Source organism: Leptodactylus fuscus, chromosome 3, assembly GCF_031893055.1.
Source record: "Leptodactylus fuscus isolate aLepFus1 chromosome 3, aLepFus1.hap2, whole genome shotgun sequence".
NCBI lineage: Eukaryota > Metazoa > Chordata > Amphibia > Anura > Leptodactylidae > Leptodactylus > Leptodactylus fuscus.
The window spans coordinates 175,357,613-175,429,701 of record NC_134267.1 but is presented as its reverse complement, the minus strand read 5'-3'; the positions used below and the strand labels follow the sequence as shown (position 1 = coordinate 175,429,701).

The 72,089-nt window shown below is 44.1% G+C and overlaps 2 protein-coding genes across 2 annotated transcripts; one reads left to right on the top strand and one right to left on the bottom strand.

Moving 5' to 3' along the window:
- Window positions 1-36,892: 36,892 nt before the first annotated feature.
- On the bottom strand, window positions 36,893-41,227 carry SERP1 (stress associated endoplasmic reticulum protein 1). Its single transcript, XM_075268815.1, has 3 exons — window positions 40,909-41,227; window positions 40,749-40,824; window positions 36,893-37,871 (listed from the first exon to the last, which is right to left on the bottom strand). Exons 1-3 carry the CDS (start codon window positions 40,990-40,992, stop codon window positions 37,831-37,833), a joined length of 201 nt encoding a protein of 66 aa, XP_075124916.1. The 5' UTR covers window positions 40,993-41,227; the 3' UTR covers window positions 36,893-37,830.
- Window positions 41,228-41,320: 93 nt separating this feature from the next.
- On the top strand, window positions 41,321-67,338 carry EIF2A (eukaryotic translation initiation factor 2A). The gene is made up of 14 exons (XM_075268806.1): window positions 41,321-41,386; window positions 43,674-43,743; window positions 44,627-44,701; window positions 49,472-49,590; window positions 56,072-56,171; window positions 56,494-56,576; window positions 57,053-57,126; window positions 57,585-57,729; window positions 58,567-58,683; window positions 60,336-60,907; window positions 65,081-65,191; window positions 65,447-65,563; window positions 65,943-66,008; window positions 67,131-67,338. Exons 1-14 carry the CDS (start codon window positions 41,359-41,361, stop codon window positions 67,194-67,196), a joined length of 1,743 nt encoding a protein of 580 aa, XP_075124907.1. The 5' UTR covers window positions 41,321-41,358; the 3' UTR covers window positions 67,197-67,338.
- Window positions 67,339-72,089: the final 4,751 nt, after the last annotated feature.

Here is a 72,089-nt window from a genome sequence, read left to right as displayed (position 1 = left end):
GCTGCCCCTGGGGCCAGGCTTTTTTGTCTTGTTGGAGGGCTCTTGAGCTTGCCAGCCTCCAACACGTTCCATGCCTGGCCCACATGTTCAATGTAGTGGTGCAATGATTTTTAAAAACATACCCCAAATTAGCTGAGCTAAGGGTGAAAGTGCGGCACTTGGACACCCACTTTCCCAAGTCTACAGTACCTGGAGCTAGCCGCAATACACTCCAGCAAGGCCTACATCTGCCTGAAGCACCTACTGTTGTGCGAGGTCACCACACGCTCTAACCCTAGATACCGTATGTTCAGCAGGGTGTGTGAGCAGCAGAGACCTTTGATGGAGTACCAGCTACAAAACCCAAGGGTTCCTCAGAGTCAGCTCCCTCACTTTCTGCACCATGAGTTTCCATGGGTGGCAGACTTATGGCTAGAGGCACAGGCATGGATAGGGGTGATGTGTAGGGGCAAAAGCAGTGTGGATGTGGAGGCAAGCTAAGCAGCAAAAACTGGGGGTACAAGCAGCCGGTGGCATCATCACTGACAAGCACAGCTGTCTGTCAGCTGACAGGCTGACTTTCACCAAAATGAACAGACAATGGATAGACTCATCATATACATGTCAGTTACATGACAAATTTAGTGCAATTTGCAAGTCCAAGATGGGTTGGAGATCTGCGGAGAGGAATCTCACCACCTCTTGCGGGTGCCATCATTTGGAAGGCAAGCCCTGGGCTCAGTGGGTGAGAGCAAGCGCAGGATAATCGTCGTTTGGCCTGGCGGCCACTGCCTCTCCCACTGTTGATAGGGCTGGCGCTGCAGTCCAGACCAGCAGCCAGGACACCTCCACATCTGCCTCTGACACTTTGGGGAGTTCACCCTTATCCTCACCTTTTCCTGCCATTTCTCCTTTTGCCCGCGCCATCATGCGCCTCTTCCCAGCAACTCCCCATCTCCCAAGCCTTTCATTTCATGCTAAAGTACAGCGCAACCCACCCACATGCCCAAGGCTTCAACGGCCTCATCTCAAGAAATCTGGCCCAGGAGATGTTGGAATCCCGGCTGGGGGACACTCTTGGGGGACAGACAGCACAGTGCCTCCGAGGTCAGGGATGCCATCCTGGCTGAGATGGCATTTTTTTTTCCCTGCTACACCTGGGGCCTGGCATTTTTGCGCCTGTGATAATGGCTGGAACCTGGTAGCAGATCTGGAGCTTGCCAGACTCAAACACGGTCCACGCATGGCCCACGTTTTTCAACTTGTTGGTGCCATGTTTCTTTGAAACCTACACCATTGTGCCTGATATACAGGTCAAAGTGGGGCCATTTTCGTAAGTGAGAACTAGCCTCTGCTAGGCAGAAAACATTCAGAGCACACTCCTCTCATCTTCGCACCGTTGGCTGGCGGAGGAAGACGAGGGGGTTGGAGTGGCATCTGATGTCCCTGTCCCACACGAGGCTAGAGGGTGCACTTCAGTGCATCCCATTGCTTCACCACAAATGGTGTGAAGGGGAGTGGAAAATGGAGGAAATGGAGAGTGACCCTTACAGTTGGGGCCAGCAAAGGCATGCCAAGTAACACACTGGCACACATGGCTGACTTCATCTTGGGTTGCTTTTCAACACATATTTCACATCATGAAGAACAAATAATACTGGATTTTTACAAGCCTCGAACCCCGGTCTAGGTCTAATGTCTGTTCCTTTCTTATATTAGGGGAGAGGGAAAAAAAATTACTTCAGTGATACGTTTAGCGTACATAGACTGACTATTAATGTGTATCCCACTTAGTGTTGTTAGGGTTACACACCGTCACAACCTGGCTAAAGCTTCTATAGCTGTTAATAAAGTCAACATAACCTTACGGTATCCAAAAAGACAGCTGGTACCGACAGAGAGCAAGACAAATGTCAACCAAAGCTGTGAGCTCTGAACACCCACAGTGACTTTGGCGTCATCATCATTATAAGGGAGCGGATGGTAATAAATAACTTGGCAGTGCCTAAAACCCAAAAAGCTTATACAACTATATTTACATTAAGATACACAAATGACACTTTTCAGTAGCATGTCATGAGACAAGCTGATAAGCTCTTCCTTTGTGCAGTGCTATTTGAAAGTTAAACGCTGCCTTTATTTTAATTCTGGAGAAGGTGCAGACATTAGATTTAGAACATGTTGTCTTCATTGTCCAAATCCTCTATATAGGTAACGTGTTTTTCAGGCCGAGCTGTCTGGGAACGAGCTGGTGCAGCACTGACAACCTGGGTGAATATGGCAAGAGCCTGAGATGTAGGGTGAATGAATCCCCAAATTATTTGTGGAATTCCCAGTGAGACAATGGCACTATCTACCAGTAGCAAAAATTGTGGGTGCACGTAACTCCAATATATTCTTTGAATTCCCAGTGAGACAATGGCACTGTATAGCAGTAGCAAAAATTGTGGGTGCACGTAACCCCCATATATTCTTTGAATTCCCAGTCAGACAATGGGACTATATACCAGTAGCAAAAATTGTGGGTGCACGTAACCCCAATATATTCTTTGAATTACCAGTCAGAAACTGGCACTATATAGCAGTAGCAAAAATTGTGGGTGCACATAACCCCAATATATTCTTTGAATTCCCAGTGAGACAATGGCACTATATACCAGTAGCAAAAATTGTGGGTGCACGTAACCCCAATATATTCTTTGAATTCCCAGTCAGACAATGGCACTATATACCAGTAGCAAGAAATGAGGGTATTTGTAACCCCAATATATTCTTTGAATTCCCAGTCAGACAATGGCACTATATACCAGTAGCAAAAATTGTGGGTGCACGTAACCCCAATATATTCTTTGAATTACCAGTCAGAAACTGGCACTATATGGCAGTAGCAAGAAATGAGGGTATTTGTAACCCCAATATATTCTTTGAATTCCCAGTCAGACAATGGCACTATATACCAGTAGCAAAAATTGTGGGTGCACATAACCCCAATATATTCTTTGAATTCCCAGTGAGACAATGGCACTGTATAGCAGTAGCAAAAATTGTGGGTGCACGTAACCCCCATATATTCTTTGAATTCCCAGTCAGACAATGGCACTATATACCAGTAGCAAAAATTGTGGGTGCACATAACCCCAATATATTCTTTGAATTCCCAGTGAGACAATGGCACTGTATAGCAGTAGCAAAAATTGTGGGTGCACATAACCCCCATATATTCTTTGAATTCCCAGTCAGACAATGGCACTATATACCAGTAGCAAAAATTGTGGGTGAACGTAACCCCAATATATTCTTTGAATTCCCAGTGAGACAATGGCACTGTATAGCAGTAGCAAAAATTGTGGGTGCACATAACCCCAATATATTCTTTGAATTCCCAGTCAGACAATGGCACTATATACCAGTAGCAAAAATTGTGGGTGCACGTAACCCCAATATATTCTTTGAATTCCCAGTCAGACAATGGCACTATATACCAGTAGCAAAAATAGTGGGTGTATATAGCCCCAATTCTATTGCTAGGGGACTTGCAGGGTATTTCTGAGGTGAAGGTGGGGGGGCACACCGTTGGAACGGGGATTTGGGGTGTATATATGGGGTATACGGGAATACACTGTCAGTGTGTTCCATTCAGGATCCTGGGAAAGCTGGGTTGCGGCGATTGAGCCCGTCAGTGCCACGTTACACTGACAAGCTTCTCCCTGGAATTGAAGTTATATGTAAGCCCAATATATTCTTTGAATTCCCAGTGAGACAATGGCACTATATACAAGTAGCAAAAATTGTGGGTGCACGTAACCCCAATATATTCTTAGAATTCCCAGTGAGACAATGGCACTATCTACCAGTAGCAAAAATTGTGGGTGCACGTAACCCCAATATATTCTTTGAATTCCCAGTGAGACAATGGCACTATATACCAGTAGCAAAAATTGTGGGTGCACGTAACCCCAATATATTCTTTGAATTCCCAGTCAGACAATGGCACTATATACCAGTAGCAAGAAATGAGGGTATTTGTAACCCCAATATATTCTTTGAATTCCCAGTCAGACAATGGCACTATATACCAGTAGCAAAAATTGTGGGTGCACGTAACCCCAATATATTCTTTGAATTACCAGTCAGAAACTGGCACTATATGGCAGTAGCAAGAAATGAGGGTATTTATAACCCCAATATATTCTTTGAATTACCAGTCAGACAATGGCACTATATACCAGTAGCAAAAATTGTGGGTGCACATAACCCCAATATATTCTTTGAATTCCCAGTCAGACAATGGCACTATATACCAGTAGCAAAAATTGTGGGTGCACATAACCCCAATATATTCTTTGAATTCCCAGTGAGACAATGGCACTGTATAGCAGTAGCAAAAATTGTGGGTGCACATAACCCCCATATATTCTTTGAATTCCCAGTCAGACAATGGCACTATATACCAGTAGCAAAAATTGTGGGTGCACGTAACCCCAATATATTCTTTGAATTCCCAGTGAGACAATGGCACTGTATAGCAGTAGCAAAAATTGTGGGTGCACGTAACCCCCATATATTCTTTGAATTCCCAGTGAGACAATGGCACTATGTACCAGTAGCAAAAATTGTGGGTGCACGTAACCCCAATATATTCTTTGAATTCCCAGTCAGACAATGGCACTATATACCAGTAGCAAAAATTGTGGGTGCACGTAACCCCAATATATTCTTTGAATTCCCAGTCAGACAATGGCACTATATACCAGTAGCAAAAATAGTGGGTGTATATAGCCCCAATTCTATTGCTAGGGGACTTGCAGGGTATTTCTGAGGTGAAGGTGGGGGGGGCACACCGTTGGAACGGGGATTTGGGGTGTATATATGGGGTATACGGGAATACACTCTCAGTGTGTTCCATTCAGGATCCTGGGAAAGCTGGGTTGCGGCGATTGAGCCCGTCAGTGCCACGTTACACTGACAAGCTTCTCCCTGGAATTGAAGTTATATGTAAGCCCAATATATTCTTTGAATTCCCAGTGAGACAATGGCACTATATACAAGTAGCAAAAATTGTGGGTGCACGTAACCCCAATATATTCTTAGAATTCCCAGTGAGACAATGGCACTATCTACCAGTAGCAAAAATTGTGGGTGCACGTAACCCCAATATATTCTTTGAATTCCCAGTGAGACAATGGCACTGTATAGCAGTAGCAAAAATTGTGGGTGCACGTAACCGCAATATATTCTTTGAATTCCCAGTGAGACAATGGCACTGTATACCAGTAGCAAAAATTGTGGGTGTACATAACCCCCATATATTCTTTGAATTCCCAGTGAGACAATGGCACTATATACCAGTAGCAAAAATTGTGGGTGCACGTAACCCCCATATATTCTTTGAATTCCCAGTGAGACAATGGCACTATATAGCAGTAGCAAAAATTGTGGGTGCACGTAACCCCCATATATTCTTTGAATTCCCAGTCAGAAACTGGCACTATATACCAGTAGCAAAAATTGTGGGTGCACTTAACCCCAATATATTCTTTGAATTCCCAGTGAGACAATGGCACTATATACCAGTAGCAAAAATTGTGGGTGCACGTAACCCCAATATATTCTTTGAATTCCCAGTCAGACAATGGCACTATATACCAGTAGCAAAAATTGTGGGTGCACATAACCCCCATATATTCTTTGAATTCCCAGTGAGACAATGGCACTATCTACCAGTAGCAAAAATTGTGGGTGCACGTAACCCCAATATATTCTTTGAATTCCCAGTGAGACAATGGCACTGTATAGCAGTAGCAAAAATTGTGGGTGCACGTAACCCCCATATATTCTTTGAATTCCCAGTCAGACAATGGCACTATATACCAGTAGCAAAAATTGTGGGTGCACGTAACCCCAATATATTCTTTGATTTACCAGTCAGAAACTGGCACTATATAGCAGTAGCAAAAATTGTGGGTGCACATAACCCCAATATATTCTTTGAATTCCCAGTGAGACAATGGCACTATATACCAGTAGCAAGAAATGAGGGTATTTGTAACCCCAATATATTCTTTGAATTCCCAGTCAGACAATGGCACTATATACCAGTAGCAAAAATTGTGGGTGCACGTAACCCCAATATATTCTTTGAATTACCAGTCAGAAACTGGCACTATATGGCAGTAGCAAGAAATGAGGGTATTTGTAACCCCCATATATTCTTTGAATTCCCAGTCAGACAATGGCACTATATACCAGTAGCAAAAATTGTGGGTGCACGTAACCCCAATATATTCTTTGATTTACCAGTCAGAAACTGGCACTATATAGCAGTAGCAAAAATTGTGGGTGCACATAACCCCAATATATTCTTTGAATTCCCAGTGAGACAATGGCACTATATACCAGTAGCAAGAAATGAGGGTATTTGTAACCCCAATATATTCTTTGAATTCCCAGTCAGACAATGGCACTATATACCAGTAGCAAAAATTGTGGGTGCACGTAACCCCAATATATTCTTTGAATTACCAGTCAGAAACTGGCACTATATGGCAGTAGCAAGAAATGAGGGTATTTGTAACCCCAATATATTCTTTGAATTCCCAGTCAGACAATGGCACTATATACCAGTAGCAAAAATTGTGGGTGCACGTAACCCCAATATATTCTTTGAATTCCCAGTCAGACAATGGCACTATATACCAGTAGCAAAAATAGTGGGTGTATATAGCCCCAATTCTATTGCTAGGGGACTTGCAGGGTATTTCTGAGGTGAAGGTGGGGGGGCACACCGTTGGAACGGGGATTTGGGGTGTATATATGGGGTATACGGGAATACACTGTCAGTGTGTTCCATTCAGGATCCTGGGAAAGCTGGGTTGCGGCGATTGAGCCCGTCAGTGCCACGTTACACTGACAAGCTTCTCCCTGGAATTGAAGTTATATGTAAGCCCAATATATTCTTTGAATTCCCAGTGAGACAATGGCACTATATGGCAGTAGCAAAAATAGTGGGTGTATATAGCCCCAATTCTATTGCTAGGGGACTTGCAGGGTATTTCTGGGGTGAAGGTGGGGGGGGCACACCGTTGGAACGGGTATCGGGGGTATATATCGGGTATACGGGAATACACTGTCAGTGTATTCTATTCAGGATCCGCGGAAAGCTGGGTTGCGGCGATTGAGCCCGTCAGTGCCATGTTACACTGACAAGCTTCTCCCTGGAATTTAGCTCTTATAAGAGCTGTTGGTTGTCTTCTCCTTCCTATCCTAGCCTGTCCCTGCCTACCCAGAATCTAAGCCCTAGCTAACTGGACGGAAACCTCCGTCCTCGGTGAATTGCAAGCTCAGAATGACGCGAAGCTGGGCGTCGCTGTTCTTTTAAATTAGAGGTCACATGTTTTCGGCAGCCAATGGGTTTTGCCTACTTTTCTCAACGTCACCGGTGTCGTAGTTCCTGTCCCACCTACCCTGCGCTGTTATTGGAGCAAAAAAGGCGCCAGGGAAGGTGGGAGGGGAATCGAGTAATGGCGCACTTTACCACGCAGTGTTCGATTCGATTCGAACATGCCGAACAGCCTAATATCCGATTGAACGTGAGTTCAATAGAACACTGTTCGCTCATCTCTAGTGGCACCCAATCACTTGACCACATTCGAAGTCCGTGAGTTCCATTCTGCTCTCTCACGATGTCTAATGTCTACTGAGGTTGCTGATATGGAGTACCTGGCAGTAGGTGGCAGCACAATGCACTTAATATGAAAAACGTATGTTTTTGGGGGTGTCTGGATACTTTTGATCACATAGTGTATGTTTTTGTTTTTTTAAATTGGCTGTTACCTGTTGAATTATTCCAATTAGTAACAGACGATATTTGCTCACCAATCCTGCTTCTGTCCAGGTCTGCCTGCGCTTTGGATTCGGGGAAGGCTACACATCCTATCCTGATGCTGAACAATTTTCAGATGTCACATGTCCAGTATCCAGACATAGTATGCAGTAGCATGTTGTAAGCAAACCGAAGACAGGCCAGGACAGAAGCAGGGATCAGTGAGTACAATATTGGCCTTTATCTATTGGACTAATCCAGTAGTTACTGACCTAATGTGTCACTGTATGGGGGCCAATAAGGGGGCAGTATACTTTGTGGAGGGCAATAAAGGGATCAATATACTATATAGGGGCTAATAACGGGCCAGTATTGCAGAAAAGGAAGGCTGGCATTTTCCTGGACAAGATAGCACATCATGCTTTTTTTTTTTTTTTTAATTTTTTTTGGAATGTACATTGTTAGCCCCATATAGGGCTCACAATCTACATTTTTCCTATCAGTATATCTTTGGAGTATGGGAGGAAATCCACGCAAACACGGGGAGAACATACAAACTCCTTGCAGATGTTGTCATTGGCAGGATTTGAACCCAGGACTCCAGCACTGCAAGGCTGCAGTGCTAACCACTAAGTCCCCATGTTGCCCCATCATGCTTTACTATTTGTCCAGATTTTTTGACCTGCCAATGTCCTGAAAAGAGGGAGCATGGTATAAAAATGTGGATTATAGGGGCCCAGAAAATGACAAGTCCTCACCTGATCCTTGTGCCTTTACTTGAACATGGGGGCAGCCATCTTTCCTGCAGTTTTTATTTGTAGAGCAAGATCTTGGGCATAAGAAATCTCAGTAAACATCTCACCTGTGCAGAGATAGGGAGTAGGTCTAAGTCACTTATGTTATTGGTGTCATCCTATGTTGTCTAGTTCCAGCTTTATAATAGAGCTGTAACCTGTCATTGACATTCTGCCCTCATGACAATGAGATGACTGCTGCCCCAGCACCCAATGTACACAGAGCTCATTGACAAGTGATCTTTGAAACCTGCATGAAGATCTTCGCGGCCTCAACATCTCCAGAAATAACTTCCTGTGGTGTAGATAAAAATCATATGTAAGATTTAACTAGAAACTGAATGAGATGCTTGACACTGACACACAAGTATATAGCCTCAAACATCTATTGTGTTTTATTGACGTCCAACTAGATCACGTATATATTTTGGAAGGCCAGTTACTGGCGCTCATAGACATGTTTTAATAAAAGTTGAGCTTCCACTTCAGGAATTTCTGCTGCATTTATGTTTGCATAAATATTACATAACTGCTAAATGACAGAGGCGGAGATTTTCTGTATGGTAAGGACTAGTTTCACAATCCTCCCATATCTAGGCCAAGTTGCGCGTTCTTGTACTTAAAGTATAGGCTGTCATGCAAATATGAACCTTCACTGAACACTGTCCAAAACAGTTAAGACATTGCAATTCTGATTATACATATGGAGGTTATTGCCTTTATATTTTGGAAAACCTGTTTGTGTTGTCCTTTAACACAGGGTGATGTGCTGGGCCACTGAAAAGATGCGGCCATTCACAAAAACTTGTCAGAAAATACAGAACTTCAGCCACTTAGATTAAAGTGTTACAGGAAGGATTGAATTTATTGGCATTTGTCCATTATTTTTGTCCAACCTGGATCTTCTTCAGGAATTCTGTATACGATACAACAGGCAAATACAGCATCACCGTAAAGAAACAATGACAAGTTTTGGAAAGAGAGCATTTGTAGATAAATTTTGTTGCACACACCAGTTTTGGGTGAAAGGATAAGTGATTTATTTTACAACACAATCAACACCATTGACACAATGCAAAGTATTGATATTGAACAACAGGATAGAGCAACTGAAATTTGACGTTTCGGTCGTTAGACCTTCATCAGAAGTAATCTAGTATGGACATAAGATGAGTTAGGTGTCAAGGTGTAGACACCTAACTGCTCTTATGTCCATACTAGATCACTTCTGATGAAGGTCTAACGACCGAAACGTCAAATTTCAGTTGCTCTATCCTGTTGTTCAATATCAATACTTTGCATTGTGTCAATGGTGTTGATTGTGTTGTAAAATAAATCACTTATCCTTTCACCCAAAACTGGTGTGTGCAACAAAATTTATCCACAAATGGTCTATATGGGTCGAAGGACCCTATTTTGTTGGCACCACATATAACCCGGAGTGTGCGGTATCATTGAATACTGTTATTGGAAAGAGAGCAGACATCAGATACCACTGCAGCAATGCTGAGACACCGCTCTTCCACACTCCTCTGTCTGACTTTCCTCTAATCCAGTAAGATGATACTTCCTTATGCATGCATGCTATACTAGAAATCTGGGGATGGATCCATTCGCTTTTCATTAGATTGTAACTTCGTTTCACCATCCTCTACACTCACCGGCCACTTTATTAGGTACACCATGCTAGTAACGGGTTGGACCCCCTTTTGCCTTCAGAACTGCCTCAATTCTTCGTGGCATAGATTCAACAAGGTGCTGGAAGCATTCCTCAGAGATTTTGGTCCATATTGACATGATGGCATCACACAGTTGCCGCAGATTTGTCGGCTGCACATCCATGATGCGAATCTCCCGTTCCACCACATCCCAAAGATGCTCTATTGGATTGAGATCTGGTGACTGTGGAGGCCATTGGAGTACAGTGAACTCATTGTCATGTTCAAGAAACCAGTCTGAGATGATTCCAGCTTTATGACATGGCGCATTGTCCTGCTGAAAGTAGCCATCAGATGTTGGGTACATTGTGGTCATAAAGGGATGGACATGGTCAGCAACAATACTCAGGTAGGCTTTGGCGTTGCAACGATGCTCAATTGGTACCAAGGGGCCCAAAGAGTGCCAAGAAAATATTCCCCACGCCATGACACCACCACCACCAGCCTGAACCGTTGATACAAGGCAGGATGGATCCATGCTTTCATGTTGTTGACGCCAAATTCTGACCCTACCATCCGAATGTTGCAGCAGAAATTGAGACTCATCAGACCAGGCAACGTTTTTCCAATCTTCAATTGTCCAATTTCGATGAGCTTGTGCAAATTGTAGCCTCAGTTTCCTGTTCTTAGCTGAAAGGAGTGGCACCCGGTGTGGTCTTCTGCTGCTGTAGCCCATCTGTCTCAAAGTTCGACGTACTGTGCGTTCAGAGATGCTCTTCTGGCTACCTTGGTTGTAACGGGTGGCTATTTGAGTCACTGTTGCCTTTCTATCAGCTCGAACCAGTCTGGCCATTCTCCTCTGACCTCTGGTATCAACAACGCATTTCCGCCCACAGAACTGCCGCTCACTGGATGTTTTTTCTTTTTCGGACCATTCTCTGTAAACCCTAGAGATGGTTGTGCATGAAAATCCCAGTAGATCAGCAGTTTCTGAAATACTCAGACCAGCCCTTCTGGCACCAACAACCATGCCACGTTCAAAGGCACTCAAATCACCTTTCTTCCCCATACTGATGCTCGGTTTGAACTGCAGGAGATTGTCTTGACCATGTCTACATGCCTAAATGCACTGAGTTGCCGCCATGTGATTGGCTGATTAGAAATTAAGTGTTAACGAGCAGTTGGACAGGTGTACCTAATAAAGTGGCCAGTGAGTGTATATGTTCTGCTACCAATTGCTGCAATACTAAATGACGTCAGGTTCTCTTGGTAAAACTTGTCATTTCTCTTTATGCAGACACTGTATATGTTGTTGTATCTTATACAGAATGTCTGAAGAAGGTCCATGTCACAACGAAACATGACGATTGTAATACCAATAAATTGATAACTTCCCCTACACTGTATCTGTATTCGATGACATGGGTTGAGTTCCTCTTATTCATCAAACATTAACAACTTGCAAAGTACTTTCTTATGGGAAGGATCCATCAATTATCCCCACATCTAAAGGGGTCTTTACACTTCATTCCAGTGACGCTGGGTTCACACCAGCGTCTGGTCTCCATTCTGTGTCTGGTCGTGAGCGCCGGTGAGCGTTTTGGGCTCTCCACGGCGAAACAGTTTTTTTAAACCAGACACAAAGTCCTGCATGTCTGACTTTGTGTCCGGTTAAAAAAAACGGTTTTGCCGTGGAGAGCACAAAATGCTCACCACCGCTCACAGCTGGACACTTTTCAAACCCATTCATTTGAATGGGTTTGAAAAATGCTGGCAGGTTTCTGTCTCCTTTCCAGTTTCGGGCAGGAAACGGAAACCTGAAAGCAGAGACCCCGGGCGCAGATGTGAACGAGCCCTGAGTGATGATAGATGTAATGTGGATGATGACATTGACAGATATACATATGACCCGGTCCAGTCACATCTCATCCCCAAACTCACTGAAGTCATAACTCCAGCCCTAACCCATTTCTTCAACCTATCCCTAGCCAATGGATCCCTCCCCTCCACCTTCAAACATGCCACAGTCACACCCATATTTAAGAAATCATCCCTCGACCCGTCCTCTCCAGCCAACTATCGTCCCATGTCACTGCTCCAGTACGCCTCAAAACTGCTTGAGCAGCACATCTACTCAGAACTCTCCTCCTATCTCTCGTCCAACCTGCTCTTTGACAGACTACAGTCAGGCTTCAGACCCCGGCACTCACTAATGACCTGCTAACCGCCAAAGCCAAGCGCCATTAGGGTGCCTTCACACAGAGTATACGCTCACTGATTCTGAACGTGTAACTCGCTCCGAATCAGCGACGTTAAAACAGATCCCATTGCTTTCTATGGGAGCCGGCATACGTGCGCTCCCATAGAAATGAATGGGCTGCTTTTTCCCTATTGCTTTCAATGTGATACGCGCGTACCTCTGTACAATTGGTTCCATTGCATTCTACGGTGGTTGTGACTGTTGTTCACAACCTACTAAGGTGAGAGCATTTCTTAACTCACTATCTGTGTCTTCCATCTTTTATGGTTTCACACTATGTACTGCTCGGTGCTGTCCTCCTGTTTTATTTGAGCCATTCACTTCCTTGGTACTGCGCTCCCATACCAGACACAGCTCATTGACTGATTTTCTAATTCAGCCCCTTTAAGTAATGTTGACCAATGGGAGCAAAGCACCATCTAGCTTTATGGGAGTTATATTTACAATATATGGCTATTTGTCACTTACTGAAAGGCTATGACATTTTTATATAGTTTTTACGGACAATTTACCTTTCTTCTTGGTCTCGGTTAAAGCTGCATACGTTGGATATTATATATGATATTTACAGGTATTTGCTGACAGTATGGAGGGGAACAGGTGTGTTTTCCAGCTTTCCTTCTGATTTCAGGTAATGGTAAAAGTTTTATAGCAGAGCTAATGGCCATGGTATTTTAGCATAGAGGTGACCTCTGAACTTCAAGAGTTAAGTAGGTGTGTATACGTGCAGAATGGTCTACGTGCAATATGAACCGAATGGGGGAAGTAGCAAATGTTTACAGGACACTTAACAGAACTCTGTTTACTCAGAGTAAATGAGCAGGTACTAGAGGGGATTGTGGCCATTGTGTGGAAGGGCTTGTTTTTGGGAGTTCAGAGTTTCTCTAGGATTATCAGAGCAAGCACTTATCCTTTAGTTTCCCAATTATGTATTATGGGGGGAGGGGGTTATAGGGTTAAGTAAAAGGTAAGGTGTCTACTTTTGCTGTCTTGCCTTTTGTTATTGGAAATCAAAGCTTTTTCTTATTCTATTTCTTAGGGGTTTTTTCAGCTATTTCTTCCTCCTTGTGTTAACAAGCTGACATATGGAACTAGGGAGAAGTGACAGGTGAGCAAGTCGCCTGAAGATAACCATAGACCATAGTAATCTGCCCATAAGAAACCATGCAAGTGACGGGCAGATGAATCTGTCACACTGATGTCACAAATGACTAAGGAACACATTGCTGTGACACATAGACAAGTATAATATATACAAACACATAGCGGTATTTTCTTTTATGGCATATAAAGAAAACATACTACAAGTGTCTGATAGATTCTGGTCCAACCTCTTACTTGATCTCTGTCTCTCTCCATAGTCCTAGCACCACCGATTGCTCTCAGTGATTGGAGTCATGGAGCCCCCTCAAAGATTTACTTCGCTTTGCGGTATACCTCTATCTCCAGAACCGAGGTCTCCTGATCCCTATCTGGCCTGGTGCCATGGCTGCTGTGAATGGGAGAAGGTCATGCTGGCGTGGCTCTTATCATTATATATTATACTAGAGGGAGGACCCGGCTTCGCACGGGTATATTACAATTTATGTTTGTGTAGTGGCCCCATAAGAATTGTCCAATTTTGCACTGGTGTATTTTGTATGTTGTTTCTGTTTATTTCCATAAGTGTCATGTGATTATGTGTATCTCATTTTGGATGTCAGTGAAAAACCTGTGATCAGTTGTTATGGATACCTGGAGTAAAGCTGTATCTAATCCTTCCCCGTGTAGTACTGTGTTTAGATGCAAATGTCTAATCCTTGTTGGTGTGGTACTTTGTGCAGATGCACATATCTAATCCTCCCCATGTGATTTTGTGTGAAGAGGCGCGTATCTAATCCTCCAGTAAGTGAAACTGTGTGCAGACGCGCGTATCTAATGACTCTGGCGTGTGGTACTGTGTGCAGATGCGCATATCTAATCCTCCCCCATGTGGAACTGTGTGCTGAGACACGTATCTAATTCTCTGGCATGTGGTACTGTGTGCAGATGCACGTATCTAATCCTCCCCTGTGTGGTATTGTGCAAAGAGGCGCGTATCTAATCCTACGGCGTGTGGAACTGTGTGTAGACGCGCGTGTTCAATCCCCCGGCATGTGGTACTGTGTGTAGACGCGCGTATCTAATCCTCCCCCCCCCCCCCCCGTGTAGTACTGTGTGCTGAGATGCGTATCTAATTCTCTGGTTTGTGGTACTGTGTGCAGAGGCATGTATCTAATCCGCCAACGTGTGATACTGTGTGCACACACATGTATCTAATCCTCCCCTGTGTGGTATTGTGTGAAGAGGCGCGTATCTAATCCTACTGCATGTGGTACTGTGTGCAGACGCGTGTATCTAATTCTATGGCGTATACAACTGTGTGCAGACGCGCGTATCTAATCCTCTGGGGTGTGGAACTGTGTGTAGACGTGTGTATCTAATCCTACGGCATGTGGTACTCTGTGCAGACGTGTGTATCTAATCCTATGGCGTGTACAACTGTGTGCAGACATGCGTATCTAATCCTCTGGAGTGTGGAACTGTGTGTAGACGCGCGTATCTAATCCTACGGCATGTGGTACTGTGTGTAGACGCGCGTATCTAATCCTACGGCATGTGGTACTGTGTGCAGACGCGTGTATCTAATCCTATGGCGTTTACAACTGTGTGAAGACACGTGTATCTAATCCTCCCCTGTGTGGTATTGTTTGAAGAGGTGCGTATCTAATCCTACAGTGTGTGGAACTGTGTGTAGAAGCATGTATCCAATCCCCTGGCATGTGGTACTGTGTGCAGACGCGCGTATATAATCCTATGGCATGTGGTACTGTGTGTAGACACACGTATCTAATCCTCCCCCATGTGGTACTGTATGCTGAGACGCATATCTAATTCTCTGGCTTGTGGTACTGTGTGCAGAGGCATGTATCTAATCCTCCAAAGTGTGGTACTGTGTACACACACACGTATCTAATCCTCCCCTGTGTGGTATTGTGTGAAGAGGCGCGTATCTAATCCTTTGGCGTGTGGAACTGTGTGTAGACGTGCGTATCTAATCCTACTGCATGTGGTACTGTGTGAAGACGTGTGTATCTAATTCTATGGCGTGTACAACTGTGTGAAGACACGTTTATCTAATCCTCCCCTGTGTGGTATTGTGTGAAAAGGTGCGTATCTAATCCTACAGTGTGTGGAACTGTGTGTAGATGCATGTATCCAATCCCCCGGCATGTGGTACTGTGTGCAGACGCGCGTATCTAATCCTCCCCCATGTGGTACTGTGTGCTGAGACGTGTATCTAATTCTCTTGCTTGTGATACTGTGTGCAGAGGCATGTATCTAATCCTCCAAAGTGTGGTACTGTGTGCACACACACGTATCTAATCCTCCCCTGTGTGGTATTGTGTGAAGAGGCACGTATCTAATCCTTCGGCGTGTGGAACTGTGTGTAGACGCGCGTATCTAATCCTACTGCATGTGGTACTGTGTGAAGACGCGTGTATCTAATCCTATGGCGTGTACAACTGTGTGCAGACGCACGTATCTAATCCTCTGGAATGTGGAACTGTGTGTAGACACGTGTATCTAATCCTAAGGCATGTGGTACTCTGTGCAGATGCGTGTATCTAATCCTATGGCGTGTACAAATGTGTGCAGACGCGTGTATCTAATCCTCTGGAGTGTGGAACTGTGTGTAGACGCCTGTATCTAATCCTTCGGTATGTGGAACCGTGTGCAGACGTACGAATCAAATCCTTCAGTGTGTGGAACTGTGTGCAGAAGTGCGTATTTAATCCTCTGGTGTGTGGGACTGTGTGCAGACCCGTGTATCTAATCCTCTGGCGTGTGATACTGTGTGCTGATCTGTGTATCTAATCCTCTGATGCGTGTATCTCAGTTTGGATATCAGTGTTGGGTTGTGCATGTGGAGTGACCGTGTGTATTGCAGTTGGAATATGAGTGAAAGACTTGCAGGTTTGTATTGGCTAAGGGGGGGGGCACTGTTTTTGGAATGCTGTATCTCAGCAACGGTACGTCTGAGCGAGTTGGAGTCTCATCTTAAACCTTCCCGGATATCTAAAGTATCTCTGTACCAAATTTGGTGAAGATCGGTCCAGTCGTTTAGTTCGCATTAGAGCACAGACAGACAGACAGACAGACAGAAATTCATTTTTATAATATAGATTATAGCCATGGTCTGATTCACCCACCAGAACAACCAGTGGCAGTCAAGCTATTGTGAAACCAGGGCCATAGCTATAGGGGGTGCTGTAGTAGCAGTTACTACAAGGTCCTGTAGCTTCAGGAGGCCCAAAAGTCTATCTACCATATAAATTCTACCACTATTATAAAAGGCAACAGGATAGGGTCCAGGAGCTACAAGTTACACCTCTGTATAACACTACAACTCCCAGTCTCGGCAAACCCTGACAGGCCATGAAGACATGCTGGAAGTTGTAGTTTCAAAACAGATGGAGCAATACAAGGCGCTGCTGAGCTGTGCACAAGAAGATCCTTGAGGCTTGATATTGGAGAGCCACAACATCCAATAGCATTGGACACCTCATCCTAAACTAGCAGTGGTGCAAGTATCTTGTAGGGGTTATTTCACATATAACCTATGATCATACCTCCCAACCGTCCCAGATTCTGCAGGAGATTCACGGATTCCAGGTTGTGTCCCGCCGTTCCAGTCGGTGGGAGGTGTGTCCCGGTTTTAACTCATTTGCGCCCAGATGAGTTGAATACACTGGTCAATGAAGCACGAGCTGTCGACAGACAGCTCCTGCTTCACCGCTGTGCTCCGGTCCCTGGAGCTGTAGGCACAATGTGATGACGTCACTCATACCGCGCCTACAGCTTTGTGACTGAGACTGCAGACTAAGCGGAGGTGGAGCAAGTCAAGGTGAGTATCAGTGTTTTAAACTTTAAGGACAAATTGAGAGGAAACATGAAACTAGGGGCAGATGAAGGGGGGGGGGAATTGAGGAGGACAATAAACTGGTGGCAGATGAAAGGGGGGACATGAAATTGGGGGCAGAGATGAAGAGGAAACATTAAACTGGGGCAGAGATGGAGGGGGGTATGAAACTGGAGGCAGTTGAAGGGGGACATGAAACAGGGGGCAGATATGGAGAGGGTAGATGAAACTTGGGCAGAGATGGAGAGAATAGATGAAACTGGGGGTAGATGAAGGGAGCACTTAAACTAGGAGGGGATATTAAAGGAGACATTAAACTGGGGACACTAGAGGGTTACATTAAACAATGGGAGTCACTGGAGGAGGACATTAAACCATGGGAGTAGATGGAGAGGGACATGTCCGCCTCTAGTTGCCCCCAGTTTAAAGTCTCCCTCCAGCTACCCCTACGGTTTAATGTCCCCTTCAGCTGCCCGAGTTTAATGTCCCCCTCTAGTTTCCCAGTTTAATGTCCCGCTCCAGATGCCATTAATTTTTTGTCCACCTCCAAGTACCCCCACGGTTTAATGTCTCCCTCCAGCTGCTCCAGTTTCATTTCCCCCTATAGTTTCCGGCAGTTTAAATTGGGGCACCAGGAGAGGGACTTAATACTGTGGGACAATTGGAAGGGAACATTATAATGTAGCGACATATAATTACAGGTGACTGTAGGAGCACCATACTGTGTGTGTGTGTGGGGGGGGGGGGGCACATGGAAAAATGGAAGAGCATGGGTGGAGTCAACATAATAATGGGTGGAGCTAAATTTGCCACGGTATGCATAGCGCAACACACATTTTGTTCTTCTTTCTGTTCTTCAAAAATTAGGAGGTAATGCCTATGATATCTGTGTGTGTCATGATACTGTATGCAGATCAGCAATGCCCTTAGAATCAGCCCCTTAGTCCATCACTTCTAACAATTCATAACAACATATTGTCCCTATTCCACCATATTTATGGTTATGCTTTCGACAAAACAGTCATAGAGCAATAGAATTAATTTCCCATAAACCTTCTTATAACATAACCAGCCATTCCTTCAATATACTGGATGGGGAAAAAGAAGTATTCAACATTGCCACCTGGTGGTTACTAAAGTTAGTGTTTCAGATCATTTAAATGTTTTTTTTTCTGCTATCTGTCCACACAGTGGCGCTGTTATCCTACATGTTACATGAAATGTCAAAAATTGCTCTTGCAAAAGTTACCCTAAATGACCTGAGGCCTCTGCTTAGTATGTGACATTCGACATGTTACATATTGGAATTTCCTATGACTGCTCTAATGTGTGAAATTTACAGAATGTATTTGACAGGTTGTAATTTGCAGAAGGTCTTCCCAAATAACTGATTATAATAGGAAATTATGATTTTACTGTAATTTTGAAGATTTCCATAATTCAATTATTCCATCAAAGCTTTTCAATTTGTACGAAATAGGAAAGTAAAGACATAAGCTTCTATACTCGAGCAAAAAGTCAGACAAAGCCAATGATTTCAGTAGAGCCTCCTAATATTCATCTGTTAAGCAAAAGAAGCAGGGGCATATTTAAAGAGGACCTTTCACCACTTTTGGGCACATGCAGTGTTATATACTGCTGGAAAGCTGACAGTGCGCTGAATTCAGCGCACTGTCGGCTTTCCCGATCCGTGCCCGGTGTAAAGCGCTATCGGTCCCGGTACCGTAGTGCTCTATGGTCAGAAGGGCGTTTCTGACCATTAGCCAGGAATGTCCTTCTGCCTCGCGGCGCCTATCACGCTGTGCTGTGGAGCGGGGAGGAACGCCCCCTCCCTCTCCTGATAATACTCGTCTATGGACGAGCTGTGTGAGCAGAGGGAGGGGGCGTTCCTCCCCGCTCCACAGCACAGCGCGATAGGCGCCGCGAGGCAGAAGGACGTTCCTGGCTAATGGTCAGAAACGCCCTTCTGACCATAGAGCACTACGGTACCGGCACCGTAAGCTCTTTACACCGGGCACGGATCGGGAAAGCCGACAGTGCGCTGAATTCAGCGCACTGTCAGCTTTCCAGCAGTATATAACACTGCCTGTGCCCAAAAGTGGTGAAAGGTCCTCTTTAAAGGGGGCCCTGGACCCTGAGGGATCCCCCAAAGATCCCTCTGCCATAAAGTATACCATGTTTCTAAATGGCACAAGATTAGGGGTCACATCACATTACAGATTTTGCATTGGGGCCCAGGAGCTTCAAGCTATACCTCTGGAAGGAAGGATTGGTCATCTCCTGTTCTGAGATACACTTTAGCTCGTATACGCCCATGGAAGGGTCAGAAGGAATAGCTGGAAGACACTTTTGGCACACTGACATTATTGTGTGTATAGGCACTTTAAGCCATAACTATATCCTACACAGTGGTCTTCAACCAGGGGCTCAGGAGCCATATGTGGCTGTGGTAGCTGCATATCCCATTGATGACTAGTGAAATCTTGGATGTCATAGTATGATGCTGGGTTCACACCAGCGCTTGTACTACTTTTGGAGATTTCGTTCCCTTCTCCACATTTTTAGTCCTTTTCAAGCGGAAACCACATGGACCCCATGTGTTACTTACCTCTCCGGGATCCGGTGTTAATCCTAGCAGGCTTTGGGCCTGTATGGTAATGTGTCAGACATCACGTGGTCTGGGATATTACCATTTGAGTGCCGGAAATTTCTTTTATTATAGCAGCAGGTCTGCAATCCCACACACTTCTTAGCATAGCAAGCCAGAAACTCCCTATTGCCGCCTCTGGGCTAGCCCCTCACCCCAGGCAATAACATTTACATATACTTTCACACTTCCCTGCTCACATTAAGGTTACTCCAGCGGCCTACCTCTTCCACGCTCCGGACCCGGCATCTTTGCCGAACACCAGCGCAATCGGGATCCGCGACACCGCCCAGCCTGCCACAGCAACCACACTGTATTTGCAGGCGCATGCGCACATTGCCGACGTACACAACGTCTTCCAGGACGCCACCACTTTGCGGCTGTGACCTAGGCCGCAGCGCCAGAAATCCTCGGCAGCCCGCGACAGTCCCTGACGCCGCACTCAGCTGTCTTGCACCTTCCCGACCCTCCAGCTTAGCTATGGTGAGTACACAGTGTCATTCGACAGCGGGACAGTGCATGTGCCGGCAGGAGAGTTAGGGGATTTTGCGGAGGGGGCTAAACAAGGGGTTTGGGGGGGGGGGGTTCCTGACAGGTTGGGGCCATAGGAGGGGGGTCTGCAGAAAAAGAGGGGTGGGGAGGTTGACCTGGGATGCCGTGGGAGGGAGAGGGGTCCGGGGCGCTGCGGGGGGGGGGGGGGTGCATGGAGAGGATGGGAGTGCAGGGGGAGCAGCCAGTGCCATGGGAGAGAGAGGGGGGCCGAGGGCACCAGAGCGTGAAGGGGCATGAGCACGGGGGACGAGGGTGGCAGCGGGGAGCCAGGAGCAGACGGTAGGTAAAAAGCCCGTGGGGACAGGCGAGGAGCAAATGGGACAGGGGCGCACAGGAGTGGACGTGGCGGCACACGGCGGATCATAACCAACCGCGAATGCCGAAATATCAGCGGCTCAGCGCCAACTCCAACCCACAGATGAAGTTGCGGGCAGATGCTAGTAATAAATAAATAGTAGTAGTCTCCATACAATAGAATGCCTCACAGAAGCCCCTCCACATAGTATAGTATCATTTAGTGGCCCCTCCACACAGTATAATATTCTAAAGTGGACCTTAAAGTGGGCTATTCCTTTCTTACCTTTAGACGTGGTCTCCACGGCGCTGTTCCTTAGAAATACCGGTTTTAACCGATATGCAAATGAGTTCTCGGCAGCAATGGGGGCGGGCCTCAGCGCTCAAACGGCGATGGGGGTGTCCCCACTGCTGCCAGACAGCTCTCTCCAGCCTCCATCTTCAGCTGCAACCCCGCCTCTTCTGTCTTCCGTGTCGGTCCAACCTCCGACGCCTGCGCAGTACGCTCCTGTATTGAACGAGTAGTTCAATACAGGAGCGTACTGCAGCCTCCCAAAAATGGGAGGCCGCTCTTGCTCTTGTAGTTCAATACAGGAGTGTACTGCGCAGGCGTCGGAGGTTGGACCGAAACGGAAGACAGTAGAGGCGGGGTTGCAGCTGAAGATGGAGGCGTCACTGGAGAGAGCTCTCTGGCAGCAGTGGGGATGCCCCCATAGCCGTTTGAGCGCTGGAGCTCGCCCTCATTGCTGCGGAGAACTCATTTGTATACCAGTTAAAACCAGTATTTCTAAGGAACAGTGCCGCGGAGACCACGTCTAAAGGTAAGAGACGAATAGCCTTTCTAAAAGCTATTCCGACGTCTAAAGCAAAAAAAAGCGATTTAATGGTAGAATCCCTTTAAAATAGGCCATAAAACTGCAGTAGGGAGTGTAGGTATTGTAGCACTGCCACATAGGCAGAGCCTGCCAGACCACAACACTCCCAATGCCAATGCAGGGCTTCCTACTAGATCCCAACTCATCTGATTTAAACCACTTCATTCTAGTCTCAACTGTTTGTTAACAGGACTGTACCAGTGAGCATTGCAGGTCATCCAGTGATTGGTTGCAGTGGTCATGTGATGCGAATGCGAATGAGTAGCATCATTGCTACCGTCCTATCAACAAACATGGAGAGTGAAACGGGTGCGGGAGCGGGTGATTCAGGAGGGAAAACTGCTTTATGTAGGTGACACTTACCAGTTTTAAATAAGGCATTTCCTTACTTTATGTACAGTAAGATGATCTCCACTTACCATACATTCTTCCCATTCCTTAGACTCTAAACCTTGTAGAAATAAGCTGGTGTTGTCATGGTTATTGTGATTACATCCAAGGACATGTATTATTTCTAGAGATGAGCGAACACTAAAATGTTCGTGGTTCGAAATTCGATTCGAACAGCCGCTCACTGTTCGAGTGTTCGAATGGGTTTCGAACCCCATTATAGTCTATGGGGAACATATACTCGTTAAGGGGGAAACCCAAATCCGTGTCTGGAGGGTCACCAAGTCCACTATGACACCCCAGGAAATGATACCAACACCCTGGAATGACACTGGGACAGCAGGGGAAGCATGTCTGGGGGCATAAAAGTCACTTTATTTCATGGAAATCCCTGTCAGCTTGCGATTTTCGCAAGCTAACTTTTCCCCATAGAAATGCATTGGCCAGCGCTGGCTGAACTCGACCAATCAGCGCTGGCTCTGCTGGAGGAGGCGGAGTCTAAGATCGCTCCACACCAGTCTCCATTCAGGTCCGACCTTAGACTCCGCCTCCTCCGGCAGAGCCAGCGCTGATTGGCCGAAGGCTGGCCAATGCATTCCTATGCGAATGCAGAGACTTAGCAGTGCTGAGCCAGTTCTGCTCAACTACACATCTGATGCACCCTCGGCTCTGCTACATCAGATGCTACATCAGATGCTACATCTGATGTAGCAGAGCCGAGTGTGCATCAGATGTGTAGTTGAGCAGAACTGGCTCAGCACTGCTAAGTCTCTGCATTCGCATAGGAATGCATTGGCCAGCCTTCGGCCAATCAGCGCTGGCTCTGCCGGAGGAGGCGGAGTCTAAGGTCGGACCTGAATGGAGACTGGTGTGGAGCGATCTTAGACTCCGCCTCCTCCAGCAGAGTCAGCGCTGATTGGTCGAGTTCCGTACTCTGGCCAATCAGCGCTGTCCAATGCATTCCTATTGGAAAAAGTTTATGTCACAAAAATCACAATTACACACCCGATAGAGCCCCAAAAAGTTATTTTTAATAACATTCCTACCTAAATAAAGGTTATCCCTAGCTATCCCTGCCTGTACAGCTATCCCTGTCTCTTAGTCACAAAGTTCACATTCTCATATGACCCGGATTTGAAATCCACTATTCGTCTAAAATGGAGGTCACTTGATTTCGGCAGCCAATGACTTTTTCTGATTTTTTTCGATGCCTCCGGTGTCGTAGTTCCTGTCCCACCTCTCCTGCGCTGTTATTGGTGCAAAAAAAGCGCCAGGGAAGGTGGGAGGGGAATCAAATTTTTTTGGAGTTTGCCACGTGATGTTCGATTCGAATCGAACACATCGAACAGCCTGATATCCGATCGAACATGTGTTCGATAGAACACTGTTTGCTCATCTCTAATTATTTCCTATATTCTAATAGTATTCTTTTTACTTATCTTGTTTATAAGAAGCCTCTCCCTGTACTACACGTACCAACATCATCACTGTTACCATGTAAACAAAGACCAGTGGGAGTATCGATACTGGAGGGGAAGAGGATTTACAAGGTGAATACTGAGGATTTTTTTTTATTTTTTATAATTTTTTAGTGTATATTGCTGTTCTTTCCCATTCTGCAATACAAAAGAGAAAATCTCCCAGGGCAAATTCTATCTGAAAGCCTTGGACTGTGAGGCAGCCTGCTGCAATAGAAACCTTCCTCCACTGCTCTGTCTACAGGACACATAGAACATTAAAGGGATTCTACCATTAAAATTTTTTTTATTCTAGATAACACGTCGGAATAGCCTTTAGAAAGGCTATTCGTCTCCTACCTTTGGAAGTGATCACCGCCACGCCGTTCATTCAAAATACCGGTTTGTACCGGTATGCTAATTAGTTATCTCGCAGCGATGGGGACGGGCCCCAGCACAGGAGATGCGATGGGGGCGTCTCCATTGCTGCTCAAAAACCGACTCCAGCACCGCCTCTGTCTTCTTCTGCATCCGCCCCTTCCTTCTTCGGCTTGACGTCGGACGCCTGCGCAGTACGCTTTGTTCGGCAAAGTTTGCCGAACGTACTGCATATGCCCGCGGCCATAGTGCCGACACCGCAATTTCGCGCATACGCAGTACATTCGGCAAACTTCGCCGAACAAAGCGTACTGCGCAGGCGTCCGACGTCAAGCCGAAGAAGGAAGGGGCAGATGTTTTAAGTGATTTTCTGGGTTTCTCTGGGAGCTCCTGGCATCTTCTGCATTAGTATACATGGTGTAGCTACGTGTTCTGTTGTCCTACAGTTATCATGATGCATTGCACTTCACTAAGAGCTGACTCACACTTCCTCCCTGTTTCTCTAGCTACCCCGCCCACTACTAGCCCTTCCGAACTAAATAATTCAGCCCAGCCACCCGCCCCATTATACTTTCCTGTCTTCCTGTCCGGATTTTCTCGGCTGGTTCCTAGTCTTCTTGAGTGCTGGAATGCGCTGTAGCCGGCACTTCGGCTCTATTGCGCAAGCGTTGGCAGCTTTCAGACATCAAGAAGAGGAGGAGCCATCTCCCCAGAAGAAAGTGATCTCCTGTGCCCAAAAGATCCGGACAGGAACACAGGTGACGCTAGGTTCACACCTGCGTTCAGCACTCCGTTCTGTGCTTTCCGTCTTCTACATGCAAGAAGACAGAAAGCACAGACCGGGTCCGGCCGTGAGCGGCGGTGAGCGTTTTATGCTCTCTGCCACGAAACCGTTTTTTTTTTTATCCGGACACAGAGTACTGCATGTCCGACTCTGTGTCCAGATTAAAAAACCCGGTTTCGCGGCGGAGATAGTAAAACGCTCACCGCCGCTCACGGCCGGACAGCTTTCTCACCCATTCAAATGAATGGATGAGAAAGAGTCCTGCAGGTTTCTGTATCCTGCCCTGTTTTATGCAGGAAACGGAAACCTGCATAACGGACACCTGGGCGCAGATGTGAACGAGCCCTAAGTATGACGGGGTTGGGGGCTAGTATAGGCAACGTTCTGTTTCTGAAAATGGGGAAACATAACGTCACTGGAAAATGTGCCTGGGAGGGGGTCACATGACTGCCCTGGCGATTTAGGTAAGTATAGAATTTTTTTGTATAGAAAGTTAGAAGGCAGACGGGGAAGGTGTTTAGCTTAGTGTATAAATATCTTTTCATCCCGGACAACCCCTTTAAAGCTGGGGAGGTGAAAAACACAATCTTTAATTCAAGAGATTATAGAAGTTTGCCTGACTGGCACATTTTCTGCTTTTTTGATTCGCCCATTGGTGCAGTGTTTCAGGGTGGCATCAGATGACAATATATCTGCCAGTTTCCTATTTAAGTGTAAGAAAACAGTGGATTGAGGTGCAAGCAGAAAATGAGTCCTCCGACCCTGTCAGTATCCAAAAAGAAATTATCTGCTGCACACTCTTGATTCAGTGATGAATACAGAGGCGGATCCAGGGCCGGGCGAGCGCTTAGCGGGGCCCCGCGGCCCGGCCCTAACAAAATGGTCCCGGTCAGCCTCGGCATAGTCGGGCAAGTGCCGGGGCCCGCAGAGCCTCTGGGGGCCCCCCGGCACTTGCCTGTCACGATTTCAGCTCATCGGCGTCCGTCCACCGATGAGCTGAATCGCGATTAAAGCAGGAGCTGTGAGCTCAGCTCCTGCTTTAAAGCTCCGGCCCGGCTTGCGTGTGTAGGCACGATGACGTCATCACGCTTACACACGCAAGCCGGGCCGCAGCTAAGCAGGAGCTGAACTCACAGCTCCTGCATCGCGTATGTGACTGCACTGGAGTGAGAGAGAGGAGCGTCGGGGGAACGATGGAAGGTGAGTGATAGAAGGTGAGTGTGTTTGTTTTGTATTAAATATTAAGGTGGAACATAAGGGGGCCCATGAAACTGGGGGGCAAATGAAGTGGAGGGGGGGAACGGCATGACACTGGGGAAGATGAAGGGGGTGGGGAGAGAACAGCATGAAACTGGGGACAGAGATGGAGGGGGCCCAAAGAAACTGGGGGGCAAATGAAGGGGAGGGGGGGAACAGCATGACACTGGGGCAGATGGAGGGGGGGAGAACGGCATGACACTGGGGCAGATGAAGGGGGGGAGAACAGCATGACACTGTGGCAAATGAAGGGGGGGGAGAACGGCATGACACTGAGGCAGATGAAGGGGGGGAGAACGGCATGACACTGGGGCAGATGAAGGGGGGAGAACAGCATGACACTGTGGCAAATGAAGGGGGGGGAGAACGGCATGACACTGAGGCAGATGAAGGGGGGAGAACGGCATGACACTGGGGTGGATGGAGGGGGGGGGAACAGCATGACACTGGGGCAGATGAAGGGGCGAGAACGGCATGACACTGGGGCAAATGAAGGGGGAGAGAACGGCATGACACTGGGGCAAATAAAGGGGGGGAGAACGGCATGACACTGAGGCAGATGAAGGGGGGAGAATAGCATGATACTGGGGCAGATGAAGGGGGGGATGGCATGACACTGGGGCAGATGAAGGGGGGGAGAACAGCATGACACTGTGGCAAATGAAGGTGGGGGAGAACGGCATGACACTGGGGCAAATGAAGGGGGGGAGAACGGCATGACACTGGGGCAGATGGAGGGGGGAGAACGGCATGACACTGGGGCAGATGGAGGGGGGGAGAACGGCATGACACTGGGGCAGATGGAGGGGGGAGAACGGCATGACACTGGGGCAGATGGAGGGGGGGAGAACGGCATGACACTGGGGCAGATGGAGGGGGGAGAACAGCATGACACTGTGGCAAATGAAGGGGGGAGAACGGCATGACACTGGGGCAGATGGATGGGGGGAGAACAGCATGACACTGGGGCAGATGAAGGGGGAGAGAACAGCATGACACTGGGGCAGATGGAGGGGGGAGAACGGCATGACACTGGGGCAGATGGAGGGGGGGAGAACGGCATGACACTGGGGCAGATGGAGGGGGGGGAGAACGGCATGACACTGGGGCAGATGGAGGGGGGGAGAACAGCATGACACTGGGGCAGATGAAGGGGGGGAACGGCATGACACTGGGGCAGATGAAGGGGGGAGAACAGCATGACACTGTGGCAAATGAAGGGGGGGGAGAACAGCATGACACTGTGGCAAATGAAGGGGGAGAATAGCATGACACTGGGGTGGATGGAGGGGGGGAACAGCATGACACTGGAGCAGATGAAGGGACGAGAACGGCATGACACTGGGGCAAATGAAGGGGGAGAGAACGGCATGACACTGGGGCAAATGAAGGGGGGAGAATAGCATGATACTGGGGCAGATGAAGGGGGGGATGGCATGACACTGGGGCAGATGAAGGGGGGGAGAACGGCATGACACTGAGGCAGATGAAGGGGGGAGAATAGCATGATACTGGGGCAGATGAAGGGGGGGATGGCATGACACTGGGGCAGATGAAGGGGGGAGAATGGCATGACACTGGGGCAGATGAAGGGGGGGAGAATGGCATGACATTGGGGCAGATGAAGGGGGGAGAACGGCATGACACTGGGGCAAATGAAGGGGGGGAGAACGGCATGACACTGAGGCAGATGAAGGGGGGAGAATAGCATGATACTGGGGCAGATGAAGGGGGGGATGGCATGACACTGGGGCAGATGAAGGGGGGAGAATGGCATGACACTGGGGCAGATGAAGGGGGGAGAATGGAATGACATTGGGGCAGATGAAGGGGGGAGAACGGTATGACACTGGGGCAGAGACGGGGGGGGGACATGAAACTGTGGGCAGATAAAGGGGGAGAATGGCATGAAACTGGGGACAGAGATAGAGGGGGGGACATGAAACTAGGGGTAGATGAAGGGTGTATATGAAAATGGGGAGAGATGGAGGGGGGACATATAATTTACGGGTGACTGTAGGAGGATTATACTGTGTGGAATCACATGAAAAATGAATGAGAATGGGCGGAGTCAACATAAAAGTGGGCGGGGCCTAATTTACTGCGGCACGCTGCGCGTAGGGCCCCGCCAAAGTCAATTGCCCAGGGCCCCGCAAACCCTGGATCCGCCACTGGATGAATAAACAAATACATTTATTGTGAAGGTAACATAGGTTGATGAGCCATGGAAAAAATGGTATTTAGGTAACATCCCTGCTTAACATTGGATCAATTTTTCATGTATATCTAAATACCGTTTTTTCCATGTCGCATCAACCTATGTTACCTTCACAATAAATGTATTTGTTTATTCATCACTGAATCAAGAGTGTGCAGCAGATAATTTCTTTTTTAGTTTCCTATTTAAGGGCATGTTCACATGGCAGAATTTGGCGCTGACTTTGATTCAGAATTTGCCTCAAAATTTGTGCTAAACTCCGCCATGATTGTGTCCCCTATTGTTTGGCACCCATTCATCTGAGCCTACTCAGCAAGTGAAAGCCACAGCAGAAAGCCGGAGGAATGGAAATGGATGAGGGATTTGAGACCGAAGTCCACCTCAAATTCCTCTTAGGCTGAGTTCACACTGAGTTTTTTAGTCAGGAATTTGGGCAGGAAAAATCCACTCAGTAAAATTCATGTGGCGTTTTTGAGGCATTTTCCGCCTGAAAAAATCAATGCAAGTCAATAGCATTTTTTGAGGCCTTTTTTTTATTTCAATGGGAGCCATCTTTTTGGTCCTGACTCCTGACCAAAAATCTCCATGTGAACTTACCATTAGGGTCCCAAGTCAAAAATTTACTATGGGGCCCAGCCTTTGCTAGTTCTGCCCCTGAATGGGATTCTGGCTATCTCATCCACACATTGCAGAGAAACATTCCACTAATGGAAAAAAAAAAAGCTAGCAGAACCCATTGAAATCAATGGGAGGCTTTTTTTCAGTGTGGAAAATTCCACACCAAATTCCTCACCATTTTCCTCTGTGTGAATGGACCCTAAGGCAGAGAGTCCGCATAGGAAAACTCTGCAAAAATGCAATGAAAAATGGAATGTGTTTCTGCATCTTTTTTTTTTTTCGCTGCCTTTTACTACATGAGGCCTTAGCCTTAAACTGCATCAAATCTGCACCAAAAACCTCATCAAAACGGCATTTAGTTTTAACTGCACCTTGTGAATACACCCTAAGCCAAAACCAAGGCCTAAAACAAGGTTTATTCCGTCATGACTACCCTGCAACTTTTTGACCTTGTTTATATTACACTTTTGTTTTGCTGAAGACCTGTAAGCAGTTTATAACAACAGTAATGAGTGGTATATGTTACTACAGATCTCACCTATATGCTAATGGACAGTAAACCAGAGGTCTTCAGTTTACAGGCTGTTAGCACACATCCTTGAAGTGTGACTTACTATTTAGGCCAGGGCCCCACGGGTCGTAATCGCAGCACTAAAGCACTGCGGAAAGAACCGCGGTGTAAACTCATTGCGGTTCTTTCCGCAGTGCTTTTAAGAGAAAGTTCAGAGTTTTCCTCTGCGGACTTTCTCTTAACATTATATCTATGGGAAAGCTGCTGGCGTTTCCGTAGATATACCGTATTTTTCGGACTATAAGACGCACTTTTTTTCCCCAAAATTTTTTGGGGAAAGAAGGGTGCGTCTTATAGTCCGAATGTGGCGCCTGGCATCCGCTCTAATAGAGAGGCGGATGCCGGCAAGGGATAGACGCCGGGGCCTGAGACATCGCTGCGCTCCTCTGCCCTGTATGAAGCCGGCAGCGGCGATGCTATTCCGCTCCTCCGTCCCCCCGCCGCTGACTTCATGCAGGGCAGAGGAGCGTAGCGATGTCTCAGGCTCCGGCACCTGTGCCAGTGTCTATCTCTCCCTGGCATCCGCCTCTCTAGTACAGCGGATGCCGGGTCAGTATCGGTGGCCCCTTTTCCCCCGGGGCCGGTCCCCACCGGCCCCGTACCTGTGAAGTTGCAGGCCGGCTCCTGCGCGGCGATATCGCAGGAGCCGACCTGTTCGGGTGACAGCCGGGAGCCTAATGAGGCTCCCGGGCCTGTCACTGCTATATTAGTATTGCGGCTGGGTCTATGACCAGCCGTAATACTAATAGACAGAATGTCCCATAGACGGCAATACAGTTGTATTGCCGTCTATGGGACTTGCAATCAAGCGACCGAAGGCCCAAGCCCCCGGGGGGGAATAAAGTAGTAAAAAAAAAAAAAAAAAAAAGCTTTAAAAATATAAATAAAAGTTCTAAATCACCTCCTGTCCCTAGAATCCTATTAATATTATAAATGTGTGAGTTTGTGGGTTTGTGTGTTTGGATGTTTGCATGTTCGGATGTTTGTTCCTCAATCACGGAAAAACCGCTCCACTGATTTGGCTGAAATTTTCCACAAACATAGTTAATACACTCGATTAAACAATAGGCTACTTTTCGTCACAATAGCGCACATACGTTTGTGCCAAGACCCCCACAAAACCCAAACTCACACCACCATCTCTGCAATCTCACACACTTTGGACCATAGCAAGCCCCAAAATTCATATTGCCATCTACAGCCTCGCCCCTAACCCCACACAATCACATATACATATACTTTACCACTTTGCCCCTCACCTTAACGATACTCCAGGAGGCTCTCTTTAACGCTCCAGAGCAGCCATGTTTGCCGACCCCCACCGCTCTGACAATCCGCGACACCGCCCACCCATGTCAATACCCCTAGGCGGTCTAATAAATGCAAAAAAAAAAAGTTTAAAAAGAGTAAAAAAAATAAAAAAAATAAATAAAAAGGATTAAAAATTCAAATCACCCCCCATTCCCTAGAACACATATAAAAGTAGTTAAAAACTGTGAAACACATACATGTTAGGTATCCCCACGTCCGAAATCGCCCGCTCTACAAAGCTATACAAATATTTTTCCTGTTCGGTAAACGCCGTAGCGGGAAAAATGGTCAAAAGTGCCAAACCACCATTTTTTCACTGTTTTGATTCTGATAAAAAATTGAATAAAAAGTGATCAAAGCAATAACATTTCCCGAAAATGGTAGAACTACAAAGTACACCCGGTCCCACAAAAAAAGACGCCCTATACATCCCCGTACACGCACGTATAAAAAAGTTACGGCTGTCGGAATATGGCGACTTTTCAAAAAATTATTTTTTAATTCAGTTTTGGATTTTTTTTAAGGGGTCAAAATGTAAATAAAAACATATAAATTTGGTATCCCCAGAATCGTCACAAAACACAGAATACAGGGGACATGTCATTTTGGTTGCACATTGAACACCGTAAAACCAAAGCCCGTAAGAAAGTCGCTGAAATGCATTTGTTCTTCAAATCCACCCCATTCTGAATTTTTCCCTGCTTCCCAGTACATTATATAGAATAAATAATGGTGGCATCATGAAGAAAAATTTGTCCCAGGAAAAATTAAGACCTCATATGGCTCTGGGAGCGGAGAAATAAAAATGTTATGGGGTTTAGAAGGAGGGGAGTCAAAAACGGAAATCAAAAAATGCCATCGGCGGGAAAGGGTTAACTTCAAATACCTCTGTCCCAAAGTCACTATGTAAAGTTTCTCACAACACCGTATATATAGCAGCTCAAATACAAATTAACTTCAACACAAAAGTCTCACGTATTCTCTGAATTACAGCAAAAACAAGATACAAAATTACATTTCATATCCCATACCTTATACACAGTACGAAAACCTTACCCGCGCCTGTATATACCCACTTCTACAATCACCGCAGACGAAGTTGCGGGTAACAGCTAGTATATATATAAAAGTAGAAAATCATATATCATAAACCGCCGGGTTTTTTTTTCAATACAAGGTGATCTAAGCAATAGATATTCCCCAAAATGGTATAACTAAAAAGTACATCTGGCCCCGCAAAAAAAAACACTCTATGCATCCCCGTACAGCTGCAGGGTCACCTGTCAATGTGGCCTTGCAGCTGTTGCAAAACTACAACTCCCATATATTAAATATTTTACCATTTTTTGCTTCAAAATTTTTTTTCCCTATTTTCCTCCTCTAAAACCTAGGTGCGTCTTATAGTCCAGTGCGTCTTATAGTCTGAAAAATACGGTAATTGACATGCTGCGATTTGCAAAGCCGCAACGGCTTTGTAAATCGCAGTGTGTCCGTTTCAACTGCGTTTTTTTTCCACAAAGTGGGCATGGGATTCGCATGAATTTACGTCCCATGGGGCCCCGGCCTTAGAGACAACTTATTCATTAGTGCCTTCATATGGACTGCAGCCATTGTGGAATAGTCAGTATTAGTGTTGAGCGAGTAGTATTCGATCGAATACCTCGCTGGCATAGGAAAGCGTGTAGTCGGCCGAACATCAAGGGGTTAAACGCATTGAATATTCGATGCGTTAAACCCCTTGGTGTTCAGCCGATTACATGCATTCCTATGCCGGCGAGGTATTCAATCAAATACTACTCGATCAACACTAGTCAGTATGAATGAGGCTAGGATTGCATGGAAACTTTGGCCACAACTCCTGCCACCAAAGACCAAATTAAGTGAATGGAGTTACATTGTGGCCACAAGGGTTTTACATCTTCTACCGTGTTTCCCCGAAAATAGGTCATCCCCTGAAAGTAAGGCATGGGGGAGGTTTTTGTTTAATTGCCTAATATAAGGCACCCCCCGAAAATAAGGTATCCCCCAAAAACCATTGCAGCCGGCTGAGTACTGTGCGCGATGTTCTGTGTGCACAGGAAATCCGGCTGCTGCCTCTGCTGTTGTACCCACTGTCCCTGCTGCTCTAGGATGAGCTGGGAGATGCCCGCTGTGCATATACTGTGGGGAATTCACTCTCCCAGCGGCAGCAGCCCGCTTTCCTGTGCACACAGAGCACAGCATTCAGCCGGCTGCAATGTCCACAAAGTGAGGCTCTCTAGTGCAACCGCCAGAAGCCTTGCTAAGCCGCGCCCACCACTTCCGCCACCGCAATCAACAGCAGCACCAGCGCTGCTACGAAGATGGGGAAGGTAAGTAGCATACCTTCCCGCCCTCTTCCCTCCCCTATCCTTCTGCATGTCTTATGGAGCGAGTTGTCCCCCGCTCCATAAGACATCCCCAGAAAATAAGACATGTCCTATATTTAGGACAAGAATTTAATATAAGACAATGTCTTAATTTTGGGGAAACACGGTAGTCACAAGAAATAGGATCACCGCTGGATTAATTTTGCAACTAGAAGCCACAGTCAGAGCACCCTCAGGGTTGCAATGACACTACATTCACTCACATTGGTGAAGGGGTCTCAGGGTGATATGGCGACCTTTGACCACACGACGGGAGTCACCACCTGTCGCCATGTAGCCCTAGCCTTGCAGACGACCATATGAAAGGTCAGTGTGCTATCTGGGTTTTTTCTGGATAGTACAACACTGACCCATTCATTTCTATGGGCCTGTACACATGACCTTGAATTACACAATCTAGTGTGCGGACAGACAGTCCGGGCCTCAAAATATCAAACAGCCCCTATGTCTGTCCAATTTTGTGTCCCTTCTTCTGCGGCTCCTGTTCATTGAATGAAATCCGTGTGCCAGCCGTGCACTGGCCGTGAATGAAAGGCATATTGTCTGTGTAGTCTCCGTCCTGATTTTGCCTTATAGCCACCTCTACAAAGTACTGAGGTTCGAGGCCTTACGACAGGGCCCCATGTGGCATAAACGCAGCGGTTTGGCCATGGCGGAAACCCTGTGGGAAGAAAATGCAGCATTTTACAGTCACTGCAATATGGATGGGAGTCTAGCGAAAAGAGAGAACTCTTCCTAAGGAGACAGTGCTGAAATGCTGGCTAAGGAAAAGTATAACGGTGCTGTACACATTGGGGAGGAATTTATCAATCCATCTACATTAGTTTTGGATAGTACTATAACACATCTTTGCTGCATCTTATGCTTTCTTGTATAAAATATACACCGGATTGCCCATTCTGTGCTTCACTTGCCACTTCGCAAATGTGAGTGAATAGAATTGAGGACGCCTTGACTCGACATGTTTATTAAAACTTACACTAGTCTTCTAATGTGAAATATACGGGAAATCTATGCTCCTCCCTGACTGGTATAGACTTACATTCTGCATCTGATTTATTAAGAGGCCAGTCTTACATGTCTCCCCGCTGTGATCTTGTTTGACTGTTCTGAGATCAGCTCAGCCTAGACCACGTAGTCACAGACTGATCTTTGCTTAGTTAGCACCTAGACAAGGCTAGGGGATTTTGAGTTTATGGTTTGTTTTCTGTGTCACGGTATGCAAAACAAAACTCACCTTCAAGAATTTTTTTTTTTTTTTTCAAAATTAATTTTGCATTTTGCTGCAGGACGCCAAGTGGGGCCTTAGCCTCAAAATTACAGCTCTCAAAATAATAATAATGTACAAGTTAGCAAATCCTGCCATTTTTCTGATGAAATTCATTGGACTTTTTTGATCCAAGCCAAAGGACCTTGTGGGTGTATTCACACAGAGGAAAATGGTGAGGAGTTTGGTATGGAATTTCAGTGCTGAAAAAAAAGCCTCCCATTGACTTCAATGGGTTCCTTGCAGATAAAGGAACCCATTGAAGTCAATGGGAGCCTTTTTTTTTTGTGCTTAAAATTCAGCGCCAAATAAAGCGCCATTTTCCTCCATGTGAATGTTCACACAAAGCTTCTTGCATTCATTTCAATGCAAAACTGCAACTAAAAAGTTGCTTTTTTTTTTAATACCCTCCTACTCACTTCACTTACAAGACAGACTCCACTTGAAGATAGATCATGATGCACTTTTTTTTTTTTTTTCGAGCTAAAAATCAGGTAGAGCAAAAAGTATCTGCTACTGACCACCATTAAAATGAATGGGAGAGTTGGGAGGCCAACTTGAGGCCTAAAAACTTGCCTGCAAAAATACCCAAAAAACCAAACTGCGAAGATACCTTAAATCTGTCACTCAGAAGCAGAATGGATGACATTATATTGAATCACCTTTGCAGATAAGCCTGGCAGTGACCGCCTCTTCTACCAGGGCTGAGCATTCAGAAAAATGTTCCCATCTGTCTTCAAAATAAAATGATTAATTACTGTATATTATATCGTTGTCTAATTTGTTGCATATCTACCTTCATAGGATTTCAGTCACTAGCTTTCTTGTGATTTAGAGGATCTTTGCAGCTTCTGCCTGATCGTGGCTCCGGCCTCCTGACTCCACAGCCCTTCTCCCTCAGAACAGATCACATACACATGTTCTGCTGACTCAGTTGTGCACTTGGATGGGAAAGTTGGGCAAAATACCGGTCCTCACAAGGCTGCTTTCAAAACCATGATATATGGGGCTCTTCACATGAATGAAGACCCATTGCAAGAAAAAAAAAAAAAAAGTCCTATTCCTTGCCATTTTTATCAATCACTTAGGCTGGGGCCCCACATTACGGAAATGCAGCTTTTTTTTTTTCCGGTTGAGCGAAAGCCAAGTATGGATACAAAAGGAATGGAAATATATTGGAAACTCTCATATTTCTCCCTTCTGGCTTTGGCTGAAAAAAATACAGTAAAATCTGCAACAAAAAAAAAAAGCTGCATTTCCGCAAAGTGGGGCCATACGCTAGGTTCACACCTGCGTTCGGGTCTCCGTTCTGTGGTTTCCGTCTTCTGCATGCCAGAAGACGGAAAGCACAGACTGGGTCCGGCCGTGAGCGTTTTATGCTCTCCGCCGCGAAACTGGATTTTTTAATCCGGACACAGAGTAATGCATGTCCGACTCTGTGTCCGGATTAAAAAAACCCAGTTTCGCGGCGGAGAGCGCAAAACGCTCACTGCCGGACAGCTTTCTCACCCATTCAAATGAATGGGTGAGAAAGACTCCTGCAGGTTTCCGTCTCCTGCTCTGTTTTATGCAGGAAACCGAAACCTGCAGAACGGACACCTGGACGCAGATGTGAACGAGCCCTTAGCCTTATAGAGGCAAATCAGCAATGAAAAACTCACCATTTTGTATTTTACACAACATTGGCCATCATGCTAGCGCAGGGGTAGGGAATGTACGGCTCTCCAGCTGTTGCAAAACTACAACTCCCAGCATGCATACTGGCTCTGTTGTTCTGGGAACTCCCATGGAAGTGAATGGAGCATGCTGGGAGTTGTAGTTTCACAGCAGCTGGAGAGCCAAAGGTTCCCTACCCCTGTGCTAGCGTGACTAAGCCTTTAGCAGTGCATACATATCCAGTTTGGAAAAATGAAGAGGGAAGATCATTTTCTCCATGAAGTCACTTACTTACAATGTTACAGTATAAGATGGACAGCAGTGATTTGTTCCCTGGTCAATGATGTCACATCATTCATCACACAGTCTGTCATAGCTCAGTCCTATTGAAAAGAATGTACTTGGTAGTCATTAAACAGACTGCAGTAGTCTCACCAAACAGCTGAGCAGTGTTGGACCCAAGATTTCAAATTGATAACCCATCCTAAGGTTTTTCTAGAGTGTGGTGTAACTTAATGTGCACCATTGTATACAGGGCTTATAACATGGTCTATACATTTATCAGGTCATTGGAAAGATGAGGGATTTTTTGTAATGCACAGTGGACTGAGAATCTGCTGCACAGCTGGTACACCCTGTGCCAATTCCGCAAAAAAAAAAAAAAAAAAAAAAAAAAAAAAAGTGTTTTTAATTTATGTATCCAAGTACTGAGTTTGTTTTATTGCCCCTTCGTTTATAATGATTTCCAAGATACTTATTAACACTGCTGAAACAGTTTTTGTAAAGTTTTATTTTGTATTTTTCTTACAAAACGCACCAAATGTACACTGCTTTGTAGGTAGGTCACATTTTGTTATAATGCCTATGGTGGCTTAGAGCGCTAACCATTGGTAAAACGGAAAGTGGGTTCTTGTGCATGCAAAAATAGGTTAGACAATAAAAAAAAACTGAGAAGGTGTCCACAGTATTTCATAAAGGCCAAAATGGCTTGAACAGACAGCTCTATTTTTGGGGATAAGGACAGGGCTGCACCCACTCTTCACCATTGTATCAGTGACCATAGCAGTCCACTGTGAAGCTTCGCTCTTGCTCCCCCTCTAGTGGACAACTGGGGAGTGGCACATTACAGGTGCTTTTTGTTTTCCATTTGGCAAGAGAATAGAAGATGATGTTCTAGAGAACTAACCAGCCTCTATGCGCAAAGCAAGCGGCTAGAAATGAGCGAGAACACGACAGGTTTTCTTGCAGCATATAGAGAATATTTAAATGACTCAGTTTTCCAGCTTTTGATTCTTAAATTAAAAAGAATTAACCAATTTTATACATTAAAAAGGTAGAATATTTAACAAACAAATAGCTTTCGACACAAACCTATTCAGACTACAGGTATCTACATTGCATACAAATTAGTTCCACACAGATTGACGTTTCACTGAATAAGTAGCTCCACAACCGCAGATCTGCTTTTATTGCTCTTATGCTTATGGTGCTCTCTGAAGGCACTGTGGTATGGATTAGAAAACTTGGAATGACTTTGGTGGTATCGTTTGGAATGATTCGGGTGATCATCGTCATTCTAGAACAGGCAGTTTTGTGAAATCCGTTTTTCGTTGTCCCAATTAACAGAAAACAAAAAATAAATCAGAGTCCATGTTATACTTCACAGGAGATTTGTAACATCTGGAGAACGCTTTACATGCCCATCCTAATGCTCTGAATTATCTGGAAAATTGCTGTAGAGAAAAAGAAGACGTTTAGTTAAAATTCCTATAAATATCATTTGTAGAATGCATATCTATGTATTGCATAGTAAAGTGTCTAATATACGGCAACGGAAGGTGCTGCTACACTTCTAAATGTGACATTTACTGCTATACACCATCATTTACAGCCATATTGTTGCTGTTCAGCATAGTGCAGATGACTACATGCTGTTCCTTCTACTGCCAACTGGTATAAGGTTGATCTCACTGAAGCTAGTGTAGTTACCATATGGTAGCAGGTGAATAACTGATCAAGATCTAGATGTTTTACATAATCTGAAAAAGTATGAAGACAAAACCATTGCAGCCATCTATTATTGTGGCATTATAAGCTTTACATAGCAATAGACGTGTACATGCTAATCAGGGGTTGTGGAAGTCCAGGTAATACGCCCTCAAGGCACTGGCGTAGTTCTCACATATTTCTTGACAGCACGTTCAATGTCATAGTGACACAGATGTTCTGATTGGTGGGTGAGGGGGCCAAGACTCCCACTTATTAGTAAAATTAAAGGGAAATGCATAGCTGAGCAGTGTACCCCCCTTTGTCTGCTTAGATAGTACTAACATTCACAGACATTGTGAGCCCTACATGGGGACAGCAATAATCTAAATCCCCTAACAGTAGGTCTGTGCTCGCTACTCTGACTAGGTTCAGAGGGGGGAAACGGATTTGCACTTTGTACGGACCATGAAACACAAACCTCTTCTCCATGAAGGATCATATAACTTAACTGTGCACTTAGCTCGGCACCTGGACCCCCCCCATCAATCAAACCAAGTCCCTGCAATGTGTTGGTACAGGAAATCCTTACTGTAGAGCTGCGCCCTAGTTCTACCGCTATCTAGCAGACTGACATGTAAGCACACTCCACCTGGTCAATGTTAGAGCTGCAACCTGTGGACTGTATACATTACTTGAGTGACCTAGACATACCTGGATCAGCTAAGAAATGCTATGAGAGTCTAATGGGTACTTACAACAGCACACCCGTCATATAGACATGCCACATCAAAGGGTCTATCCCACCAGGACAATGCCCTTCCATATGGCAGATTGGGGACTAAGTATATGAAAAAGAAAGGTTGCTTGCTTGTTTCTTTTTTTCCATTAGGATATGTCTACACTAACACCTGTACTGGTACAGATTATTTTAACTATTAGATGCAATCTATAAGATTACATAAAACCAAGAATCCCATCAGACTGCAGCTTGATAGTTTATGTATTTATTTCTCTTGCTTGTACTGTATAGCACCAACATATTGTGCAATGGTTTACAGATATTCTTACTCGCACTCCCCCATCTGTACATAGTGCGAGGACACCAGCCTACCAGTTACAAAGACTTCCCTCTACTCTGGAGGACTAAACACAACCAATTATTATATGGAGGGCCAAGTTCTTAGACAGTTACATTATTTCTCAAGGCTGGTAAAGTCCTATTATTTCAGTAGATTAAATATTACTGTCACAGGGCAGATATCAGACAATCCAATATGCCATCATTTGACATGAAGACCATCTTCAGATTCCAGAAGGCAACAAATGTGTAAATACACAGGGGTGGATGAAGCCCCTCCAAGCTTAGTGCGTGCACTCTTATCTATAAGCTGGATGGGAGTCCATGTCCCATATGGCAGCAGAAGGGCTGTCGCAACATAAGAACTCCTGCCAGATTTTCATATCACTTAAGTGAAAAAGCATATACAGAAACCATAAGTGATCAGTCACCACCTTGTGCTAAGTAACTACTGGGAGATAATCCCTTCCTTCCAGACGTACATGTGACCCTGTATTGGTTTTGCTTAATCTCTGCAAACAATACAGTTTTAACACGAAAGGTTAAAGAGAAAAACCCGAACGCCACAGAAAACGCCATCAATCTCAGCCAGGAAGGCTGTACACAGGAAGTAAACTGCAGAGCAGATCTGGTGAGCGCTGACATGTCACATACACTAAAGAAACGTAGCATGTTGTCACAGAAGAAAAGCACAATCTAGTGACAGGCTCACTATGGAGGCAATCCTGGGATTATTCAGTAGTCGTCTACATGTACACATACAGGAGCACCACTCCATTGACTTCTATAAGACTGACAAGAGTGCAGTACTTGTCCAAGTCAGTCACACAGAAGTGAATGGAGCAGTGGCCAAGTGTGCACATCTTTTCTACATTTACATAGAGACTGGCAGTCGGATACCAAATGGATGTGTTGTTGGTGTACACCACTTTTAAACTACAACTTTGGCATGTTCTATATGTTTTGTATACTGTATATAACCCTCAAAGGTACAGCACCATGGAATTAATGGTGCTATATAAACATACTGACTGTTTCCACCACTAGGCAGAGATCAGCACTAGATAATAGCCCAGTGGCTAACACATTGTGGTCTTACTAGACATGGCAGATAAGGCAAGAGTCACCCACCCAACAAGACAGGTGACAGATGTAAAGAGTAAGTCCAAAATGACATTGTTAGGTGCAACCATAAGTCATGGAGAGCACAGAACAAGGGCAGACGGGATAGTTTAGTAACTGATGGGTTCCTGTCAGTGTCACCATTGTCTAGATCTCTACCATATGTTACACCGGAGCCCTCCTTTAAGGTGTGTGACAGGCAGTATGTGCAGTACAGATCTAGGGGGCAGCAGGACTAGTGGTCCCAGCCAGTGGCCTTCCAGCTGTTGTGGAACCACAAGTGCCAGCATGTCCTGACAGCCATGCCTGTATCCCTACAGCTGGACTGTGGCTGACACTGCACTACTATACTTATGTGAGAACCCTGTAAAGGGGCAGGCTGGGAGTAGTAGTACTACAGAGCAAGGCTGAGGGCACTTACCGGAGCCGCACACCACGAATATGAAGAGCGCCAGTAACCAGGGACCTACCGACGACTTCTCATCCGCTGCGTTCCTCTGTAGGGAAGGAAGAAGAGACAGTTAGAAGGCGCCCATAGACAGTGGCCGGCTCTGCCCTGCCTCCTCCCTGCACACACGTACCGCGGTCTTAGCCACGTTGCCTCTCTGTGTGATGTTCTTGCTGTGTTTCTCATTTGCCATTCTGATTCTCTGTTTGGCCACCATGGCTGCTGACGTGTAAAGCAGAGGGATAACTGACACGAGAACAACGGGCACCAACCCCTTCTCCACTGGGTGTGTGAGCTGTAAATACCGAGCCACCGAGCTGCCAGCGTAGGCAATTCCACAAGCCCCGCCCACAACGGAACTACGTATTCGTACTACTGCACACACGTCATCACATCTTTGTCAAATAGTCCGCGGAGCTTACACGTGTGTTTGTAGCCAGCCGCGGCGGAAGGATACACCTCACTGTGGCGGACGTGTCTATTGCTCTATTTCTGTTCGTGATGCGGCTCCTAAGGGTTACGTGTATTACGCTATGGCTCCTCCTCAGCTCCCGTTACGTCATCTGTCTCTTTCCGGCTCAAGATGGCGCCTCCCATGCCGCTTCTGGCAGGTTTGTTCCATTTACTATGTGCACGAGCCGGTTCTGTCTTCGTATCTAGCAGCTTTCTGACTATGTGGTGATGGGCGGCGTGCTGGCTGCTCCGTACTGTCTACAATTCGGGTGCTATTCTGGAGGCAGGCTGCTATATAGCATTGACAGCTGTATATTACTGGCACCTCCAGCCCACCTTACTACAGTAGTCACTACAATACTTCTTACACACTTAGGTCACATAACTATACACTGAAAGACATGACGTCATAGCTCATCATGTGTGTAACATTGTGACAGCTACTTACAGGATACCTGAGTTTTCATCAAAAGGTAAAATATTGGCAGGTCTTACTGCCCAGTCTTTTCTATGACTGTAAACCTTATGTTATAACCTATGCTGATGTCATCCCCATTATGGATGAAACACGTTGCATTAGTCTCTGAGACTGTGGGTGTATACAGTCAGAAGCAGTGTGCCCAATCCATTACTGATACTACTGGTGGAAGTCTGCCAGGAGGAACTGTACAATAGCAAAGCGAGTACTATATAGGAAATACTGAACTGGAAATAAATGATCTAAAACATGGTGAAAAATAATCTGAGTACAGTTAGTAAAGCTGCTGATGTCTGTGAATAATAACCCATCGGTAACCACACAAGCAGCCAGATGTAGATACAAGGATGCTGGTATTTTGAAATGCATTAGCAATGTATTAGTGATCAGACCCCCTGGTATTCAAGACCCCTAGGGGTTTTAAAGTAAAAATTAAAAGTTCAAATTACCCCCCTTTTCCTAGAACACATATAAAAGTACTTAAATACTGTGAAACACATACTCATTAGGTGTCCTTGTGTCCGAAATCACCCGCTCTACAGATCTATAAAAATATTTTTCCTATATGGTAAACGCCATAGCGCCTTAGCTGTTTTGCCTCAGATAAAAATTTGAATAGAAAGTGATAAAAGAGATATCAATTCCCCAAAATTGTATAACTGAAAATGACACCTAGTCCTGCAAAAAAAGACACACTATGCATCCCTCTACATGGAAGTGTAAAAAAGTTACGTGTGTCAGAATATGGCAACTTTTAGAAAAAAAAAAAATTTGGCACAGTTTTGGATTTTTGTTTAGGGGTTAAAATGTAAATAAAACCATAGAAATTTGGTATCCTCAGAATCGTCCCGAAACACAGAATACAGGGGACATGTCATTTTGGTGGTACAGTGAACACCATAAAAACAAAGCCCGTAAGTTGCGCAAAGGCGCTTTTTCCTCAAATCCACTTCATTCTGAATTTTTTTTCCAGCTTCCCAGTACATTGTACAGAATAATTAATAGTAGTAACATGAAAAAAAATTTGTCCTGCAAAAATTAAGACCTCGTATGTCTCTGAGAGCGGAGAAATAAAAGAGGTATGGGGTTTGGAAGGGGGGAGTCCATAACAAAAATCGAAAAAAGTATTTTCATGGATTGAAAACAGTCTCATGACTATAATATGCATGAGACTTTTCCCAGATTTCAGCACCTAAGCTTCAAAATTCAGTAAGTGCAGGCAAAGATCTAAATTTCAGACTGTGGGGGAAAGAGATGTGCCTGTTAAGAGGTATGTACTTCTTAATAAATTCGGTATTTCTCACTCCAGTAACCAGAAACTCAACTCTACTCCAGTTTTGTCAGTATCCTCCAATCTATATGAAATTGTATACATTTTAGGACATTTTCACAGATGAAAAGACTCTTATAGCCTTATGTGAAATTTAGATTGAGAATCCCATGTGGAATAGTGACTGACTTGCGCTGCGGAATATGTTGGTGCTATACAAGTCAGACTAGGTTCACATCTGTGCCTGCCCTCCATTGGGGGATTCTGTTCCCCATTTGCTTGAAAAACGCTGCTCGCAGCACTTTTCTCTCCGCATTTTTCTTCCTTCTCGGGTGGAAACCCAGCAGGCCCCATTTATAGTCTATGGGGTCCATTAGTTTCCTCGGGTAAAGACTTTTTTTTGCGGATTAGGTTTCCGATCAGGGGGTCCCCAAGCAGACCCCCGGAATGAAAACCTGAATGCAGGTGTGAACCCAGTGTAAGAGAAATAAATAATAATACAGCTGTGGAGTTGTCACATTATAGTACGAGCGGCTTTTTCTCAGACACCTCCCTTTAGCTCCCTCCTTATAGGACATACGGTATGTGCAGGGCTTTTCCACGTAGCTGCTTTTTCTTAAAACCGTTTTCCTATGAGGTCTATTTATCTTACATTGTTTTGTCACATAATATATAATCTGTCCTGGCTTTATTTCAGTCAGAGGATCTGATGGAATCCATATGGTCCAAGGGCCCCCAAAGATTGCAAACTTTGATTCATTTCAGAGGTAAACGTTGCTTATATTTTCTTGCTTCTGTACATATTTAATGTTAGTGTTAATTTCCTTATATTTGATGAAACAATGTGTTCCTTGTTATATGCAGTACTACAGATACTTTATTATATGGAAGTATATTATGAATTCATTCTAGTACAGTGGTTCTGAAGGTGTAGTACATGTACCCCTGGGGGTACATCCAGCTATTCTCAGGAGTACGAGCAACGGTGAGAACCCCCTGCCCCTAATGGTAGTTCGTGGGGTTCACCAAGCACAAACTACTATTATACTCTTGATTCTCTTCAGACCCTCAGAATATGATTAGCGAAGGCCCATTAGAGGTGAATAAACAGAACAAACAATTCTATTACTCATATCCCCTGGGGTCTTGCGCTGCAAACCATTCACTTCTGGCCTCCAGCGATAACATCAGGGACCACTAAGGCTTGTGGTTGGGCCTTAGTGGTCATGTGATGCTGTGTCGCCTGAGGTCATCTCTGGAGGAGTAAGTATAATAATAGTCTGTGGGTGATGAACCCACAAAATGTTGGGTTCAGCCGGATCCCAGTAAAATACGGGTTTGGCTGAATCTGAAACTGTTAGAATATATATATGTGGGGTTTTTGAAATTTTGTTAATGTAGTGGCCACTCTTGGACATTATACTGTATGGAGGAGACACTGGGAGACATTATTCTGAGAGGGTGAGTTCACACAGAGGTTTTTTTAGGAGGATTTTAAAACGGAATACTCCCATTCATTTCAATAGCAGTTTTTTTTCTCTGAAATCATGTACCAATCTGACAGTCCAGAGGAATAAAATATTTTGTCTGACTACTGCTGTAATAAATTTATTATACATTTTACCTTTTTTTTCCCTCCTTCTGTTCCAGGGACAGCAGCAAAAATTGTAAAGTCAGCACTTTTAGTAAGGACGGGAAGCTCTTTGCATGGTGCAATGGAGAAGTGTAAGTGTCTTACAGTTTTGGATCAATGTTTCAGCCTTTAACCCCTTCCCGACCCATGTGGTACTATTACCACATGGATGTCTAGTGCTTCACGACCGATGTGGTAATAGTACCACATGGATGTAAACAATCCCCGCAGCGCAGTGCGGGCGTTCTAGGAGCGGGTGTTAGTTGTATCTGACACCTAACACCCTGCTCCATCACCCTCCATCGGACATGAGTGCCGATTTTGGGTTTTAACCCGTTGATTGCCGTGATCAAACATGATCACGGCAAACAACGGGTTGCCCGATCGTGTAGGGGTCCCCAGCACCCCCCCCCCCGCTGCGAGATCGGGGGGTGCTGGTATCCCTACTAAGTGGCCAGGGGTCTGTTTAGTGACCCCAGCCAGCCCTGAGTCCCACTCACCTTTGTATCCTGGCCGGCGTCTTCTGGAAGTGAGTCTGTGCCGTCCGTACGACTCACTTCCTGTTTCTAGAGTGATAACACGCAGGCTGTCACTGCAGCCTGTGTCTCACTCTAAACTAGAGAATCAGTGATGCAATCATCACTGCTCTAAGTGTCCCATAGGGACACATGAAAAAGTTAAAAAAAAAAAGTGGAAAAAAAAAATAAAAGTGTTTTGAAACAATTAATAAAGTTATAAAGCCCAAAAACCCTTTTTCTCTATAGAAAATGAATTATATAGAAAAAAAACCTAAAAATTAATAAAAACAATACATATTTGGTATCACCGCGTCCGTAACAATCTGTACAATAAAACTGAAACAATATTTAATGTACACGGTGAACCACAGAAAAAAAAAACGGAAAAAACCCGCCGGAAGTAGTGATTTTTCGCCATCTCACCTTACAGAATGTGCTATAAAAAGTGATCAAAAAGTCAAATGCACCTCACAACAGTGCCAATAAAAAGCACACATTGTCCCGCAAAAAATAAGCCCTCAACCAACACTGTCAAAGAAAAAATAAAAATGTTACGCCTCTCAAAATATGGCGATGCAAAAAACATTGATTTATGTCTCCAAATGTGTTTTTATTCTGCAGAATTAGTATTGCATAAAAAAATAATATAAATGAGGTATTGCCGTAACCGTACCGACCCGCAGAATAAAGATAATATGTTAGTTATACTGTACGCTGCATGGCGAAAAATTTAAAAGGTAAAACGCAATACCGGAATTGATTTTTTTTTTTTTTTAATCCAGCAAAAAAAGAGTTAATAAATTGTATTCGGTAAGTTGTAGGCACTCAAAAATGGTGTCATTACAAAATGCATCGCATCCCGCAAACAACAAGCCCTTATATGGCGACGTCACCAGAAAAATAAAGAAAATACAGCATCTAGTAATGCAAGAACAAAAGCCCGCAAAAACCGCCAAATTATTAGAACACGACTGGCTGCATCAGGTAGAGAATATATAAGCTGTGCGAGCGTATATCAGGGGACACCCCAGATTTACAGCTTATGAACGAAAAGACACCAGAAGTGACCCCAAAGTGACCCCCCAGAGTGACTCCCCCAATCATAGGAGCTACTGGGACATAGTAGGCAATTTGGTGTTTGCAATGTTCTCCGCACTGCTTATATATTCCCTCTTCGCCATCCGCTGTGCAGTCCCGTCTGGGATACTAATACTCACTACACCCCCTGATAAATTCTTTGAGGGGTGCAGTTTTCAAACTGGGGTCACTCCTTTGTGGAATCCACTTTTCCGGTACCTTACAGACTCTACAAACATGACATTGCGTCCAGATACCAAACATCTGAATCTGTACTCCAAAAGCCTCATCGCGTTCCTTCCCTTCTGCGCCCTGCTGTGTGCCCAAACTGCAGTTTATGCCACATATATGACACATGTATGACACTGGTGTACCCAGGATAATGCACGTAATGTCATATGTGGGAATAAACTGATATTAGGGCACAGCCAGACACAGAAGGGAAGAAGGGTTATTTGGTTTTTGTAGCACAGACTTAGACGGTTTGGGTTTTTTTTTTTGGATGCCATGACACTTTTGCAGAGACCCTAAAATTGCCCTTACAAAATGGGGTCACTTCTTGGGGAATTCCAGTTCACTGGCACCTCCAGGGCTCTGCAAAAACAACATGGCACCCAGAAAGTCCCTCTAAATCTGTACCCCAAAAGCTAAAAAGCTCAGTGCTCCTTCCCTTCTGAGCCCTGCTGTATGCCCAAGCAGCAGTTTACACCCACATATATAATTTTTTGCCCCTCGGGATCGCCCACTTAATAGTTTTAGGAGTGCAGGTCTCTGACAATACAAAGTGGGTGCAACGTATTGGGCACCGAAATGACATATTTCTTTAAAAATTAAAATTTTCATTTTGTACATTAATTTTTGGGAAGCATTTTTTAGGCTCAAAATGATAATACCCCTTGATTCATTCCTTGACGGGTGTAGTTTCTAAAATGGGGTAACTTTTGAGGGGTTTCCATTGTATTGGTACTTTAGGGGCTCAGCAAATGCGACATGGCACCTGAAAACTGCCCTCAAAAGCCAAATAGCGCTCTTTCCATTCTGAGTCCCGCCATGTTCCCATACAGCAGATTATGGCCACATATGGGGTATTGCCGTGTTCAGGGGAAATTGTGTAACAAACTGTGGGGGGCTCTTAATTCTCTAACTACTTGCAAAAATTAAAAATATGGCGCTAAATGGACAATTTATTGGAAAAAAAAGTAATTTTTCATTTTCACATCTCAATGGTAAAAAAAATCTGTGAAACACCTGTAGGGTCCAAGTGCTCACTAAACCCCTTTATAAATTCCTTGAGGGGTCTAGTTTTCAAAATGGGGTCATTTTGGGGGGGTTTCCACTGTTCTAGCACTTCAGGGGCTCTCCAAATGCAACATGGTGCCTGAAACATATTTCAGCTAAATTTGCCCTCCAAAATCCCAATAGAGATCCTTCAGCTCTGGACCCTACAGTGTGCCCATACATCACTTTACATCCACATATGAGGCATTTCTGTAGTTGGGAGAAAATGCTTGACAATTTTTGGGGTGCATTTTCTCTTTTAACCCCTTGTGGAAATGCAAAATTTGAGGTTAAAGCAACATTTTATAGCAAAAAATGTCACTTTTCCTTTTGTTGGGCCAATTCTGTTACACTCCTGTAGGGTCCAAGTGCTCACTATACCCCTTGGTAAATTCCTTGAGGGGTCTAGTTTCCAAAATGGGGTGACATTTTGGGGGTTTCCACTGTTTTGGCACCTTGGGGGCTCTGCAAACAGGACATGGTGCCTGAAAAGTATTGTAGCAACATCTGGCCTACAAAATCCAATTAGCGCTCCATCCGCTCTGAGAGCGACCGTGTGCCCGTACATTAGGGTAACAGAACATATGTGGTATTGTCGTGTTCGGGAGAAACTGTGTAACAAAATTTGGGGAGCAATTTTTCCTTTAACCCCTTGTGAAGATGAAAAATTTGGGGCTACAGTGACATTTTATTATAAAAAGAGTAATTTTTCATTTTCACATCTCAACGGTAAAAAAATCTGTGAAACACCTGTAGGGTCAAAGGGCTCACTATACCCCTTGATAAATTCCTTAAGGGGTCTAGTTTCCAAAATGGGGTGACATTTTGGGGGTTTCCACTGTTTTGGCACCTTGGGGACTCTGCAAACGGGACATGGCGCCTGAAAAGTATTCTAGCAAAATCTGGCCTACAAAATCCAATTAGCGCTCCATCCGCTCTGAGAGCGACCGTGTGCCCGTACATTAGGGTAACAGAACATATGTGGTATTGTCGTGTTCGGGAGAAACTGTGTAACAAAATTTGGGGAGCAATTTTTCCTTTAACCCCTTGTGAAGATGAAAAATTTGGGGCTACAGTGACATTTTATTATAAAAAGAGTAATTTTTCATTTTCACATCTCAACGGTAAAAAAATCTGTGAAACACCTGTAGGGTCAAAGGGCTCACTATACCCCTTGATAAATTCCTTGAGGGGTCTAGTTTCCAAAATGGGGTGACATTTTGGGGGTTTCCCCTGTTTTGGCACCTTGGGGGCTCTGCAAACGGGACATGGTGCCTGAAAAGTATTCTAGCAAAATCTGGCCTACAAAATCCAATTAGCGCTCCATCTGTTCTGAGAGCGATTGTGTGCCCGTACATTAGGGTACCAGCACATATGGGGTATTGTCGTGTTCGGGAGAAATTGTGTAACAAAATGTGGGGTGCAGTTTCTCCTTTAACCCTTAGTAAATGTGTAAATTCTAGGGCTAAATGAATATATTAGTGACAGAAATTGAAAAATGTAAATTTGACCTCCATTTTGTTGTAATTGCTGTGAAATGCTGAAAGGGTTAAGAAACTTTCTAACTGCTGTTTTGGATTCTTTCAGGAGTGCAGTTTTTAGAATGGGGTGACTTTTGGGGGGTTTTAATAGAGAGGCCTTTCAATTTCCCTTCAGAACTGAACTAGTCCCTTGAAAAATGTGTTTTGGAAATTTTCTTGAAAATTTGGAAAATTACTGCTTGACTTGTAAGCCTTATAATTTCTGAAAAAAATGAAAGGGTGCTTAAAATTTGATTGCCACATAAATATGAGACATGGTTAATTATATTTATGATGCGTTACATCGTGTGCATGCACCCTTAAGATGTGTATTGGTTCTGTGGATGTGTAAGGTGTTCTTATCCAGTGCAACATTGGGTAGAACATAAACGGGTGTTAGAACTGGTCATATGAGTTAATTATTAATTTGTTACTTCTCAATGTCTTTAAATGACCCTTGTGTTTTCAGAACAAATATCGTCAGTACGGCTGACAGCAAGTTGCTGCACACCTTTGATCTGCCCAAAGTTGTCGGCCTTGAATTCTCTCCAAAGAACACAATCTTGGCAACATGGCAGACATATACCAGTAAGTAAACTTTTGTATTGTAATTAAATGGTGGGAAGATATTGGGTCCAAGCTCCTCTATCTAAAAAAAAAGTTCACGTATATTTTACCCATCAATAGATGTTTTTCCTTGACACTTGTACAGGGTATTTGGGTAATGACAAATCCTGATGTCAGAATCTGATAATCATACAGGGATGATTGATGCGATTCTCTTCTAGCAGAGGAGGTCTGTTACTGATCACTTTTCTAGGGTGTTCCTTGTCCTAAGCCAACCACTGACTGACACACACTGTAGTAGTCCCCCTTTCTTCAAAATGGGACTGTCAGTAGTTGTGTAGTGTGTGTTATACAGAGTACAAAAATGTATCTTCTGATAACCCTCTTTATGGAAGATTGGGGACTTTTCACATAAAATACATTGACAACAAGCAGTTCTCAATTTCCATGAGAAAAGAGGCCCTGTAGCAGTTGCGGTGAATAGAAAACTGACCACTGTCTGGTTGCTTCAACCATCATGGATTATCTATAATGACTTGTAATGGACTTGGTGTCCATTCACATTATGACCATCTACTCCATGATTATGAAGAGTCCTCCAGCAAAAGGTCCCCTTCCTTGCATGTGAATCATATGACATAACAGGACACGTGCACAGTAGTTTTTTAGTAGAGTCTATCACTGAAGGAAAGAAAAAAAAAAAAAAAAAGTTTTTTTTAACTAATCGCACTGTATTGTAGCCTTTATAAAGACTATTCCAACAGTCCCTTTATTTTCAAGATTCAGCATGTAGATTTTGAATAAAGTGACTTTCTCGAAATCCTGCGCATGTGAAGTACGCTCGGCCACTTCAGGTAGCGGCCGAGTGTATTGCGCATGCTTTGTGCGCCATCTTGGATTACCAAATGTGCAGTATGCTTAGTAGCTCATAGAACTACAAGAACATACTGGGCATGCGCAATACGCTCTTTTGTTCAGAAATTCAAGATGACGTACAAAGCAAGCGCAGTACGCTCGGCCACGACCCGAAGCGGCCAAGCGCACTGCACATGCGCAGGATTTCAAGAAAGGCAGTCGTCAGAGTGGCGCTGAGATACTAGTGATGCCACTTGCATGAAGACTGGGGGAAGGCTCTACAAACAGAAGAAGATGGCGCCCCTTGTGCTCTCTGAAGATGCTGCAGCTAAAGAGGGAAAGTCACTTTATTCAAAATCTACTTGCTGTGTCTTGAAAATCAAGGTAGTGCTGGAATAGTCCTTATAAAGGCTCCAATATAGTGTGATTAGTTAAAGGGGTATTCCCACGTCGCATACTTACCGGTCTTCGTTTCTGTGAATTCTTCTGTCTTCCGGCTTTGTCTCGTCATTGGTGGGCGGAGTCACATATGCAAAGCCAAGCGGCGAGATGCCGCCGCCCCTGCGTGCGCACTCATAGACCGTCTAGCCTTGTGAAGGCTAGACTGGTGTATGAGCGCGCAAGCTTGGCTTTGCATATGTGACCCCGAGCGGAATAACAACATCGCTTCTGCCGCTGCTGGCTTCATGCAGGGCAGAAGCATAGCGATGTTGCTGGCTCACCTGTGCCGGCGTAGTCCCCAGCATCCGCCTCTCTATTACAGCGGATGCTGAGGAGTGTTAGACGCTGGCACAGGTGAAGCCAGCAACATCGCTATGCTTCTGCCCTGCATGAAGCAAACAGAAGCGATGCTGCTATTCCGCTCCTCCGCCCCCCCCCCCCCATCGCTTCTGCTTGCTTCATGCAGGGCAGAAGCATAGCGATGTTGCTGGCTTCACCTGTGCCAGCGTCTAACAGTGTATCAGTGTATTGGCGGCCCCTTCCCCCAAAGAATAAACTACCCCCCCCCCCTTCCAGGCTCGCTCCCGTGCACTTAGCCCCTCCTCCCTCCCCCCTGAGAGCAGGCAGACACATCACTTGACTCAGGAGCAGCTAGGTCAGGGCTGTGGACACAAAAAAATGAATAAAGTGATATAGTGCACAAACAAAGCAGTTTTGCTGAAGCAATGTATTTAGGAAAAGTCTTACATTCACATTTACAAGCATTATAGATAGGATCCTTGTGACGGGACAACCCCTTTAAAAAAACATTTTTTGCAATGATGGACTCTTTAAGAGATTTGAAGTTTGCATATTAAAGAAATCAATTGGTATCCTTTGATATTACATCTCATTTAAATGTTATCGGATATGTCTCTGCCAGGGGCAGGCGCCTTTTTTTCTCGATTACGCTAGGTTCTAGCAGGGGACCAAAACAATGGTGAGGTGGACCACTAAAATGGTGGTAACACACGAGTCCGTTGTTCTGAAACTGAAATTGGCAGAGGAAGATCTTCTGCGAAAAAGAGGACTTTTTCCTGTACCCGTTTATGATTGGAACTAAGTCTAAGTGGCATGTAAACAATTTTCAACCAATCCAACTTTTAGGACCTGTCTGGTGAGTTTACCCTAATAACCTACCGTATATATGAAAACCCCTAAATATGGAAACTTGGTTTAGGTTTGTGATCTGGGAAAAATAAGATAAACAGGTTGATTGATATTTTGTTAAAGCTTGCATAATAGAAATGTTACATAACCTGGAAGTGTTCTGTTTGCCTACGGACTAGTGTAAATAATACAGATTAATTGAAGAAATGCTCTCCTGTTCTCAGAGGACAAGCATCTAGTCTTTTTATTGACACTTAAAGGGGTTTTCCACTTTGGAAATTATTACTTGTTAGAAGGGTCCCTTGACAATAAGTCTTTGCTAAGAACCTAGTACAGTAATCCATAATACATACACCTTATGGATCAGCATTATCTGTTCCTGTTCTTTGTGGGCTTCTGACCATAGCAGCTCCTTAGAGGTATTTCCTCAGTTCTCAAATACCATGTACAGGTCATTTCAGGATATTCCAGAGAGAGAAAACATGGTTACTTTTGATACACTGACCATGTCCGATCGGGTCCGATCGCGGGTGTTCACCCCTGATATGTTGACCGCCGGCACCTCCGGGGTTTCGTTCTAAAATGGTGGCGATCGGCACCCCCCGTGCCGGTTTCGGGGGGTGCCGGTGTTCGTAGGGGGCAGCCCGGGGTCTGATCAGTGACCCCAGGTCTGCCCCATCACTTACCCCCTTCACGTACCTGGTTGATCCTGCCTAAAAAGGAAGCTGTCAGCCTGTGCGTCTACACAGGCTGACAGCTTCCTATACAATGCAATACACGTGTAACACGTGTATTGCAGTGTATATGTAGTGAAGCGGTGATCAGCCGATCACTGCTTCAATCCCCCATGGGGACAGGAAAAAAAGTTGGAAAAAAGTAAAAATAAAAAAGTTTAAATAAGTTTAAAATAAAATAGAAATAAATAAAGCCCCAAAAATCCCATTTTCCCCATATAAAATGTTTTATGTAAAATAAAGAAAAATAGAAAAAAACATTACATATTTGGTATCGCCGCGTCCGTAATAACCTGAACAATAAAATTAAAACATTATTTAACCCGAACGGCGTAAAAAAAAAAAAAGTAGAAAACCACATAAAATAATGATTATTCACCATCTTTCCCTTACAAAATGTTCAATAAAAAGTAATCAAATGGTCAGATGAAAACCAAAATGGTACCAATAAAAAGAAGAGGTGTTCCCGCAAAAAATAAGCCCTCAACCGGCTCTGTCTAGCGAAAAAAAAAAAATGCTACGCCTTTCAGAAGATGGCGATGCAAAAATAATTGATTTTTTTCCCTGAATTGAATTTTATTCTGCACAAATAGCAAAGCATTAAAAAATAATATAAATGAGGTATCGCCGTAACCGTACCGACCCGCAGAATAAAGGTAACATGTTACTTATGCTGTACGCTGCACGGGAAAAAAAATAAATGCTAAAAAGCAATGCCAGAATTGAAGTTTCCTTTTACATCCCCCCCAGAAAGAGTTAATAAAATGTAGTCAATAAGTTACAGGCCCCAAAATGGTGGCATTGAGAAGTACATCTAATACTGCAAACACCAAGCCCTCATATGGCCACATTGCCAGAAGATAAAAATAAAAATCTAGCTTGTACAATGTGAAGACAAAAACCCCAAAGTCGCCAAATCTTTAGGACGTAAGTGGCTGCGACTAGAGGGAAATGTGTAAGCTGTGCGAGCGTTTTCAGGGGACCCCCCATATTTAGAGCTTATGAGAGATAATACACCAGCGCTGATCCCCCAGAATGCCCCTCTTCCCCGTCTGTGTCATAGGAGCTAGTGGGAAAATAGAATGGGATTTGGTGTACCCAATTTACTCCGCACAGCTTACATATTCACTTCGGGGTTACTAATGCTTACTACATCACTTGATAAGTTCTTTGAGGGGTGCGGTTTTCAAAATGGGGTCACTTTCTAGAGGTTTCCACTGTTTTGACTCCTCAAGGGCTTTGTAAATGCGACATGGCTCCTGAAACTGATCACAGCCAGATCTGCCCTCTAAAAGCTCCTTGGTGCGCCTTCCCTTCTGCGTCTCGCTGAGCGTCCATATATTAGTTTAACCCCACAAGTGGGGTACTATGGTAGTCGGGAGAACTTGCCTAACAAATTGTGGGATGCGTTTTTCTCCTTTAACCCCTTGTGAATGTGCAAATTCTAGAGCTAAACGAAAATATTAGTAAAATAAATTCAAATTTGAAAATTTCACCTCCATTTTGTATTAATTCCTGTTAAGCACTTATAGGGTTAAACTACTAGGTATATGTTATTTTGGCTTATTTAAGGGGTGCAGTTTTGAAAATGGGGTGATTTATGGGGGGCTTTAATACAAGGGTCTTTCAAAACACATTCATAACTGGATTAGGCCCTTTAAAAAATGGGTTTTGGAAATTTCTTGAAAATTTTGAATATTGTTGTTTCAGTTGTAAATCTTATAATGTCCGTAAAAATTAAAAGGGTGACTAAAGTTTGATGCCGACATAAAGCAGAGATCTGGGACATGAGATTTAGGATATAATTTTGGCGGTCTGACTATCTGTATGTAATGTACATCATTTCAAACTTTATAAAATGCATATTTTTCAAAATTTCCACCAAATTTCCAATTTTTTCAAAATTAAACACAAAACATATCAACCAAAATTTACCACTAACATGAAGTACAATGTGTTACAAAAAAACAATCTTAAAATCACTTTGGTAAGTTAAAGCGTTCCAAAGTTATTGCCACATAAAGTGACACATGTCAGTTTTGAAAAATCGAGCTTGGTCAGGAAGTCAAAAAGTGCCATCGGCGGGAAGGGGTTAAAGGGATTCTACCATAGAAATCAATTTTTTTGGCGATCACACGTCGGAATAGCCTTTAGAAAGGCTATTCGTCTCTTACCTTTAGATGTGGTCTCCGCTGCGCCGTTCCTTAGAAATACCGTTTTTTTACCGGTATGCAAATTAGTTCTCTCGCAGCGATGGGGGCGGGCCCCAGTGCTGAAAATGCGAACTGTATTGAACTACAAGAGCAAGAGCGGCCTCCCAAAAATGGCCACCGGCTGGCATGCGCAGTCGGCTCTACTAGTGTCTCTCTGGCAGAGCCAACTGCGCAGGCGTCGGAGGTGATGCAGAAGGAAGACGACGAAAGAAGGGGAGGATCCAGCCGAAGATAGAGGCGTCGCTGGGGCGTGTTCTCGAGCAGCAGTGAGGATGACTCCATTGCATTTTCAGCACTGGGGCCCGCCCCCATCGCTGCGAGAGAACTAATTTGCATACCGGTAAAAACTGGTATTTCTAAGGAACAGCGCAGCGGAGACCACGTCTAAAGGTAAGAGACGAATAGCCTTTCTAAAGGCTATTCCGACATGTGATCAACAAAAAAAATTCATTTCTATGGTAGAATCCCTTTAATCCATGGAGTATATACCATTACAGTTTCCTTTGTTTTGTTTTTTTCACGCTCTTTGATACTTAGACGTATTCCTGCCTTATACCTTTATGGCATGTACACAAAACATGCCAAAAATATCTGTTTGATCTGGGTCTCACCTTCTGTGTTCCACACCTGTTGTATATCCAGAACATGGGTCCCTCGACCACCATCTTACCTGGTGAGGCTGCAAACCGGCACTACCCTTGGCAAAGCATAAATAGAGAGAGAAAAATAGTATTGATGCTTATGGAAATTTATAGAACGTCACACCCTTTACCATGCCCTGGTTGAACTTGATGGATATATGTCGGGGTTTTTGTTTTGTTTTTTTTCAACCTTCATAACTGTGTAAATGCGACTGTATGTCTGTGCATCTCTCTCCAATTCTTTGGGAGTCAAGGAAATGTAATAAGCAGTTGCCCTGGACAGGGGACCCCTGGTCTGGACAAAGCCGTGGAACCCAGAGATGGGATTAGTAGCCATCAGATATTTATCCCATAACCTCTAGAGATGCTGTAAGTGTTTGAGGTGTTAGCACCTTGAACACCTCTCTCCTTGTATCATAAAATATTTATTTTCTGGAATAAAGATTATTCATACCTTGTTTCATCTCAGCTGGAAAAGATGGCGCAGCAGGAGTGCCCAACCTCCAGTTATATGACTTAAAAACGGGAAAGTGTGTGAAGTCATTCATCCAGAAGAAGATGGAGAGCTGGTAAGTATCTGAAACAAAGAATTAGCATTATGGATCCATATTCGAGATGTGTAAAGTGTATAGCAAACATCATTGTCTTGTTGTGATCGTTCTGTGGCATTTTGTGAACAATGTAGGACATTAGTCGTGGCTGGTGGAGGGCGACCCTGTATTACTTTAGCATTCGCCACTAGGGATTATTTATGCAAACCAAAACACTTGCTATTTTCAGACACTTGGTGAGATTTCATAACACTTGCACAAATGAGAAGCAGTTGCCCATGGCCATCAGTCAGGGCGTTAGTTATGTTTTCCCTTGATTTATTGCTTCAATCTACTCCAGGTCTCCTCGCTGGTCTCAAGATGAGAAGATCTGTGCCAGGAATGTAAATAATGAAGTGCACTTTTTTGAGAACAACAATTTTGGTATGGTAACTGTCATTGTATTACCTAGCTAACTCCTGAAGGTTTAAGATGTCTGACCTTCACCATGTCCAGTCACAGTAGACTCTGCAATTTTTTACATGTTAACATCCTGTTAAACTGCTGCCCATAGTAACCAATCACTTCCCAGCTTTGATGTCTTAGGCTCCGTTCAGATCACATCTTTTTTTCATCCATTTAATGCAAGTAAATAGATGGCCATATGTTTTTTTTTTGTTTGTTTGTTTTTTTTGAAGAATGCAAAAACGTGTCTGTCTTTAAAAAAAACCCACAAGGGTTTGAAAATAAACGTTGTGCTGTTATTTGTTGCTTTGGGTAACAGAGCTCATATTACGATTACAGTTCATGAATCTCCCCCCAAAATTCTTTTGATACCTTTTTAGAAAAAAATAAGATTACAGTGAACATAAAATTGCCTTATTTCAGTGTCTGTTTTTATCTTTTGTTATTTTTACTAGATATCATCGTAAATAAACTGCATTTACAGAAAGTCAGTGACTTTGCATTGTCACCCGGAGAACACCCCTGCAAGGTACAACTTATCCTAGTCTATAAAATAAATACCTTTTGCTAATCCAAAAAGAAAGTCTGTGGGCAATCCTTGTTCTGTTGGCAAACTCTTTCCTGTCAGATGTATTCCTTGGTAGTCTTGGTTCATGTCTGTTTTACTTATTTCTATAAGTAGTAATTCTAAAGTGTTTACCAATTAAAGGGACAGACTGTTTTCAGCTTCACGTCACATTCAGTTTGATGAGAGACACAAATCGTTTACCTCCCCTTATGGAATTGCCAAGTCAATCTCTTCGTTGTCTTTCAAGGCCGACCTCCAGCAATGGAGTAGGTTGTTTTATGTAACAAACAAGTCATGGCCATTGTTCCAAATGCTTTAGAAATTGTTTTGTCAATTAATTTCCTTGCCCTTGAGAATGAGTCATTGGCTTATTTCTCGTACTGCATAAATTGACATATAGCTGTGATTCTGTTTTGTAGGTTGCAGTATATGTCCCTGGAAGTAAAGGTGCCCCATCATTTGTGAGGTTGTACCAGTACCCCAGTTTCACTGGCCCCCAGTCTGCTCTTGCCAATAAAAGTTTCTTTAAATCGGATAGAGTGACAATGCTGTGGAATTCTAAAGGTAATGCTCAAGTAATTTATCATGTTGTTGGAATAGGATTAGTATTACTTGTTGTTTATTCAATTAAAGTGTTGTTCTTCCTATGCTTATTAGTCCAGTGGGTTCTCCTGCAGAGTGACCGATGGCTATCTCTCTATGCACAGTTATAGCACGAAGGCTATCAATCACTTGGTAGGACCACATTCTGGACTTTAAAGCATAGAAAAAAAGTATTCTATGCATGTATATGTGTATCATATGTAAAAAAATAAATATTCATTTACAATTTGCTAACACTGCTGTAGTAATGAGGTGCAGACACCTCAATGTTACAGGCATGTAAACAAATGCAAGCAGGGAGGTTGGGAGTTTGTCTGGCAGGAAGCATGGGGCTCATTCTCTGCAGTTGCCCTAATTTCTTTAACTTGACAAGCTCTTTATACAAATAATATACAATAACCCAGTAATAAAACACTGAATCCCAGAAAATTCCAGGATGTATCAGTGTGCTCAGCTCCTCCTTCTCTCTTTAAACATGTTGCTTGTCAATAACATATGGATGTTATTGGGATGTGACATTGCTGTATGTGTATATCGCGTTTCTGATGGGCAGATAATATCAATATATAGTTTGGCCTTAATTCTGCTTGTTATGAAGCTTTACGTTCTTCTTTATGAAACCACTGGTATAAAAGGAAATCGGAACAGTTATGTTCAGTGTGAATGAAGTATGATATGGTTCAAGTTAGAAATACACAGTGAGAGACCTGCATTTCTTTTCAGCCAGGTGATTTCTGGCTCCAGTGCTTTCTCACGTCCTCTCCTTATAATCTGTCGTTATTTCCTTTTATATAACAGCGACTGCGGTTCTAGTGACTGCCAGTACGGATGTGGACAAAACAGGAGCGTCATACTACGGGGAGCAGACACTGCATTACATTGCAGTAAATGGAGAAAGTGCTGTTGTACAATTACGTAAGTATAAAATCCTACATGAAATGCCACTTAAAAACTGACTTGTATGTTGTCAATCTACAGACCTCTCAAGATTTTGTACATTCTAGTTTATATTACAAGGCCACCATTTCAGATTCAATTTATATGCAATGGACAACTCAATCTTCTTGTGTTTTATATTCATATGTCAACATCAGATAGGATTGACATCCATGCAAAATCGCTTAAATCAAAGTGTTGGACAGGGAAATCAAACTAAAGATTTGCTATCAAGCTGCAAAACCCCTGTCGTCACTAAGTACATAGGCGACAATACCAGAGGATCCATGAACTTTTATCTACATAGGGTCAGAGTGACCTGTTCTAGTTGGTTGCAAATTTATGCTTACCAGATATCACTAAGGATAACTACTGTTTTATGGTGGTTTAAAAAAAACTAGAAATAATAGTTAAATGACTCCTGGCGTTATAGAAAGCCTAAACCTTAAAGGGATTGAGTCAGGATTCGAAAAAAACAAACTTGACTGCTTTCTCCCTGAAGCAGCCCCACACCTTGAGTTGTGCTTGGTATTGCAGTTCAGCAACATTCACTTTACTGAACCTCAGCCGAAACAGACACAACCCGTGGACATGTTTGGCATTGTTGCTGGGATAAAGCAGACATATTTTCGTTTCCTGGTACAACTTCTTTAAAGGGATTTTCCCAAAAGTCCAACTTATTCCCACCCACAATATAGGGAATAATAAGGGTCCAATCGCGGGGAAACCCACTGATCACAGGGATGCCTTACACCTCATTCTGAATGGAGCGACATTTGTGTAGGTGCACTGCTGTTTTCTATTCAATACTATTGGACTGCCAGAGATTACTAAAATACAGCACTCGCCTGTCTCAAGCATTTCCATAGAAATGACTGGAGCCTTTCTCCTTTACTGTGGATGAGGGGATAAGTTTCCTTTGTAGATAAACCCCTTTAAAATTATTAAGGCGTAAAATATTTCTGATGAATAAAATCCTTCCTGAGCCTTTATGAACATTGTTGCAGGCTTAGTACCTATTGAGAATGCTAACACATTTCTAATTCTACTTTAATAGCAAAATTAAGGGGAAGATAGAATTATAGAATTAAAAAACTAAGAAGTGTCATAATAATTTCCCAAACCAGTAGTAACAGCATTCATGTTGCAACTCTCCTTTGTGGTAAGGTTGTAATCCTTAGCCAGCATGTACACGACTGTGTATATGTTGCCAGCCATGATTGAACGGCTTTGGCGGCACACAGATGTGATCCGTGTTCTTCCGTAGCCACATTCATTGGAGTCAGTAAACCTGCTCCGCAAAATGGACAAGAATAGGACCTTTCCTGAGTTATGCTCACAGCCCCATACACCAGTCCGTGAAAATACACACTCATGTATATGGGGACATGGAAATGAATGGGTGCACAGTCATGTACATGAGGCCTTATGCCTTGATAGTAAATAGGGGATTATATGCATACCATACAGTGAGCCGCTGTGTACCTATAATAGTTGTGATCATTTCTCCTACTTACTATAAGATAGATATGTAAATTAATGCATTGTTAAATATTTCTGGGATCAAAAATCTTGCAGAACGATCAATTTATTTTTGTAATTGAATACCATTTTTTGTCCTTTTCTTCCAGCAAAAAATGGTCCGATCTATGATGTGGTATGGAACAAAAATGCAACAGAGTTTTGCGTTGTCTATGGTTTCATGCCTGCCAAAGCCACCATTTTTAACCTAAAATGCGATCCCGTGTTTGATTTCGGCACTGGCCCTCGTAATGCTGCTTTTTACAGCCCTCAAGGACATATTTTAGTTCTGGCTGGTTTTGGTAACTTGAGAGGACAAATGGAAGTTTGGGATATGAAAAACTACAAACTTATTTCAAAGCCAACAGCTTCCGATGCCACGTTTTTCTCCTGGTGCCCTAATGGGGAGCATATTGTGACAGCTACTTGTTCCCCAAGATTACGAGTTGGAAATGGATACAAGATCTGGCACTACACTGGCTCTATATTATATAAGTATGAGGTGCCAGACAACACAGAACTGTGGCAGGTGTCCTGGCAACCATTTGCAGATGGAGTCTTTCCAGCAAAACCCATCATTTACCAACCTGTGGCAGGGGAGGTCCCAGCTGAGGAAAGCAAACCTGCCCAAGCATACAGACCACCAGCCCTGAGGAATAAGCCAGTGACCAGTTATAAACTGGTAAGTAAGCCTTAGATCAAAGTTTGTGTACCTGGAAACCAGAGCAGACTATACGTCAAATCTTATAACACACTTAGCTAGGTATAATTAGCTGAAATATGATTTACTTAGCGTTTGAAAACTGGCATAAACGTTGTACTTTGTCCTGCCAAACCAAACAGAAGGTGAAGGTCATTTAGCTTTGTATTTTCCATAGCATACCGTATATACTTGAGTATAAGACAACTTTTTCAGCACATTTTTCACGCTCTCCTCGGCTTATACACGAGTCAGGGTCCATGGAGCACAGAAAACTGGAAGGGGGAGGTCCTTTAGTGCTACTGCTCTGTGATTGGCTTGTCATGAGGTCACGTGACTGTGATGTCATCAAAGGTCCAGTAGCCACTGGTATGTAACATCTGCAGATAAGGTTGAGTCTAAATCCTAGTATCTCCGCCCACACCAGAGTCCGATCACATGGTCATGACATCATCAGAGGTCCTTTAGCACACTAGGATTTAGCATCTACCCTGCAGATGAGTGGCCAGGATTCATTGTGTCTTATGGAAGATGTCTGTTGTATGGAGGAGAGGAAGCTACAGTAACGTGACACACACAGGGACCTTCCTTTAGTTACTCTGCCTATTAATGTCAGGCATTTGGGGTTATTAATTTAGTTTCAGTAACTCCATGTGCCTCACATTAATAACAGTTAACCCCATCATGTCCCTCATATTAACCCCTGTGTGCCCCATATAAGGGTTACTAATATGTGAGACACATGAGGGGACTAATGAAGGACCTTAAATATGAAGATACCTAATTATTACCTCCATATGTCCCACATATCAGTAACTCTTATATGAGGCACACAGGGGGTTAATGTGAGGGAAATGATGGGGTTACCTACTATTACTCTGATCCCCATGGAGTTACTGAGCTGTGATGCACATGACCAGACTTTTTATCTGCAATGGTGCATTTCCCCTCCTCAGCTTATACTCGAGTCAATAAGTTTTCCCAGTTTTTTGTGGTAAAATTAGGTTTCTGCTTGTATTCAGGTCAGCTTATACTCGAGTATATACGGTATTATAGAGTCAAGTCAAGAGCCAATGTTTGTTAGAGGTAATTTTATAGGGGTTTTTCCAGGCCATAGTGATATTTATGTCCTGTACTTAGGATAGGTCCTCCGTATTAGACCAAGGGGGTGAGCTGACGTAAACTCAGCCATTACTTGGGTTATCGTACTGTGTTCTCCATATAGCAGCTGGTGTAAACAGCTGATCAGCAAAAGCCCCGGTTGTCAGACCTCTGTAAATCTAACATTGATGACCTATCATAATTTGTAAATATAATTTCCCTAGAAAACTAATTAAAGGAAAATGCAAAAGAAAGTTGGATCTATTCCTGCTGTTGTCACATATTTCCATTGCTACCCTCCTCACTATCCCAGAGTAACGCAGAGACTGTTATTAAACTACAGTACACTAAAAATAAAAACAGAACTTCAGTACACTGGATCACCATACAGGCAGCCATAAAGAGGACCTTTTACTACCTCCACCAATTCAGGTTCTAAGTATCTTTTAATAGGTGGCGCTCCACATATTCCAACACCGTTGGAATTTTTCTGTAGCCCTCACCATTCCCAAGCAAAAAGCGCAGAGAGTGTCAATTCCTGATGTGCTATTTCAGCTCTGTAATGTCAGAAGGGCAGGGTCAGACAGGGGGTGTGATTGAGTTCCAATTAGAGGCAGCCAGTGTCAGAGCTCAGAATCACACCCCTTGTCTGCTCCTGCCTGACACCGCCCTCCTAACAATACAGAGACTAAATAATACATCCGACACCAAAACTAACAGTATTGATTGCTCAGGAATGGTGGAAACTAGGGAGAGAATTCCAACTGTGCCAGAATCAGTGTAGTGGCTCCTATTAATTGATAAATCTTCACCTGAGTAATAAAGGTATATAAAAGAATGTGTACCTCAGTGGAAGACCCCTGCCCAACCAGTTTTTTTTTTTTTTTTTTTTTTTATAATTTTTAAAAAATTTTAATGAGTACAGTTTTAATTGTAATATGAGACAAAATAAAACACAATAGTAAAGAGAAAAGGAATTTTCAATATGAAACTCTCTAGACACTCCCATGTAGCATAAAACAAAATATATCAACCCCTTGAGCAAAATGTTGTCATTGAAATATTGACCTGATAAAACTTTTTAAATAAAATGTGGTTTTTATGCCATAAGGAGACTGAAATTCTTTGGAAATTGTAGATGATATACACTTTTTTTTGTTGTTATTAAAAAGGAGGCTTTATACTAAATTGTAAGCAGTTTTCCAAAGTACTATTCATTTCTGTAGAGCGTGGCTGAGCAACTATCTCTCAAGTTTCATTTTCTGGAGAATTTTGGGGAGTTTTTTTGTAGAACTGGTTGTACTTTCTATTGGCACAGATTAATATTCTAAGCAATATTTTGGGAAGTGAATGAAATGCAGTTGCACCCTTATTTTACAGGTAGAGACATCCTGTCTTCAGAACAAGTCCCCGTATCTCTAAATGACCTCACAGCTAACTACAGCATGTGAGCGGATAAATGTCCATAATGGGAGTTCACTAGCGTTGGATGTGTGCTGGATGTGGGACCAGCTCCTGCACCAGTTCCATTTTCAGAAGCCAGATGTTGGGAAATGCCCCCCCCCCCAGACCCCCTATACTGCCTTATACTGTAGGCGATTTAGTCAGTCTAGCCAATACCTTGGGGGCAGCTCCTCTTCTCAGGCTCTCTTGCTCTCCCCTCAGGCTCTCCTGGTAGATTGGAGCCAACTGCTCTGATAGAATGGCACAGAAGAACATTGGAGGCGGACTATCCTAATTGTAGTCACCTCCGCTTCATTGTATTATTGACGTGCTCTGGCCCTTGAGCCTGAGCTCATACATTTTTGATCACTGTGCAACCGGAAACCATTTGGACTTGCATTTGGCATGGCATGTAAGTTGATCATGGCCAAATGAATTTCCTTGCAAACATACAGATTTACGTTAGGTTCACATTAGCAATCGGGGACTATGTCTCAGATTCTACTTAAAAATGGCCCCAGACTAGACCTCAAAATAAATAAATAATAAAAAAACTTTTCAAAACAAGTCCATTCCTCAAAGTAGTCCCCACAAAACTACATTCGCCTTACCAAGCAGAAGGGCAAGAGAAATGTTGGACATGCTGGACAAGATTAGTGGTGTTGTGTACAGCCCATAGAAATAGGAGGAGGACCAGAGAGCCATTTTATGCATGATGTGGTCTCGTGGGCTCTAAAAGATCCTCAAGTCTTGGAAATATGGGGGCAAACATTTGTTTATATGAGGGATCATTGTGGTTTTGCAAATACAGTGTACAATGTTCACCACTTTCTGTACACATACCCTGTTCACACTAGTATGAGTGGTTCCATTTTTACAAGATGCATGAATGATCCATTTTGATCAATCTGGCAACAGATGGTGATGGATACCATACTTATACTGTGTCTGTCAGCGGTGTGTTACTCTTCCTATCTACAGCAGAAACTCGGTAGAGCTAACTCTTGATATTTACCAGTGTGAATGGCTTGGAGCGTCTAATGTTCTCTAAAGTAGTAAGAGGAGATAAAGAACAGATGAAACTATGTGGTGAAACCTGTCTTACCTAGGACAACTTATTAGTCCATTTTTTGCTAGGTTTTGTAATACTACTTTAACAGATTTCCTAATACTACTTAATATGTTTTTGCTCCTTTCTGTGAAATCCTGCGCTGAAATCCATTTTCTGCCCCCTATTTGTTATCACCTTTCAATGCGCCTCACTGAGTATGGGTGGGCGTGGAAATCAGTGGAGAAATTGGCTTCCTGTCCACACATGAGAAGCTGTCAGAGTTTTATTGTTGGTCACATGACACTGCTGTGGATCAGAAAAGAGGGGATAACTCCCAAATACAGCCACCATAAAGATTACCTGCACTACAATTCACATCATAAGCCTTTCTCACAGGCCACAGAATAACATTTTTTGCTGAGTTCTACTTTAAGAAAATAATCATTTTAAATCTGTAATATTAGGGAGGATGGTAAATAATGTATTAATACATGAATGCATCCATAAATGTTGTTCACGGATTTGGATTAGATACTACAATATTTCCATGTTCATTTCAGCATGAAGAGGAACCTCCACAGAGTACAAAGCCTCAGTCCGCTGACAAGCCAATGTCCAAAACAGCCTTGAAAAACCAAAAGAAGAGAGAAGCAAAAAAAGCTGCTAAGCAGGTATAGCAGGGAGTGTGTACGATGGTTGTCCAGGCCAATAGAAGTAAGACAAGTCACATACAGTACAGCACACACAACAAAAATGTATGTAGTAATAACCACTATATTCTTCAGGAGCAAATGGAATCTTCTGGAATTAATTTTTATCATTCATAATTAAGACAAAAAAGTAAATGAGCAAAAAGCTATTTTTTTCTATTGTGGGGAGAAATGTGCTATGAATAGACAATAAGGCAAGTTACATCTGTTTTCAAGGAGGCCAAAGCAGATGAACCATCAGAGGCAGTGTTGCAGACTAGCCAGAACATTGCTCCGGCTGCTGTAACAAGTGGAGATCCAGAGACTGATAAAAAGATTAAAAACCTGAAAAAGGTAGGTGCCTAATGGTAGGGAGTCCTGCCAGTATCAATAGCATGTTCACTTTGTAAATCCAGCATGAGCTGTAGTAATGTATTTCAGTACAAACCCCACACATAACATTTAGTGCATTGGGTTTGATAAAGGGGTTACTGCTACATGTAGTGGAGAAATGATCTACGTCTTAGTGTGACCCAGCTGACTGTAACATAAATGTAACTTAAAAGGTAGAACTTCCATAAACAATATATAAAACAGGTCACTATAAACCTCAGCTATATATAAAGAATCTTTCAAGGATCAGTCTTCGTTCTACTTTGGATACCTGTGTAAGAGCTTTGTCTTTCTTAGGTGTTCTATTTTGACAGCCAGTAATATAGACATTATTTCACAGAAACTGAAAGCCATCGAACAACTTAAAGAATTACAAGCATCTGGCAAGTCATTGGAAAAGAACCAGGTAAATCTGTCCTTTTTTATAGTCCGTGCACACTTACCGCATTTTTCAGACCATAAAACACATCTGACTATAAGACATAACCCAGGTATGGGCAAAAAAAAAAAAAATAAGTAAAATATATTAATATAACCTTCCCTAATGGCCAAATGGAGTAGAAAGGTCAACGCCACAAACTGTGCGAGGGGAAGGAGGTTATTGGCTAACAATCTACTCCTTCTCACAAAGGGCACCCACACAGAACTGACAGTTCACTAATCTTTTAGCACTAATATCTTAGAAAAGCGTCAGCAGGGATTGGCAATCGTCCCTACTGCCTGCACATGAGTAATGTGTCCTGTACGGGCAATAGGGGCAATTACTGCTGCCTGCTGCTGTTATTCTAATGTATGAGGGCCCCTGTTTTTCTCCTCCCTTGCCTGTTTTTGAATTTGTATGTCCACTAGCACACATGTTGTTATGATGTTCGTGCCATTGCAAAAACTGATTCCACCTAATGTATGAGGGTTTAGGGACGGTGGGTGTTGAGTGGTTCTCCGAACCACCATCATTATAAGGTCTAAGAGGCTGGTTCGGACTTCAGTCCAGCTGCACTCTGGAGAAGGACTTTAGACCACTGCGTCATCTTGATTCTTTTCTTTTTCGGCCATTCTGTTGTAGATTTGCTGGTGTTCTTCGGATTATTGTCCCAGTTTTGGCCAAACTTTAGCTGTTCGATAGATGGCCTCACATTTGACCCAAAATGTTTTGAATTTATCATTAACGCCTGTTCACATCTGCATAATAGATTTAATGTAACGTGGTCATTGATATCCACAGAACATGAAAGTGCTTATATACATTAGGTGACCATTGGAATAGTTTGAATTGTTCTCATTTTCACCAGATGTCAAATATGAGAGGGATGAAGAGGTTGGATGTCAATATGCCCTATCCTTTTGATGTCATTGGAGATGAGCAATGATCAGAGTTGTCTATCAGTAGCTCACCTCCATCTCCCCATTGAGAACACATGTATTCTCAGTTGAGCACAACTTCTCACGTGTAAACGTGTTCTTCTATTTTCATGGGCTGTGCATGTTATTGGTAATTTCTGATCTTTTTGATTTTTATCTACTTGTACAGATTGAGAAGATCCAGAAGGAGAATTCTCTTCTAAAGGAATTGGAAGACTTGGAGCTTGGAGTGTGAAGAAATAAATAAACCAGATCCTCTACAGCTCAATAACAGAAAATTATGACTGACCTAAAAAAGCGTTTTGTACTTGAAAGTAAAGGATTAATGGACATTGTTTATTTTATGCAGAATTTACAATACAGACCTGCCAACTATACTGAGAGCGAAGAGTTTTTATTGTCCTAAAAGATACCCCACCAGAATATCCTGCTGTGCCTGTCTAGGGGTGGTTTAGAACACATATGCAATAGATTTTTCTGCAACTTTTTCTCAGACTGAGAAAATGTGTCCCATTGCCACTTCACAAACTTTTCTCTAATAAATTCTAAATTTGGGGTCTTTTTAACCCCTTCCTGACAGCTCAATTTTTAAAATCTGACATGATTTTGTACAGTAACTTTGGAACACTTTAACTCGCCAAAATGATTTTCATAATGTTTTATCATGACACATAGTACTTTGCTTTTGTGGTAAATTTTGGTCAATGTGTTTTGTGTTCAAAGGGGTTTTCCCATGACAGGAACTGAGAGACATGTTGCTCCTTGAGTCACAACCGTTGGTGACAGATACCCTGGCTCATTCTATCTCCTTTGGTGTTGTGAGTACCTGCTCTGTACCATTAGTTATTTTTTAATGGGGCAGAGTGTAAATTGGGCTTCTCTTTTTTTTTTTTTCTCCCCCCCCCCCCCCTTTCTCTCTCCATTTTCAGTTGGAGACTGAAGGTTCTCATAGGCGCAAGGGTGTATCAAAAAGACCCAGGAAATGTACACTTTGTAGAAAAGAGTTGAATGGCTCCTATTCTAAAGCCGTATGTTCAGGCTGTATGGCGATAGTCCTTAAGGACTCTGTCTGTGGAGTCCCCGGGTAGGCAGTATGCTTCCGGGAGGACCGTGCGAGGCACCTGGCTCCCCGGGCTGTTGAGTGGCCTTGCTGGTGCTTGTGGTTGTAAATCCGCCAGTGGCGGTATTCCCCTGGGCTTCCCCTGGCTGCTTGCTGCTGCTGTTAGCCGGCCAGATGTCCTGGACCTTGCTGCTGCCCGCCTGGAGCCTGGGTCAGCAGCAAGAAACCCTGATTCCTTTCTCTTCTCAGCGGCCAGCATATGGAGCGCGTGTCGGCTGCAGCACAAAGGTATTTGGTTGGGGGCATGGGTTAGCCAACTTCAGGTGGCGCCAAAATTCAAATCCTGTACTGTTTAAAAGTTGCAGTTTGATGCCTCTTGTCTCTACCCAGCCTTCAGGGTTTTTAAAGCAACAGATTCAGAGAAAGGTGACCAGCCTTCTAGAACTTGGGGTGGTAACACCGGTGCCTGTTCTTCAAAGAGGGAAGGGACATTATTCCTCCCTTTTCTTAGTAAAAAAAAACAAAACAAAAAATCTTTCAGATTGTTCATAGATCTGAAATACTCGAACAGATGGGTCCGGTATCTCCACTTCAGAATGGAAACAATCAGGTCAGCCACTCCCTTGATTGCAAGAGATTCCTTGATGTGTATTTTGGACCTCAAGGACGCACATTATCATATCCCCATAGTGGTAGAGTCCCAGCAGTATCTGAGGTTTGCGATTTAGTCCCACACTGGAGAGGTCCTCCATTGTCAGTTCGTGGCTCTACACTTTGGGATCTTTTCCGCCCTGAGGGTGTTCACCAAGGTGATGGTGGAGGTGGCATCCTCTCTAAGACAGCAGGACTGTCTCAATATCTCATATCTAGATGACCTTCTGATAGTAGCAGAGTCATCCAGGGCCTTAATCAGGGAAAGGGATTTTGTAATCCAATTCTTGGATTAGAAATTATCTAAATTCGGATCTTCTCCCTCAGAAGGAAAAGAGGTTCTTAGGGGTACTCCTAGACTCGGGAAGGCAGGAATCCTTTCTGCCCCAGGACAAAAGAAAAAAGTTGAAAGCCAGCATTTTATCCTTTCAGAAGGCGAGGAAGTGCAGGATAAGACAGGCCATGAGTGTTCTGGGACAGCTAAGGGCCTGTATCCCTTGCGTCAGATGGGCTCAAAATCACACTCGGTATGTGTTCAGAGGTGAATCCTAGGTTCCTGGAACCGTTCTTCATCCTCCCTAGATGCAAGTGTCCTTCAACGGACCTTTGGTCCCATTTTTCCTCTTTAGATGCAAGTGTCCACATCCCCCAAAGAGTGAAGGACTCCCTGGGCTGATGGGTAAAAAGCAGCAATTTAGTTGTAGGGGTTCCATGGCATTTCTAGCCAGTCACCTTGGTTCAGACTGACGCAAGTTTACAAGGTGGGGGGGCAAAGATAGGCCCAGATTACCTTCATGGGACTTGGTCCTGCGCAGTAAGGGCGCAGTCATCAAACTACAGAGAGTTAAGGGCAGTTTGGGAGATGTTAAAAGCAGGGGCATTTATGCTTCAGGATCAGAATGTCCGGATTCTCTCAGACAAAATCACAAGTTTGTCTTGCATCTGCTGACAAGGGGGCAAAATATACTCTTCCCTAGCTTCTCTGTCTTACAAGATCCTCAGCTGGGCAGAAGAAATCCTCTACTCCCTATCGGCCACTCATCTGAAAGATTCAGAAAATCTGGAGGCGGACTTCTTGAGTCGCCAAAGACTCAATCCAAACGAGGTTTTTCAGATGCTGGCACAACGCTGGGGTCTTCCTCAGGTGGACATGTTTGCTTCGAGAGCAAAAACAAAGACAAGCACCTTTCTCTCCCTAAGACCATCAGATGTCCCATGGGGGACAGACGCGTTTGCCCACAAGTGGGACTGGGACTTGGCTTATGCGTTCCCTCCCTTTCCATTGATCCCAAAAGTATTACAGAAGATCTGCAGAGAAGGAGTGAGAGTAATTCTGATAGTGCTGTTCTGGCCAAAGAGAAATTGGTTCTCTCTTCTCAGGGAGCTGGCCCTAGATGACCCGTGGATTTTGCCAATAAGGCTGGATCTGCTTCAACAAGGTCCACTCACGTATCAGAAGTTGGAGTATCTTCACCTGTCAGCATGGATCCTGAAGTGTTCCTTCCTGAGATCTAAGGGCTTATCTGAAAAGATAGTTAGGACCCTTAAAGCCTGTAGGAAGCCAGTCACCAACGCCATCTACCATCTAATGTATAACTCTCAACTCTGTTATACAGGGCCGGCGTCAGCGCACGGCATAGTCGGGCAAGTGCCGGAGCCCACAGAGCCTCTTGGGGCCCCCCGGCACTTGCCCGCCCCAGCACTTGCCTGTCCCGATTTCAGCTCATCGGCGCGTGACAGCTCAGCTTCTGCTTTAATGCTGCAGCCCGGCTTCGGCGTGTGTAGGCGCGATGTGATGACGTCACATCGCGCCTACAACTATGTGAGAGCAGAGAGAGGAGCGGCGGGGGAGCGATGGAAGGTGAGTGTAAGTGTTTGTTTGGTTTTTGTGTTAAACATTAAGGTGGAACATAATGAAGGGGGCCCATGAAACTGGGGGGCAAATGAAGGGGAGGGGGGGAACAGCATGACACTGGGGCAGATGAAGGGGGGGGCGGCATGACACTGGTGCAGATGAGGGGGGAGAACGGCATGACACTGGAGCAGATGAAGAGAGGGGAGAATGGCATGACACTGGGGCAGATGAAGGGGGGAACGGCATGACACTGGGGCAGATGAGGGGGGAAGAATGGCAAGACACTGGGACAGATGAGGGGGGAGAATGGCATGACACTGGGGCAGATGAAGGGGGGGAAGGCATGACACTGGAACAGAGACGGGGGACATGAAACTGGGCAGATGAAGGGGGAGAATGGCATGAAACTGGGGACAGAGATGGAGGGGGGACATGAAACTGGGGGCAGAGGAAGGGTGTATATGAAACTGGGGAGAGGTGGAGGGGGGGGGCATATAATTTACGGGTGACTGTAGGAGGATTATACTGTGTGGGAGCACACGAAAAATGAATGAGAATGGGCGGAGTCAACATAAAAGTGGGCAGAGCTAAAAAAAAAGTTGGAAGGTATGGCGTTGGTGACGCCACACTCCTGCGTGACATCACTCGCTTCATCTGCGACGTGCAGTGTCCCGACTCCCCCGCCTCCTCCATAAGGGGGCCCACTGAGGCTCTGTTGCCCAAGAGCCCATAAAAACCTGGAGCCGGCCCTGCTGTTATACATTACTTCCCGGGAGTCTGAACTTGGCATGACTCTTTCTGAAGAAGACATTCAGCACATAGATACTCCCCATGTGTGCGAATACAAGAAAACCACTACAAATTACTCACTAGATGGTATCAGACTCAGGCCTGGATGTATCAACACTCTCTTTTCTCTTCGAATGTCTGTTGGTGATACAAATCACAGCGAGACTTGTTTCTGCATATATGGTGGCAATGTCCAGTTCTACAGCCTTTCTGCCTTTTGTTCAAGACTCGATTTGTCAGATCACCAAAGCTTCATTTAGGTTTACACCAGAGATTTTTTTCTCGTTTTGCTACCCTCTCCCCAGTACAAGCCTTCAAAAGCAAACTTAGCAACTCATCTACTTGCTGCGGCAAAAACCCTTATTCCACAGTTTCGGCTCCAAACTGATATCCCATCCAAGCAACACTGGCGTAACAAAATCTACCAAATACCCCGATTTGAGGAACTCTCTGGTTGGCAGAACAGATCGCATCATAAATCCAGAAAATCTGGGTCTCTTGGATTGACCATACTGAGTAGACCTACTCCAATCTCCATTTACTTGCATTCCCTGAAAGATCATTCAAAGAATGTTTGTTATATGATACATTCCTCACCTATAGATTATCCACAGTATATTCTTGTCCCTACCTTACTATTTCCCCCTTCCCTTTAGTAACTCACTAACCATGTCTCGCTCACTCTTTCTTCTCAAATCCCTCTAATCCTGCCTCACCTCTCTGCTTCTTTCTTCTTCTCCTTTTTCCTTTCTTTTAATCCCTTACTTTTTCCC

What these genes read in the sequence shown, in the direction of transcription:
- SERP1 (XM_075268815.1), bottom strand. Translation starts at nt 40,992, where the DNA reads ATGGTGGCCAAACAGAGAATCAGAATGGCAAATGAGAAACACAGCAAG. An exon ending in GCAACGTGGCTAAGACCGCG is followed by an intron (nt 40,825 to 40,908) that starts GTACGTGTGTGC and finishes CCTTCCCTACAG; the next exon opens with AGGAACGCAGCGGATGAGAA. An exon ending in ATTCGTGGTGTGCGGCTCCG is followed by an intron (nt 37,872 to 40,748) that starts GTAAGTGCCCTC and finishes TTTTCTCTACAG; the next exon opens with CAATTTTCCAGATAATTCAG.
- EIF2A (XM_075268806.1), top strand. Translation starts at nt 41,359, where the DNA reads ATGGCGCCTCCCATGCCGCTTCTGGCAG. An exon ending in TCCCATGCCGCTTCTGGCAG is followed by an intron (nt 41,387 to 43,673) that starts GTTTGTTCCATT and finishes GCTTTATTTCAG; the next exon opens with TCAGAGGATCTGATGGAATC. An exon ending in AATGCTGTGGAATTCTAAAG is followed by an intron (nt 57,730 to 58,566) that starts GTAATGCTCAAG and finishes TTTATATAACAG; the next exon opens with CGACTGCGGTTCTAGTGACT.